We start from the raw sequence: 72,089 nt of genomic DNA, 5'->3' as shown, positions 1-72,089 counted from the left end.
GCACATTACACATACAGGAATTATACATTTCTTCAATACATACAAGCTCCTACTTAACTGTGTACACTACATTTCAATGCTAACATAACTTTGAATAAATGGATTTTAATAATCATGAAACACTGCAAACAATAAAAATACATGTTAGTGCGTTTAAACCATGAGCATAGTGCACTCATACAATTTAGAGTGCTGTAAGCACTCTATCAGTAGCAAGGTAGGCTAATGAGGCTGTTTTACAGCCTGACTAGCTGCAGAATAGAAGAAGAATTATTTGATTTGCTTCAGCCGTCAGTTGTGACCTGAGGAATGTACGCCCTAGATTAGGGAGACTGCAAGTTATATATAACATGCAATAGCATCTCCTCCATCGCAGCATCCTGAAATGTAGCACAACCCATGCTATAGATTAACTGAGGAAACCTCACAGTGAGATATGCAGATAGTAAAGTATTTATGTGATCATATATGTATGAATGATGAATAATCTAACTTATATCTTGATGAAATGACTATTTTTGTAACTGTATATTCCTTTTGTATCTTCCTGGTTATAAAAAAATTAAATTAAAATAAATAACTTTAAAAAACTGTTTAAATTCCACTAGATTATTAATTTTTAATGTTGTAAACCATTAAATAATACATGTAACATATAAACAAGAAAATGTGAAAATATTTTTATAAAATATGGGAAACTAACATTAAGCTAAAAAGCAATATTTAATATAGAAATAAAATTACACCAAACAACACAACTCCAAGCATCAAACAAAACAATCAAAAAATTATACTTAAAACAAACTAACCAGTACAAACATTTCACTAGTTAAATAACTACTATATAAAGAACACATAAACATGCATTAATTTGCATGGAAACGCCAAGACTTAAAGAAAGCAACACTGTGCTAGATTCTACACACTAAAAAGCAACTAACATAAGCTCTAAAATGTAAATAATGTAAACTAAATTAATAATACCTAAATCATGTTTTCTATTCATATTTCCCTAATGTAGGACACAGCAACAGAGCAAACCTGAATATCAGAAGCCGAACATAAGAACATCACTTTTCTAAACTAAAAAACTCGACAAACTCCACCAAGTAAGTATATATAACTTTGCATAAAACAACGCAAAACTATGCATACTTTAAAAACAAAACAAAAGCACAATAAATCTTAGAAATGCACAAAACTACTTTCAAGCCATGTTATGCTAACAAACATTACTTTTTTTTCAGAGTAGAAAAATCAAGCCCATGTCCTGTAACTTTCCCCAAAAACTAAGACCTCAACAAACATGTCCACAAAATAAAAATACATCAAATCAGTAAATATAAAATGTAAAAGAAAAAGCAATGCATGATTAAATATTAATGTTACTTAAAAATATAGTTATTACAAACATTTAATTATTATACATCTCTAAAAATTGTAGCTATATACACCACATCTCAAAAAGGAAAACTGTTGTTGGCTGACATGGCATTTTCTTATAGCCAAGAGAGCACAAGTACAGAAATTATGTATAGAAAATGCACAAATTATTTTTCAAATGCATGTTATAGCAGGGCTACAACAAGGGACAATATAATACTGAATGTAAGAGAGCATAATCAACCACCAAACATGACGAGAATAGAAGTTTTTTTACAAGACCTTAGTGAAGCAAGCACTAGTTCCCAACAACCTACAGGTACTATCTTAAAAAGATAGAACCAAACGCTCCTGGCTATGCTATAGGACAATTCACAGGTATCCAAAACTTAAAAAGACTGATAGTATGAGCCAGAAATATACAACTGAAACCCTTGCCTCGCCTAAAAAAATCCTAGAAATAAATATCCCTTATAATTTAACTGCATGACAAAGGCCCTTATTTTGATATTGGGCAGTTGGACCGCCGCACTCTATCACAGGGGTCAGGAGACAGCATGACAAGCAGGCAGTGGTCCGACCACCTAATTAAGTAAGACCGACGTGCTGGTGGTTAGAAAGTGCACTTTAAAACTGCGGCTTGTGCTGCAGCCCAGGAAATGGGCTGCAGCACAAGCTACAGTGTTAAAGAGCACTTTCTGCACATCCATGCCTGGCACACAGTGCATGGATGTGTGTGGGAGCACTACTTGTGCCTCCCGGGGCCACTTTACAGAGGCCCAAGGGTGACCGGGTCCCTGCTTGAGGCCCCCAAAGTCCCTTTTCAGCAGCCTTTTCATGGCAGTCAGAATGCCATGAAAAGGCTGTTGGAACGTGATATTGTAATCCTGATGGCGGTGTCAGCCTAAGCACCGGCGCCATTGGGGATTACAATTCCAACTGCCGCCCCATCAGGATAAGTTGATGCTGTTGGATGCATCGGTCTGTTCCCTGCCCAAAAAGGGTCCAACCACCTGCTTTGTAATCTAGCAGTCGGACCTAAGGGCTCTTTGCCAGTGGGACTGCGACTGACGGCCTCTCTGTGCCTGTCCCACTGACTTCGAAATGAGGCCCTTAGTGAGAAACCCTTCCTTGAATATGGGAGCACTAACATTGACTGAAGATTAATGATTTATGCAACAGAAAACAACCTGATTAGATTAAGACAAAATAGCACACACACAATGACTGGTATGTTTAAATCATGCACTCCACCATTCACACAAATGTACACGATACACATAATTCCACAGTGCAACATGCCATTAGTGTATGCACTAATTCTTCCTAACAAACAAACTACAAACTACCAACTCAAATAAAATCCTAAGCTAACAACTACTATCCCTCAAATAATATCATCGACTTCTAACAAGCTGATGATAAGTCCAAAATTAAAAACATCCCCACATACAGCTATACAGGAATGGTACTATCATTTCAGTCACAGCTTTTGGAGACACTGTGGAGTACTCAACGAATTGCCAATATGCCTATAAGATGATAAAAAAAATTGCCCTTGCATATGGCCCAGTTACAGAAGTAGCAGACCAATACAAACAACGCATGATATCACCAGCTGCCAAACAGATGAGCACAAACTAAGGACCTGATTTAGATCTTGGCGGATCAGGTTCCCGCTGTCACTTTTTTGATGGTCTTCCTATCCACCAACTTGGCGGTCCGCCCACCGTATTTAGATGTTGGCTAGTCCATAGACGAAAGACCACCAGATTCTCACTGACTCCGCCAGGAATTCTCATCCAAGTCGACTGTGTTATAGGCTGAAGAGGCTGTCGGCGGGACTCCAGCCCAGATTCCCACCATCCAATTACGATATGCCTTTCCACCATGGCAACTGTGGCGGGAATCCCTCCTATTTTGAGTTGGGGGAATTGAAGGAAATTAGGTAAATACTTACCTTTTTTCCTCCCGTGTTTGTCTTGTACCCCATCGTCCAGGTCTCTTCTTTGCTGCACTGACCCCCACCACAGCGCCAAATGACTCAGTTTTCATCGAGATCTATGGTAATGTACATGTACAACTGTCCTATATATCATGTATTGACATTTGCTGTAGCCTCGTGTACTTCTGCAATGCTCTTGCATGCAACATTTTTCATAGGTGTAATGCAGTAGTGTTCATTTTCCTACTCATCAAGATGAAATGAACACACCTGCATTGACACTTAAAAAAAAATTGTTGTTGTGATGCTTGTGGGTGTTGTGCTTGTGGTGCCTGTGGGAGTGCATCAATAGTATGTTGTTTGTGTGGCAAGCAATATGAACCAAACAGTATCATAACGCATTACTTACATATATATTATGACACTGTTAGAAATGGGGGTCTCTAGTTGGCAATGGCTGGCGCCTATGTCAAAATAGGGACCCTCCTTCCTAAGTCAGGGCAATTGGGCTACCCCCTTTGACAACCCGTGCTCAACCCTGTGGTAATGTAGCACAAGCAGTTAGGCCTATCGCAGAGGCAGTGTGTGAAGCATTTATGACCATGCACACCAAGGCAGTAATGACACCACAAAAGGACACAACTCAAGTAGGTATAGAAAAATAATATCTTTATCTATCGTTCAGTTCAAGACTCTCAAAGCGTTTCAACAAGCTTCAATGCACATAAACTAGTAGGGACTCAAAAAGGCAATAACGTACTCCCCAGAACGTGACAAGGACTGAGCTCAAGGCCGGGCCTACGCGACCCGTAGCGCACAAGGTACCTGCCGGGGAAAGGGGACACAGCACGCAGCTTCTCTAAAAAGCGGAGACGGTGCCAGGCGGATTCCCAGGGACCACAAGTCTTGGCTGCAGGGGCCCGCAGCATGCTCCCAAAATGGTTCGGGCACCCGGGGACAGGCAGGATCTCAGCGGCAGCAGCACGCAACTGCGGCGGCCCGGGCTGGTGGGGCGATGACTCTCGTCTTGCAGCACCGTGGTGGGCTCATAGTGGCAGCAGCTCTCTCTTGGCTACGGCGGCCCTTGAGATGCTAGTGGCAGTCCTCGACAATGGAGAACAAGCTGCGGGTACTCAGCGGCAGCAGCTCTCTCTTAGCTGCGACGACCCACAGGACAAATCTCGATGAGGCAAAGTTAGCAAGGGTGCGGGCACTCAGCGACAGCAGCTCTCTTTCAACTGCGGCGGCCCACAGGACAAATCACAATGATGCAAAGTCGGCAAAAGTGCGGGCACTCAGCGGTAGCAGATCCTTCTTAGCCGTGACGGCCCACAGGACGGATCACGATAATACCAAGTTGGCAACAGTGCGGTGCTCAGCGGCAGCAGCTCTCTCTTAGCTGTGGCGGCCCACAGGACGAAGGGTGATGCAAAGTTGGCAAAGGTGTGGGCACTCAGTGGCGGCAGCTCTCTCTTAGCTGCAGCGGCCCACAGGATGAAGGATGATGCAAAGTTGGCACAGGTGCGGGCACTCAGTGGCAGCAGCTCTCTCTTAGCTGCAGCGGCTCACAGGATGAAGGGCAATGCAAAGTTGGCAAAAGTGCGGACACTCAGCGGTGGCAGCTCTCTCTTAGCTGCAGCGGCCCACACAGATCCAGCGACCGTTCCGAAGGTTCAAATTCAGGAGGGCTCTCAGCGGCGGCAGCTCTCTCTTAGCTGCAGAGGCCCACACAGATCCAGCGACAGTTCCGAAGGTTCAAATTCAGGCGGACTCTCAGCGGCGGCAGCTCTCTCTTAGCTGCATTGGCCCACACAGATTCAGCGAAGTTGCAAAGGTCCAAAGTCAGCGTTATTCACAGTAGAACCAGAGGCTCCGTATTCCTCGGCGGAGGCCTCACCTGCAAGCAGAATTCCTCGCACAGGAATCCCGACGGCAGACGGGGTGAAGTCTAATGTCCCGAGACTTCAGCAGGAGGCGCTCTCAGTTCAGGGCCTCGGATAGTTTCTTCGGCAAGCTAGGTGAAAGTCCTTTCCTCTGTTCACTCAGAGTTTTGTCTTGACCTCCAGAAGGAACACACTGAACAAAGTTCCAGCTCAGTATTTTATACCTAAAAAGTCTTTGTTCTCTAAAGTCACAAATCACTCAGTTCAGTCAGAACCAGTTTGGTGGGGTCGGGGAGCACTAGGTTTACGAGACGACATCCTGCCCTTTCAGAATGAGGGGGTCTGCTATCAGACGCCCTGTGGGAGGTGGAGCCATCATTTACTTCGCCAGGCACGGCCTTGCTCAGATCAAAGACTTACCCCTCCCAATGCGTGGAATACCAATCTCTCTCTCCAGCCAGGTCTGACCCAGCAGGCCCTGCTGCTCCAAAACCAGACGGCCAGTACACGTACTAACAAAGCCTACAGTAAAGCTTAGGCAAGAAACGACTGCGTTTTCAGAAGAGACCTTTCCAAACATGGGATCAATAAATGGTCCTTATTAAAAGGGGTATCTTGAGTTCCTGAGCATAAACATATCAAACTAGAAGTTCCTATCAGGTTCCTGGGGTAAGATAGGATTATAGAAGGTAATCCTCAACTCGCCTATTCTGGACTATGAGAACGGATCATTTCACAGTTGTAACCGTGAAATGGAGGGTAACTCGCTATTAGAGCACGCTACACAGATCTAGGTATCATGGTTATCCTAATTCATACGGTCATCTTTACACAGGGAGCATTCGCGCTGTGGCACTGATTAGCAGTGGCACGGCGTCCAGGTAGAGGTGAGAGGAAGGGAGACCCACGCCAGTGATGCCAGGTCTAACAGACACATTCACAACATATATGCGTAGTAAGATAATGATGAGTAGCACTTACCTGTCTCCACACCACCATGGCCTCATTCTGTCAGGACACTGCCAGCACAATGGGAACATCTAAATCTGCTCAATACCAACCCACCGGCATGATGGCGATGGAGTACTGTTAGCCAGCAGAGAAGACCGCCACCACGGCTATTGCTGCAATATCTAAATACAGCGGGGGAACTGCTGTCAGCTTTAAGGAGTACTTGGGACAACAGATGTGGTAGGATGGCGGTAGTCCCACCAAGATATAAATCAGTCCCTAACTCACCTAATGGACTATTTTGCACATTTGTGGGTTGGCAGACACAAACACTAACCCAAGGATCAAATATCATGGTAGAACGTATATTACATCACCATGGCTCAACAGGCCAAAACAAACAGTGAAGTCGAAGGGTGACGCAATGCCTTCCAATACACATTAAGATGAAGCCACCCTACCCTCTATCAATTCCCAGAAATATTTTTAAAAAAAGAACAAACAACTTAGAATAGAACAATCAATTACCCAATTCAAATCTAAAGTATCAAAACAAAACAAAGAAATGTATGAAACACTAATGTGCAAAGTACAAACATTTGTTAACAACCAAGGTCAACCATATTAGAATCCATGGCAAGAACACTACTCTAACTACAGCTTACACTAGAATACAACTGCAACTAACAATAATGTACCAAACTAACTTGTGGACTGATGCAGATGGAATGGAGTCACCACCTTTGGCAAGAAAGCAGCCCTGGTTTGCACCATCAACTTGTTAGGGCAAAAAGATGTAAAGTAGGGGAGTCCCGTGGCTTGCAACTCACTCACCCATCTGGCTGAAGTAATAGCCAACAAAACACAGTCTTCAGAGCTGACATTCTCAGGGGAAAATTATTCAGGGGATCAAACGGAGTTCCCATAAAAAAGGCCAAAACTAAATTAAGGTCCCACTGAGGAACAACAAATGGGGTTAGAGGATATATATTTCCTATTTTAGTCATTTTTACTATGGAGTCTAAAATATAGATTGTATTATACACAAGGGGCACTCAGACTGAAAAGTAAAAATAATAAATAAACTAATACATTAAAAGAAAAATACAACACCTCTTAAAAAATGTATTACCTAATACCAATTAGCAGTAAATAAATAAAATACATAACACTTAACAAACTAATACAATAGCAGAAACAACAGTAAAACAAATACACATTTACTACCCATTAATAACAAAATAAAATATTACTAACAGTTTTGTCGCTGTTATCCATGATCTCAACTTAAATCCACAAAAAATAGCTGCAAAAAATTTATAAAAGGAATCCCTCCCAAAAATGCAAAAATCCAAAATATAAAAACATATATATTCACAGGTAAATAGCTTAGTCCTTGGAATCCAATAAAACCCAGAAAAATAAAGTAGAGAAACCACTCTGGGAAAACCAAAAAATAAAGGAAAATAAAAATAATGTTGGCCAACATATAGCCAATCACATGTACTTCATACAAAAGAAGGGAAAATCCTTGGGTCCAATGAAAAACTTGTAAAAAAATATAACACACCCTCCCACACAAAACAAATAACTCCATAAACATTGCAAATAAAATAACATTGTTAAATAACATACGTATTATACATTTTACTAAAACTTGACACGGAACCATGCATAATATAGTAAGGCCTCCCTCACTACATGACCAAAACTCAAACTACAATCGAACTCTTGACCACTAAACTACAGCAAAACACTAACCTATAGTAACTCTACTAACACTAAACACATACCCCCATTACCAACTTAAAAGTACTTTTACCTAATCCATAGAGCAGAAGCAGGGCACCATGAATAGACTAAAAAAGAAATGCAGCAGTATAAAGTATGGCTGCTAAAAGAAAGTAAAAGGAGTACCTATCAAAAGAACACAATAGTAATTGAGGGGCTGATTCAATGATGGCAGGAAGAGTCCTGCTGTTGCATTCATGCCGGCCAAAGACTGCTGCCTCCGCCAAAATTTCTGCTCCTGTGGCATGAGAGGCAGAGGCGGCCCATGGAGGCCTGACAGGCTGATCATGAACTGCCTTTCTGCCAACCTTTCCCTGGTGGGGACAACGCCATGCGTGAGTCAGCAGCAAGGCAGTCAATGTGCCTTAAAATTTTGGTGAGGATGATTGTGCCCTTGTGTACTGTCACTGGAGCACATGTAAAGTGTTCCAATTTCATTGGTTTGGGTTCGTGCTAAATGAAACATCTCGTCCATCAACAACGAAAAACATACGGCCGACTGGCTCGAATCAAGTTGTGGGTGTGTCCAGCAGTCAGGCCAGCATTGCATTCCGGCCCGGTTCCTGCGGTGACATGTACCGCATTCATTACTCCACCATAGTGAAACCGCCAGCCCTGTGTAAAACTCTCAATGCGGCAGGAGTTGAGGCCGGCTTCTCGACAGAGTACTCGGTCCCGCCGCTGCATCAGGGCGGTGGCGGTGGTAAGGCCACATAACTCGTAATTGGGCCCTAAATTATAAACTTTATGAATAAGTATATTATGTTAAAAAATGTTTACAAATGTTGTAAACATAGTTGAAATGTACAAAAATGAAAAAGTGAAAATGTATTAAAAATTACTAACAAATTTATATTTTTTAATGTATGATACATACTAATTTATCAAAATAATGGCTATTTGCACAAATGAATAAAACAATTTACCTTTATTTATTATAAACTGTTTCAAAATATGAAAAAATATTTAAAATATATTGACAGGTAAAATAGATAAGCATGTATGTATGTACGTTATGTATGTTAAAAAATTTAAACATATTGAGTCACAATAAAAACTTGTCAAAAGTATAATACATTTAATGCAGTGTGTGAAAAATTAATAATCGTGAAAAAATTAAACTAATGTTCAAAAGACAATGTATAACAGTATTTGTAATAATGCAACAACACTCATGGGGCAAAATATTCGGTTTAAAGAAAATGTATTTACTATTCCCACTCCCATATGAGCTACATTGGGTAAAGTGTTGGAAGTAAAGAAGTTACATTTATTATTCGAGCTCCCAGCTAAGCTACATTGATGAAAGCATTGGTTATTAAAGGGATTAGATTGACTACCCCCACTGCAATCTAAGCTAGTTTTGGGAAGGTGTTGGATTTTAACATGGGTGTTATAATCTACATTGGGGAAAGCGCTGGACAGTGTAGGGATTAGAATTTATATTTCCACTCCAATATAAATTGCATTTGGGAAAGCATTGGACATTGAAGGAGTTACATTTATTATTCCCATTGTTATCTAAGCTACATTGGGGAAAGCATTGGACTTTAAAGGGGTACCATTTACTATTCTTACTCAAATCTAAGCTACATTGGGGATGGTGAGGGGCTTTAACAGGGGTAGAGGTACTATTCTCAAAACACTCGGATGCTGGGGGATCAGGGGAATTAGAGGTAGATAGGGATGTTGCGATATGTACCTTGCCTGTGTAATCTTGTTATCACAAAAACATATGTAAAATATTATGTTAAGTCCGAAACAACAGCAGGGACCATTATCCAAATAGTGTGGACCCAGGTGGCTGTTTCCTAAAGTGTAGACATGACCCTGGCATTACATAATATTGTAACGTAATACCCCACACACCAACCTTGGTGTCATGCTTCATCGTCGGCCCTCCGCATTTGTCAAAAAACCATATATAATAGCGAATGGGCTCCCAGTTATGCAGGGAGTTCTTTTGAGAAGGGGGTGTGGAATCCTAGGAGAACTTTAAAAATCTTAGGCTACTTCCAAGCTATTATGCTTTATTGCAGGCGAGGACACAAGATAATTAAAAATAAATATGTGATGCCAGGCCATGTTTCTGCCTCCTGTGTCATACTGTGTCAGCTTACAAGTTGTTTAAGATGCTGGTGGGTGGTTTGCTGGTAATATTCAGTTAAAAGAACAGTTTATGGACAGAATGCTGAGCAATGTCAGACATTCACCCCATTACAGAGATCTCTGACTAAATCCATCGTTTTTTTGCTCCCCATGCCTTTCCAGTTCAAAATAAGCCATAAGCAAATCAGTCATGACCATGTTCCCCATTGGGTATTGCGTGTGGTTCCTGTCACTCAAGAATCACCCCTGCCTCGCACTCCTTTATATTTTCCTTAATCAGTAACAAGAGTCAAGTAAATGTATTCATTCCATTTTATTTTCAAATTTTCTCATTTTTCCGTTTTCATGATTTCTTCCTTGTGCAATATTGTCATCATATCACGTGTTAATCAATTTATACTTCCCAATGCATTTCAAGTAATAATGCCCTTCCTCAGGGGATTCTTTTTCTGCAACGGTTAACATAAGGAGTGTTAAGCGACTGGAATACAATTGTAATGGTTTTGTACTGTGTTACATCAAAACATATACAACAAAATGTACAATTTTCTAAAAAAATATATCCACGACCTTTGGACCGAATTTGTGTGGTACCTGAGACTTTTGGATAGTGTGCGACCTTATAGCCCGTTTGTGAATGTGACCGTTAGTGAAAGGCAAACTGACCTTTGCTTGATAGTCGGTAACTTTCTACTGAAGTTAGATGTCGAAATCACGACCTGAAAAGTAAAGTATCCGACCGTCACTGATGCTTGTGAAATACTAACGCGGTTAGTTTTAAATAAAATAAAAGTGTCGCCCGACGGCATTTTACCTGAGCGACTCAAGGTCTTCTCATCTCGGTGTTCATTCAGCGGCGTTTTCGGTTTCCGATCATGTGACCGGACGTCGCTTTGTATAGAGCGTGAAACGCATAAACAGTGAAAACGGACTGTGTATTGTCGTTCATGTGTACTAAAAATAAATGTAGGACGTTGGAAAATGCACTGTCTGTCTCCGGTTTGCAATTTCGTGTTTGTTGCATGTAAATGGCCGTGTTTCGTGTACAACTTTGTACTCAAATTATAACTAAACTATTAGACAATCAACATTACACGTTACTTGGAGTTAATAGCGGTGTTGAAAAAACTGACAATGTTTTGCGTAATAAGTAAAAACTTCTGATTCTCGTTTACAGTACACTATTTACACTTGGTTTAGAGAAAACAATTAAAGTCCAATTTCTCATTGAGCCCCGATGGATTCATGGTATTTAGGTGATTGATCCAGAAAGTTTCTCTCCTTAGCAAGTGACTGGAATTGTCTCTTCCTGGTAAAATTGGCACAATTTCTAAGATGCAAAATCGCAGTTGGCTCACATTATGATTCGCTTCATTGAAGTGTACTGCAATTGGTGACTTTTGATTCTTTAATCGAATGTTACTTTTATGTTCGATTATACGAGTTTTCAATTTCCGTTGTGTTTTGCCAACATATGATTTCCCGCACGGGCATCTCAGCATATATATGAGGTTCGTCGAGTCACATGTTCCTGAGACTTTCAGTTTGATAGGTGTTCCTTTTGTGGGATGATTGATAGTGTTGCTTTTTATAATTGCGGAACAATTTCCACAGTTATGGCACGGTAGGGTTCCTTTGTAAATATGTGTGACTTCAGTAGAGGTCTGTCTGATCAATTCTTTGACGTTTTTTGTTCTTTCATAAGCAAAAATGGGGTCTTTTTTGAAAATGCCTTTAAAATCTTCTTCCAGAGTTAACAGTGGCCAGTGTTTTTTGATGCTTCTTTTTATTTCACCACTTCTAGTAGAGTATTTTGATACGAATACCATCCTCTGGTCATCTTCCTTTCTTTTTTGTGTGAGTAAATGTCTCCTTTGCAGTTTGTCCGCTCTTTCCGCCGCGGATTCCAAGATGTTGTCGGGATATCCTCGTTTCTTGAATTTATCCAATGTTTCTTCCTTGTGTTTTTGATACAGTTCTTCTGTAGATGCTATTCTTTTTATTCTCAGCAGTTGAGAAAATGGTAAATGGTTTTTTAGTGAGTTTTGATGAAAACTTTTAAAGTGTAATAAGTTGTTCCTGTCTGTTGCTTTCGAGAATACACTGGTGGTAATTTTGCCCTCTTCGTTGTTGATTAGTACATCCAGAAATGATAGTTCTTTTTTGTGAATGATGAATGTGAACTGAATTCTGTCGTTTACTTCATTCAAGTTCTTTATGGCTTGTTCCAAACTGTCCTGGTTACCCTTCCATAAGACGAAGATATCGTCAATATATCTCTTGTAGATGATGATGTTCCTTTGCCATTCTTCATTTTGGAGTATATGATCGATCTCAAATCTGTGCATGAAGGTATTTGCGTAGCATGGAGCTGCGCAATTGCCCATGGATGTACCAGAGGCTTGTATATAAAACTTCTCTTTCCACTTAAAATAGCTGTGGTACAGCGTAAAGTGTAGTAGTTCCATTATGAACACTTTCAATGATTCTGGTTTGTCCTCCTCTACTAGAAAACTTTCAACTGCTGTTATACCTAGGTCGTGAGGTATAGAAGTATATAATGATTTCACATCTATACTTGCCATTAGCATCTCTCTGGTGAATTTGTCTTTCTCTTCCTCCAGTATGTTTAGGAAGTGAGTTGTATCCTTGATATATGTGCTGCTATTCTGGACAATTTTTTGCAGGTGTCTGTCAATATATTTACCTACTGGTTCGTGGATTGATCCAATGGTGGTGTTGTTGCATTCTTATGAATTTTTGGGATCATGTATATATACGGTATGCTTGGATTCGTTTTCATTAGATATTCTTTCTCTTTAACACCGATGGTTCCTATGTCTATGGCTTTTTCAATTATGTCTTTGAGAATTTTGACAAATTCCGCAGTTGGATCTGAATTGATTACAGTGTATGTATTGATGTCGTTTACATGGGTGTCTACGCTCTGTTCATAAAATGTCGTGTCCATTACGACTAAAGCACCTCCCTTATCCGCTTCTCTGATTGTAATTTGGGAGTTATTGGCTAAATTTCGTAGTGTGTTCCTGTCTTTTATAGTTAAGTTGATGTGTTTTGGTCTAGGCCGTTTGAAAATTCCTTCCAATTCCATGGTTACCACTTTCTCAAACGCATCTAAGACTTTGTGGCTTACTGGAGCCATAAATTTGCTTTTGGATCTCAGTCCCATCAGTGTGTTCTCTTTCTTTGTTGAAACTTCAGAGTCAACAATGTTGTTGAAAAAGTGTCTTAAACGTAGTGATCTTAAGAATTTATACAAGCAGATTTTTGTTTCTAACAAGTTTGAATGATATGTTGGAACATATGATGATCCTTTCTGTAATGTCTTAGATTCCGTATCAGTCAGGCTGTATTTTGAAATGTTTATTACTAAGGTTTCTGACTCCTGGTGTTTTGAGCCACTGTTTCTGCGTTTGTTTGTCTTTTTGCTCCTCCTGGTTCTGTTGAAGGTCCTGGGCCTGGCTCTAAAAAAGAGACCGGGACTTGTGAAGTAGTAGATGCTTCCACGGTGATTGATTCTGATATGGTCTCTTTACCAGGTTGTTTTTGGGTGGTTGTGTCTGTTCTAGGTCTCCTTTCAAAGGCTGGTCTTTTGTATTCGGAACTATCTGACGAAGTTTCGCTTGTTGAAGCGTTCGGTTTTTGTTGACGTCTTTTGGCGTAGATTTCCGCCCATGAATAAACTTCTCCCAGACGGTAATCAGTAGTGTCCCTTTTAAATTTACGCACTTTTCTATCATTTATTTCTTTGGTGTATTCATCTATTTTTGTATTGATGTCTGTAAGTACTTGTTTCCATTCATCTTTAGTTGTTAGTTTTGACAAATCCTCTTTGGTTTGGTTTATTTCCTTTGTGAGGTCCTCTATTAATTTAGCCAGCTCCTCTATTATTAGTAAAATTAAATCCAGTGAGCACTTATTTAGTATTGCATGCCAACGTTCGGTAAATCTTGCATTGTTTTTGCATAAGGTTGATTTTAAAGATATCCTTAGTCCTCTTGGAATCCTTTGAGTTTTGTGGTACTTTATCAATGTACTAGCGTGTAATTTTTGATTGACTATTCGTTTAGATATGTATAGTAGTTGTTTGATTGTGGATTCTTTAGAACCCGTTCCAGCGCTTATTTCCTCTGTTTCCTCAATTAAGGAATAAATGTGATTGGTATCCTCCTCTGTGAATACTAGTGTTTCAGCTCTTAGTTCCGTGGTATGTGCGGTATCCGCAAATTGCATGTTTATATTTAAGTTTGTTTGTGGTGCATTGGGAAGGATAAATTGATTAACACGTGATATGATGACAATATTGCACAAGGAAGAAATCATGAAAACGGAAAAATGAGAAAATTTGAAAATAAAATGGAATGAATACATTTACTTGACTCTTGTTACTGATTAAGGAAAATATAAAGGAGTGCGAGGCAGGGGTGATTCTTGAGTGACAGGAACCACACGCAATACTCATACTTTACCACTCTATCGCTCAGTAGGGTAACCTACCTACGCACCACGGAAAGTATTGAAACAAAGTGAAAAATCTAAATACACCATTCAAACAAACCGGAGTGCGGAATCACATTCCAATTGGCTCTAATTGTACATCTGGGCAACACGATTCACGCACCACAAACAAACTTAAATATAAACATGCAATTTGCGGATACCGCACATACCACGGAACTAAGAGCTGAAACACTAGTATTCACAGAGGAGGATACCAATCGCATTTATTCCTTAATTGAGGAAACAGAGGAAATAAGCGCTGGAACGGGTTCTAAAGAATCCACAATCAAACAACTACTATACATATCTAAACGAATAGTCAATCAAAAATTACACGCTAGTACATTGATAAAGTACCACAAAACTCAAAGGATTCCAAGAGGACTAAGGATATCTTTAAAATCAACCTTATGCAAAAACAATGCAAGATTTACCGAACGTTGGCATGCAATACTAAATAAGTGCTCACTGGATTTAATTTTACTAATAATAGAGGAGCTGGCTAAATTAATAGAGGACCTCACAAAGGAAATAAACCAAACCAAAGAGGATTTGTCAAAACTAACAACTAAAGATGAATGGAAACAAGTACTTACAGACATCAATACAAAAATAGATGAATACACCAAAGAAATAAATGATAGAAAAGTGCGTAAATTTAAAAGGGACACTACTGATTACCGTCTGGGAGAAGTTTATTCATGGGCGGAAATCTACGCCAAAAGACGTCAACAAAAACCGAACGCTTCAACAAGCGAAACTTCGTCAGATAGTTCCGAATACAAAAGACCAGCCTTTGAAAGGAGACCTAGAACAGACACAACCACCCAAAAACAACCTGGTAAAGAGACCAGATCAGAATCAATCACCGTGGAAGCATCTACTACTTCACAAGTCCCGGTCTCTTTTTTAGAGCCAGGACCAGGACCTTCAACAGAACCAGGAGGAGCAAAAAGACAAACAAACGCAGAAACAGTGGCTCAAAACACCAGGAGTCAGAAACCTTAGTAATAAACATTTCAAAATACAGCCTGACTGATACGGAATCTAAGACATTACAGAAAGGATCATCATATGTTCCAACATATCATTCAAACTTGTTAGAAACAAAAATCTGCTTGTATAAATTCTTAAGATCACTACGTTTAAGACACTTTTTCAACAACATTGTTGACTCTGAAGTTTCAACAAAGAAAGAGAACACACTGATGGGACTGAGATCCAAAAGCAAATTTATGGCTCCAGTAAGCCACAAAGTCTTAGATGCGTTTGAGAAAGTGGTAACCATGGAATTGGAAGGAATTTTCAAACGGCCTAGACCAAAACACATCAACTTAACTGTAAAAGACAGGAACACACTACGAAATTTAGCCAATAACTCCCAAATTACAATCAGAGAAGCGGATAAGGGAGGTGCTTTAGTCGTAATGGACACGACATTTTATGAACAGAGCGTAGACACCCATGTAAATGACATCAATACATACACTGTAATCAATTCAGATCCAACTGCGGAATTTGTCAAAATTCTCAAAGACATAATTGAAAAAGCCATAGACATAGGAACCATCGGTGTTAAAGAGAAAGAATATCTAATGAAAACGAATCCAAGCATACCGTATATATACATGATCCCAAAAATTCATAAGAATGCAACAACACCACCATTGCGCCCAATAGTATCAACCATTGGATCAATCCACGAACCAGTAGGTAAATATATTGACAGACACCTGCAAAAAATTGTCCAGAATAGCAGCACATATATCAAGGATACAACTCACTTCCTAAACATACTGGAGGAAGAGAAAGACAAATTCACCAGAGAGATGCTAATGGCAAGTATAGATGTGAAATCATTATATACTTCTATACCTCACGACCTAGGTATAACAGCAGTTGAAAGTTTTCTAGTAGAGGAGGAGAAACCAGAATCATTGAAAGTGTTCATAATGGAACTACTACACTTTACGCTGTACCACAGCTATTTTAAGTGGAAAGAGAAGTTTTATATACAAGCCTCTGGTACATCCATGGGCAATTGCGCAGCTCCATGCTACGCAAATACCTTCATACACAGATTTGAGATCGATCATATACTCCAAAATGAAGAATGGCAAAGGAACATCATCATCTACAAGAGATATATTGACGATATCTTCGTCTTATGGAAGGGTAACCAGGACAGTTTGGAACAAGCCATAAAGAACTTGAATGAAGTAAACGACAGAATTCAGTTCACATTCATCATTCACAAAAAAGAACTATCATTTCTGGATGTACTAATCAACAACGAAGAGGGCAAAATTACCACCAGTGTATTCTCGAAAGCAACAGACAGGAACAACTTATTACACTTTAAAAGTTTTCATCAAAACTCACTAAAAAACCATTTACCATTTTCTCAACTGCTGAGAATAAAAAGAATAGCATCTACAGAAGAACTGTATCAAAAACACAAGGAAGAAACATTGGATAAATTCAAGAAACGAGGATATCCCGACAACATCTTGGAATCCGCGGCGGAAAGAGCGGACAAACTGCAAAGGAGACATTTACTCACACAAAAAAGAAAGGAAGATGACCAGAGGATGGTATTCGTATCAAAATACTCTACTAGAAGTGGTGAAATAAAAAGAAGCATCAAAAAACACTGGCCACTGTTAACTCTGGAAGAAGATTTTAAAGGCATTTTCAAAAAAGACCCCATTTTTGCCTATGAAAGAACAAAAAACGTCAAAGAATTGATCAGACAGACCTCTACTGAAGTCACACATATTTACAAAGGAACCCTACCGTGCCATAACTGTGGAAATTGTTCCGCAATTATAAAAAGCAACACTATCAATCATCCCACAAAAGGAACACCTATCAAACTGAAAGTCTCAGGAACATGTGACTCGACGAACCTCATATATATGCTGAGATGCCCGTGCGGGAAATCATATGTTGGCAAAACACAACGGAAATTGAAAACTCGTATAATCGAACATAAAAGTAACATTCGGTTAAAGAATCAAAAGTCACCAATTGCAGTACACTTCAATGAAGCGAATCATAATGTGAGCCAACTGCGATTTTGCATCTTAGAAATTGTGCCAATTTTACCAGGAAGAGACAATTCCAGTCACTTGCTAAGGAGAGAAACTTTCTGGATCAATCACCTAAATACCATGAATCCATCGGGGCTCAATGAGAAATTGGACTTTAATTGTTTTCTCTAAACCAAGTGTAAATAGTGTACTGTAAACGAGAATCAGAAGTTTTTACTTATTACGCAAAACATTGTCAGTTTTTTCAACACCGTTATTAACTCCAAGTAACGTGTAATGTTGATTGTCTAATAGTTTAGTTATAATTTGAGTACAAAGTTGTACACGAAACACGGCCATTTACATGCAACAAACACGAAATTGCAAACCGGAGACAGACAGTGCATTTTCCAACGTCCTACATTTATTTTTAGTACACATGAACGACAATACACAGTCCGTTTTCACTGTTTATGCGTTTCACGCTCTATACAAAGCGACGTCCGGTCACATGATCGGAAACCGAAAACGCCGCTGAATGAACACCGAGATGAGAAGACCTTGAGTCGCTCAGGTAAAACGCCGTCGGGCGACACTTTTATTTTATTTAAAACTAACCGCGTTAGTATTTCACAAGCACCAGTGACGGTCGGATACTTTACTTTTCAGGTCGTGATTTCGACATCTAACTTCAGTAGAAAGTTACCGACTATCAAGCAAAGGTCAGTTTGCCTTTCACTAACGGTCACATTCACAAACGGGCTATAAGGTCGCACACTATCCAAAAGTCTCAGGTACCACACAAATTCGGTCCAAAGGTCGTGGATATATTTTTTTTGAAAATTGTACATTTTGTTGTATATGTTTTGATGTAACACAGTACAAAACCATTACAATTGTATTCCAGTCGCTTAACACTCCTTATGTTAACCATTGCAGAAAAAGAATCCCCTGAGGAAGGGCATTATTGCTTGAAATGCATTGGGAAGTATAAATTGATCAACACGTGATATGATGACAATATTGCACAAGGAAGAAATCATGAAAAGGGAAAAATGAGAAAATTTGAAAATAAAATGGAATGAATACATTTACTTGACTCTTGTTACTGATTAAGGAAAATATAAAGGAGTGCGAGGCAGGGGTGATTCTTGAGTGACCGGAACCACACGCAATACTCATACTTTACCACCCTATCGCTCAGTAGGGTAACCTACCTACGCACCACGGAAAGTATTGAAACAAAGTGAAAAATCTAAATACACCATTCAAACAAACCGGAGTGCGGAATCACATTCCAATTGGCTCTAATTGTACGTCTGGGCAACACGATTCACGCACCACAAACAAACTTAAATATAAACATGCAATTTGCGGATACCGCACATACCACGGAACTAAGAGCTGAAACACTAGTATTCACAGAGGAGGATACCAATCGCATTTATTCCTTAATTGAGGAAACAGAGGAAATAAGCGCTGGAACGGGTTCTAAAGAATCCACAATCAAACAACTACTATACATATCTAAACGAATAGTCAATCAAAAATTACACGCTAGTACATTGATAAAGTACCACAAAACTCAAAGGATTCCAAGAGGACTAAGGATATCTTTAAAATCAACCTTATGCAAAAACAATGCAAGATTTACCGAACGTTGGCATGCAATACTAAATAAGTGCTCACTGGATTTAATTTTACTAATAATAGAGGAGCTGGCTAAATTAATAGAGGACCTCACAAAGGAAATAAACCAAACCAAAGAGGATTTGTCAAAACTAACAACTAAAGATGAATGGAAACAAGTACTTACAGACATCAATACAAAAATAGATGAATACACCAAAGAAATAAATGATAGAAAAGTGCGTAAATTTAAAAGGGACACTACTGATTACCGTCTGGGAGAAGTTTATTCATGGGCGGAAATCTACGCCAAAAGACGTCAACAAAAACCGAACGCTTCAACAAGCGAAACTTCGTCAGATAGTTCCGAATACAAAAGACCAGCCTTTGAAAGGAGACCTAGAACAGACACAACCACCCAAAAACAACCTGGTAAAGAGACCAGATCAGAATCAATCACCGTGGAAGCATCTACTACTTCACAAGTCCCGGTCTCTTTTTTAGAGCCAGGCCCAGGACCTTCAACAGAACCAGGAGGAGCAAAAAGACAAACAAACGCAGAAACAGTGGCTCAAAACACCAGGAGTCAGAAACCTTAGTAATAAACATTTCAAAATACAGCCTGACTGATACGGAATCTAAGACATTACAGAAAGGATCATCATATGTTCCAACATATCATTCAAACTTGTTAGAAACAAAAATCTGCTTGTATAAATTCTTAAGATCACTACGTTTAAGACACTTTTTCAACAACATTGTTGACTCTGAAGTTTCAACAAAGAAAGAGAACACACTGATGGGACTGAGATCCAAAAGCAAATTTATGGCTCCAGTAAGCCACAAAGTCTTAGATGCGTTTGAGAAAGTGGTAACCATGGAATTGGAAGGAATTTTCAAACGGCCTAGACCAAAACACATCAACTTAACTATAAAAGACAGGAACACACTACGAAATTTAGCCAATAACTCCCAAATTACAATCAGAGAAGCGGATAAGGGAGGTGCTTTAGTCGTAATGGACACGACATTTTATGAACAGAGCGTAGACACCCATGTAAACGACATCAATACATACACTGTAATCAATTCAGATCCAACTGCGGAATTTGTCAAAATTCTCAAAGACATAATTGAAAAAGCCATAGACATAGGAACCATCGGTGTTAAAGAGAAAGAATATCTAATGAAAACGAATCCAAGCATACCGTATATATACATGATCCCAAAAATTCATAAGAATGCAACAACACCACCATTGCGCCCAATAGTATCAACCATTGGATCAATCCACGAACCAGTAGGTAAATATATTGACAGACACCTGCAAAAAATTGTCCAGAATAGCAGCACATATATCAAGGATACAACTCACTTCCTAAACATACTGGAGGAAGAGAAAGACAAATTCACCAGAGAGATGCTAATGGCAAGTATAGATGTGAAATCATTATATACTTCTATACCTCACGACCTAGGTATAACAGCAGTTGAAAGTTTTCTAGTTGAGGAGGACAAACCAGAATCATTGAAAGTGTTCATAATGGAACTACTACACTTTACGCTGTACCACAGCTATTTTAAGTGGAAAGAGAAGTTTTATATACAAGCCTCTGGTACATCCATGGGCAATTGCGCAGCTCCATGCTACGCAAATACCTTCATGCACAGATTTGAGATCGATCATATACTCCAAAATGAAGAATGGCAAAGGAACATCATCATCTACAAGAGATATATTGACGATATCTTCGTCTTATGGAAGGGTAACCAGGACAGTTTGGAACAAGCCATAAAGAACTTGAATGAAGTAAACGACAGAATTCAGTTCACATTCATCATTCACAAAAAAGAACTATCATTTCTGGATGTACTAATCAACAACGAAGAGGGCAAAATTACCACCAGTGTATTCTCGAAAGCAACAGACAGGAACAACTTATTACACTTTAAAAGTTTTCATCAAAACTCACTAAAAAACCATTTACCATTTTCTCAACTGCTGAGAATAAAAAGAATAGCATCTACAGAAGAACTGTATCAAAAACACAAGGAAGAAACATTGGATAAATTCAAGAAACGAGGATATCCCGACAACATCTTGGAATCCGCGGCGGAAAGAGCGGACAAACTGCAAAGGAGACATTTACTCACACAAAAAAGAAAGGAAGATGACCAGAGGATGGTATTCGTATCAAAATACTCTACTAGAAGTGGTGAAATAAAAAGACGCATCAAAAAACACTGGCCACTGTTAACTCTGGAAGAAGATTTTAAAGGCATTTTCAAAAAAGACCCCATTTTTGCTTATGAAAGAACAAAAAACGTCAAAGAATTGATCAGACAGACCTCTACTGAAGTCACACATATTTACAAAGGAACCCTACCGTGCCATAACTGTGGAAATTGTTCCGCAATTATAAAAAGCAACACTATCAATCATCCCACAAAAGGAACACCTATCAAACTGAAAGTCTCAGGAACATGTGACTCGACGAACCTCATATATATGCTGAAATGCCCGTGCGGGAAATCATATGTTGGCAAAACACAACGGAAATTGAAAACTTGTATAATCGAACATAAAAGTAACATTCGATTAAAGAATCAAAAGTCACCAATTGCAGTACACTTCAATGAAGCGAATCATAATGTGAGCCAACTGCGATTTTGCATCTTAGAAATTGTGCCAATTTTACCAGGAAGAGACAATTCCAGTCACTTGCTAAGGAGAGAAACTTTCTGGATCAATCACCTAAATACCATGAATCCATCGGGGCTCAATGAGAAATTGGACTTTAATTGTTTTCTCTAAACCAAGTGTAAATAGTGTACTGTAAACGAGAATCAGAAGTTTTTACTTATTACGCAAAACATTGTCAGTTTTTTCAACACCGCTATTAACTCCAAGTAACGTGTAATGTTGATTGTCTAATAGTTTAGTTATAATTTGAGTACAAAGTTGTACACGAAACACGGCCATTTACATGCAACAAACACGAAATTGCAAACCGGAGACAGACAGTGCATTTTCCAACGTCCTACATTTATTTTTAGTACACATGAACGACAATACACAGTCCGTTTTCACTGTTTATGCGTTTCACGCTCTATACAAAGCGACGTCCGGTCACATGATCGGAAACCGAAAACGCCGCTGAATGAACACCGAGATGAGAAGACCTTGAGTCGCTCAGGTAAAACGCCGTCGGGCGACACTTTTATTTTATTTAAAACTAACCGCGTTAGTATTTCACAAGCACCAGTGACGGTCGGATACTTTACTTTTCAGGTCGTGATTTCGACATCTAACTTCAGTAGAAAGTTACCGACTATCAAGCAAAGGTCAGTTTGCCTTTCACTAACGGTCACATTCACAAACGGGCTATAAGGTCGCACACTATCCAAAAGTCTCAGGTACCACACAAATTCGGTCCAAAGGTCGTGGATATATTTTTTTAGAAAATTGTACATTTTGTTGTATATGTTTTGATGTAACACAGTACAAAACCATTACAATTGTATTCCAGTCGCTTAACACTCCTTATGTTAACCATTGCAGAAAAAGAATCCCCTGAGGAAGGGCATTATTGCTTGAAATGCATTGGGAAGTATAAATTGATTAACACGTGATATGATGACAATATTGCACAAGGAAGAAATCATGAAAACGGAAAAATGAGAAAATTTGAAAATAAAATGGAATGAATACATTTACTTGACTCTTGTTACTGATTAAGGAAAATATAAAGGAGTGCGAGGCAGGGGTGATTCTTGAGTGACAGGAACCACACGCAATACTCATACTTTACCACCCTATCGCTCAGTAGGGTAACCTACCTACGCACCACGGAAAGTATTGAAACAAAGTGAAAAATCTAAATACACCATTCAAACAAACCGGAGTGCGGAATCACATTCCAATTGGCTCTACCTGTTCCCCATTGGAACAGTCCAGCCCGAACTGCCAGGCCAGGTCTTCCCTGGACTGGAAACGAGCATCCTGAGCCCGGTTTCGAGGTAACACCCCTCAACAGCCAGGCTAGCTTGACTTCAGTAGCACGGAGAGCACAGGACCCACATCTGGGCATACCTGTCCCACACGGGTTGACAAACGCAAAAAGAACAATGGATGGACAGAATGCTGAAAAATGTCAGACATACACCCCAGTACAGAGATCTGGGCCTACATACATCATTGTTTGCTCCACATGCCTTTCCAGTTCAAACCCACATATGCAAATCATTCTTGACACTGTTCCCCATGGGAACAGTCCAGCCCGAACTGCCAGGCCAGGTCTACCCTGGACCAGAAACAAGCATCGTTGGACCGGTTTTCGGGTGACAACCCTCCTCAGCCAGGCTAGCTTGACCCCAGTGACAATCTTAGGATTGTACAGAGGGAAGTGGGGCGTTTTCTTCTCCCATTTGGTTCGCAAGCACCCAAGGGAACTATATTGAAGGTTGACAACGTGCAGTGTGCGAATTAACGTCCTGTTCTGCCCGAGTACAGTCGCCTGTACTCGGGCAGAACAGGACGTTAATATTTGAGGGGAATACAGATTGAGCAGCAGGCGGCGGTGGAAGGACCTTACTTAACGATCAGGATCGGCACCATACCAATTAATTGCACCGACGTTTAGATACTCGGCGAGCTACGACGGTAGCCTTAGGAAATTCGCACACTGCACGTTATGTTTTGTGCTTGAAGATAAATTGGATAGACGTTTAGATATTTAGCAAGCTACGGCGGCAGCCTTAGGAAACTCTTACACCGCACACTTTGTTTTTTGCTTGAAGATATTGACGAACACGATTTTAAAATGATGAAAACTCCTAAGGTTCCAAACTGGAAGTGAAATACTATTCCTACGAAAATATCAAGAAGTACCGCAAAGTTGAGCCCTGAGGAAGCCGGTGGGTTACCTTAACCACGGCGAAACGCGTAAGCATTCAGGGACCAGTTTAGGGGTAATAACCCTCATAAGCAAGGCTAGCTTGCCTCTAGTGGCATGGAGAGCATGGGACCCATGTTTGGGCATACCCATTCCACTCGGTGTGACAAACGCAAAACGAACAATTGAGGGACAGAATGCTGAACAATGTCAGACATTCACCCCAGTACATAGATCTGGGCCTAAATACATAATTATTTTGCTTCCCAGGCCTTTCCAGTTCAAAACCAGCCATATGCAAATCAGTCTTGACCCTGTTCCCCATGGGAATAGTCCAGCTCGAACTGCCAGGCCTGGTCTTCCTTGGACCAGGAACAAACATCCTGGGACCGGTTTCAAATCAGTCCTGACCCTGTCCATCAATTGTTCCTTTTATTTTTTCACCCTAAGTGGGAAGGGTATGCCCAGATGTGGGTCCCATACTCACTCAGTCCAGGGAGGACCTGGCTTGGCAGTTCGGGCTGGACTGTTCCCATGAGGCACAGGGTCAAGAATGATTTGCATATGGCTGGGAGCAAACATGGGTGGCGTAGTGGGCAAATGAACAATGGATTTAACCCAGATCACTTGACTGGGGATGAATGTTTGAATCATTCAGCATTCCATACATCATTGGTAGCAATTACACTTTTTGCCCTAATTGGGATGGGTATGCCCAGACGTGGGTCCCTTGCCTTGCTCACTGTGCCACTGGATTCAAGCTAGCCTGCCTGATGAAGGGTGACATACCCCGAAACCGGTCCCAGGATGCTTGTTTCCAGTCCAGGGAGGACCTGGCTTGGCAATTCAGTCTGGTCTGTTCCCATGAGGCACAGGGTCAAGACTGATTTGCATATAGCTGGGTCCAAACTGGGGTGGCGTAGTGGGCAAACGAATGATGGATTGAACCCAGATCTCTTGACTGGGGAAGAATGTTTGAATCATTCAGCATTCCGTCCATCATTTGTTGCAATTACACTTTTCACCCTAAGTGGGATGGGTGTGCCCAGACATGGGTCCCTTACTTACTGTGCAACTGGATTCAAGCTATATTTTGTGAGACAACAATGGTCCTTAACTTATCTAGTGAACAAACATCAATGAATTATAGTCAACAATGTGTACTATAAGCAAAAAGTGTCCAGCCAGACACATTATTTAATCAATGTAAGGAATAAAACGATTTTGTAAGCACAAATATACAGTGGGATACAATACTGTATCCAATACACAAAGGATAGACATAAAAGAGGAAAAAGGGAAATACTTTCAGGCAATTAATCCTAGCACTATATCAAGTCCCCTTCGTTCTTCATAACCAGATCATTAATTTTAATTCCACACTTATGACTCTCCCCACCCAAGATGGCTGCTTCATCTGCCACCCTCATGCCACACTTCCTGTTTATCTGTGACACTTCCCCTCACATAAGATGGCCGCCAACCGTGCCGTCTATTTTTACCCGATCACTACTCCTCCCTAATGTTGCTCCTGCCTCGCTACCACGCCCGTCAGCCCCAAGGCATTAGCCTACTGGACATTGAGGTAAGCGGAGACTATCCTTGTCCCTCCGGCAACCACTGCTGCATTTTATGATCTACTAGCTTTCCACTGATGCCGGCATTGTTTCTTATCAGGCATCACCCCTCGCCAACACAGACCAATCGGGACAACGTTCCCGCGCTCTTTACATTGCCGCTAATTTCTTTTTCCCGGCATCGTCCAGCAACTCTGCAGACCCATCGGGTCGACTCCCCGTTGAACGCTCCGTTTTTTGGAATTGTCCTCATTCTTACCAGGTATTTTTTTCGCATAGAAATTGTTTACGAGTGAACTGTTTACGACGAGGTTTGCTCCTGGGGCACTCCCTTAATCTGTCATTTTCCCACCAGCAATTTCCTGACGCCGATCCTTCCCCCCACTGGAAAGGACAATTGACAATTATCAGGTAAATCGCTGACCTTATCACAGCCAAAATCACGCCCAGTCACAATGGCCCTAACCATTAGCCCTACCTTCCCATCCAGGTCCTCGGAAGATCCCTTTGGTTCCATTTGTAATTTTATGCGGCCACCGCATTAGAGGCATTGCCCTCATTTATGACAAGTCTCTGAGGTGAGATTTACTCCATTCACATTTGCATTATGCCCTTATCAAACACTCCTTGTTTCACATCCGTCAGATCACGAGAAGCACGCTATAGGCACTGCTAAAAATACCACAGATAGTAATTGCTACTCAATCATGTTGTTAGAACTGGCTATTTCTGGTAGGCTAAGGCTGACGCCAAAGCCAGACAGAAACCACCATTCTAGTCAGGGCAAGGGAGTCACACGCCAAGATAACCCCTGCTCACCCCATTAGTAGCTTGGCACGAGCAGTAAGGCTAAACTCGGAGGCAATGTGTAAAGCATTTGCGCCAGCACACAACAGCAACAACATCCTAGGCACACCACAAAAGGAACTCCACACAAGGTTATATAAAAAACACTTCGATATTGTCAAAAAACATCAGAAACAAATCACACATGTACATTGTGCCAACTGGCACGGGCAATATTCATAAGGGATTATTTACAAGACAGGGCCACATGGGCCACTGTCAGAATCAACACTTTTAGAAATACTGTCGGAAATTAGAATAAAAGGATATAAAATCACTGTAGCACAAAATGACAGTTATAAATCACAACCAGTAACTACTGGTAAAGGTAGGTACACACTACGCAATACTAATAACCATAGGCCTGGATCACGCATGGACACATAACCTCTCTAGTATAAACTATACTAGGCAAAACACAACCACCTAAGAATAAAATACATTTAGGGGTAGAAGCAAGAACACATTACACATGATGCATCAAACATTCAGAGGTGTAGGGAAGGAAAAACACAAGATTCATAAAACATACATTCAGCGGTGTAATAATAAGGCACATGATGCATCAAAAACACATTCAGAGGTGCAGGGAAAGAAAAACACATGATGCATCCACCAACACATTCAGAGGTGTAAAATCAAGGAGGACACATGATGCATTAAAAACATTCAGAGGTGTCAGGAAAGAAAACACAACTCAATAGCGCAAAAACACATGATGCCTAAACATTCAGAGGTGCAAGGAAAAACCACACAATTGCACAAACCCTTTACATAAGCCACCACCTGTGGCAGTCCCTAGGCCAACTGGACTTTTTGGGGCTAGGACGCCCTGTAGTCCAAAAATCAGGGGCCTAAACGGTGCAGGTGCCCACTACTTGCTGGGCACCTGAGAACAATCACAAGGCCTAAACGTTGCAGCTGGCCCTAAGTGCTGCGCAGCTGCAGAAGGCCTGGCACCTCTGTGCCATCTCTGTCCCACACAGGGACTCTCTCTCCAATTCCGCCTAAAAGGTGCAGCTGCCCACTAATTGCTGGGCAGCTGGAGACAAAACTGCGGCATGGGCCCTCACTGGCCCTTTTTAGATAAACTACGCCGCAGGGGGTTGGAGCCACACAGGCTCTGTCATTGACTATGCCCATCGTTGGAGCCCACAGGCTCTACAAATAGCATTACCTCTGAGGAGCACACTGGCTCCTTAACCAATCACCATGTCCCCAGGGCCCTCTAGAAAAGGACAATGGCCCCCTAAATCACGCTGGAACCTCAGGGGCTCTCAACTCTCTAATAACGTTGGGGCGGTCCACTGTCATCCGGGACCGCCCTAAGCACCAACTATGCCCCCCCTAAACGGTGGACTGCACACGGGCCTTGGAGCCAACTCAGCTCCTTAAAACAAACATGCCCCCGGAGCTGTGGAGCCTCTTGTGGCTCTTAAGTAAAATATGCCCCTTGTCAGAGCCTCCGGGGGCTCAGAACACAACAATGCCCCTGGGATCCTAGGGGCTGCCACATACAACACTGCCCGCTATGGTGGGGAGACCCACTGCCATCCGGGGCCTCACGCTGGCCTTAACACCCGCCCGGAGCTTCCCCCCGCAGCAACTCCGGTCTCCCTCACTCACCGGGCTGTTTGCTGGCTGGGGCTCCTCCGGGTGGCAACTCCACTCCATGGCTGCAGCAAGCGGTGCTTCACCCGGGCCCCCTCCTGGGACCCGGGGCTCCTCCATTCACCACGGGGTTCCCTCAGCTCATGGGAGCCCCGCAACACCTCTCCCCTCACGCCTCTGATGCCGGCGGCGGACGCGAGATTCCTCTCGCAAAACCGGAAGTCCCGCCCGCCGCCAGGCAAAGCATCGCCTGACTTCCGGTTTCTCGAGCGAGGGCCGCGGCGGTGAAACAACGGGGCAAACCGAGGGGTGGGCACCCTCGGTTGTAGAAATAAAAGTAGAAACGGGGTGAGCACCCGTTATTTAATTAAATAAATGGGGTGGCACCCATCAATAAAAAAATAATTAAATACGCGGGGTGGCACCCGCAGGGCTGACATCACGGGGGAATCCCTGAACAGCAGCCCAGAGCTGCAAAGGCATAAAATGGAAGCGCTCTTTAAGCGCTAGAGCAGAGTCACAAGCCTTCTCCTTAAAAAGCGCTCCCAGGGCGCTTAGGCTTCAACAAGCCTGGGTAAAGGTAAGAAAAAGGTCTCTGCAGGAAAATGCAGCTTCTCCATGCTGCCAAAGGTCCCAGAGATCCCAAGGGGTAAAGCAAAGTCCCCCCAAACAGCCCAGGCAAGGCAGAGGGGTCCCCCAGAAGTCCTCCAGGCATCCAGGGGCTGGGCAGGGCCCAGGGATTCCCCTGGGCCCAAGCAGCAGCACGCCCCTGGCAGATTCAAGTTAGAAACAAGAACATTTTGGAAGGGGACACAGCCCCTTTTTATACAGAGAAAAGTCTTTGAAGTCTTTGTGCAAGTGGGCCCTGAACCCGGTCTAAAAACCAGACAGTCAATCCACAAGCAGGCCCAGGCACTCCTGGGCCAGGCTCCAGCCAATCACACGCCAGGCACAAATTGCACAAATATGCCAACTTCTAAAAGTGGCACTTCTAGACTAGACACAATCATGCCGCATACACCATTGCGCAGCATTCAGTCTCACGAGTTCTCACATACTAAACTCGACCCTGCACTCCCCACACATCAGGAACTACCATGGGCATACAAATTCCCTATTCATTCCTATGGGAGGGCAGGTCACTCACCACACATACACAGAGAGCTCACACACTTTACACTGTACCACAGTGAAAAAGTGCGCAAAGGCCTAAAATCATCAACACTAGGTTCCAGAAACAGGCTAGGAAAAAAGCAAAAGGTTTCGGGGTGAACCTGCCAAAAGGGCCAGGTCCAACACACGTGTATTACTGTTATTGGCTTTTCTCCCTTCAATGATTTAGTGCATGGAACTTTCATAGGCCTCTCTTAAAATACATGGCCAGAAGACAACCTAAGTAACATTACAGCTGTTTGTGTTGTCTTTTTTATTCCCCCCTTTCTTAAACAAGTTCTTTTTTGCCTTCCCTCCCACCATTTTCCAACAGGCTTGTAAAGTAATTTAATATTCAGGCATTCATTCTCTAGTCCTGATGATGATCCTTGTACTCTTGCTTTAAGGATCAAAACTTCGTCGACAAGTAAAATTGTTACACACAAGTTTTCCATTGTGTTGCCAATCGTGTGCTTACTATTTAAGTACAAATGCAAAAACAACAGTTGATGGATAGAATGCAGAACAATGTCATACATTCACCCCAGTACAGAGATCTGGGCCTAAATCCATCGTTTTTTTGCACTCCACACCACCCCAGTTCAGACATGGCCATGCCTCATGGGAACAGTCCAGCCCGAACTGCCAAGCCATGTCTTCCCTGGATCGGAATCAAGCATCCTAGGACCGGTTTCTGGCTATCAGCCATCATCAGCCAGGATAGCTTGACTCCAGTGGCGTGGAGAGCACGGGACTCACGTCTGAGCATACCCGTCCCACTCGGGGTGACAAATTCAAAAACAACAGTTGATGGACAGAATGCAGAACAATGTCATACATTCACCCCAGTACAGAGATCTGGGCATAAATCCATCATTTTTCTGCACTCCACACCACCCCAGTTCAGACATGGCCATATGCAAATCAGCCTTGACCCTGTGCCTCATGGGAACAGTCCAGCCCGAACTGCCAAGCCATGTCTTCCCTGGACCAGAATCAAGCATCCTAGGACCGGTTTCTGGCTATCAGCCGTCATCAGCCAGGATAGCTTGACTCCAGTGGCGTGGAGAGCACGGGACTCACGTCTGAGCATACCCGTCCCACTCGGGGTGACAAATTCAAAAACAACAGTTGATGGACAGAATGCAGAACAATGTCATACATTCACCCCAGTACAGAGATCTGGGCATAAATCCATCATTTTTCTGCACTCCACACCACCCCAGTTCAGTCATGGCCATATGCAAATCAGCCTTGACCCTGTGCCTCATGGGAACAGTCCAGCCCGAACTGCCAAGCCATGTCTTCCCTGGACCAGAATCAAGCATCCTAGGACCGGTTTCTGGCTATCAGCCGTCATCAGCCAGGATAGCTTGACTCCAGTGGCGTGGAGAGAACGGGACTCACGTCTGAGCATACCCGTCCCACTCGGGGTGACAAAAGCAAAAACAACAGTTGATGGACAGAATGCAGAACAATGTCATACATTCACCCCAGTACAGAGATCTGGGCCTAAATCCATCGTTTTTTTGCACTCCACACCACCCCAGTTCAGACATGGCCATATGCAAATCAGCCTTGACCCTGTGCCTCAAGGGAACAGTCCAGCCCGAACTGCCATGCCATGGCTTCCCCGGACCGGAATCAAGCATCCTAGGACCGGTTTCTGGCTATCAGCCGTCATCAGCCAGGATAGGTTGACTTCAGTGGCGTGGAGAGCACGGGACTCACGTCTGAGCATACCCGTCCCACTTGGGGTGACAAATGCAAAAACAACAGTTGATAGACAGATGCTCCGTCCATCACCACCCCCTTTTGTACCACTTTGTTCGCCATAAGTTGGCAGGGTATGCTCAGACGTGAGTCCCTTGCTCACTTTGCCACTGGATTCAAGCAAGCCGGGCTGAAGACATCTGCAATGCCAGAAACCGGTCCTCGGAAGCTTGTTTCCGGTCCAGGGAAGGCATGGCTTGGCAGTTCGGGCTGGACTGTTCCCATGAGGCACAAGGTCAGCCTGATTTGCATATGGCCATGTCTGAACTGGGGTGGCAGAGTGGGCTAAAGAACGGTGATGGATTAAACCCAGATCTGTTGACTGGGTGTGGGTGTTTGATTGGTTCAGATGCTCCGTCCATCACCACTCCCTTTTGTACTATTTAAGTACAAATTTGATTATTCCTACCTGTATAAGTGCGTCCTTTTTCTTCTTTTTTGCTTGAAAGTATTTCCCTTTTTCCTCTTTTATTCTTTTATTTCTGTCCTTTGTGTATTTGATACAGGATTGTATCCCACTGTATATTTGTGCTTACAAAATCTTTTTATTCCTTACATTGATTAAATAATGTGTCCGGCTGGACACTTTTTGCTTATAGTACACATTCTTGACTAATTTATTGATGTTTGTTCACTAGATATGTTAAGGACCATTGTTGTCTCACAAAATATTGCTACCCCAGGTCCTTAACCACCTAGAGGGTTCCCTTGTTGTTATATAACCACTGGATTCAAGCTAGCCTGCCCGATGAAGGTTGACATACCCAGAAACCGGTCCCAAGATGCTTGTTACCGGTCCAGGGAAGACCTGGCTTGGCAGTTCGGTCTAGATTGGTCCCATGAGGCACAGGGTCAAGACTGATTTGCAAATGGCGGGCTCCAAACTGGGGGTGGCGCAGTGGACAAAAGAACGATGGATTAAACCCAGATCTCTTGACTGGGGGAAAATATTTGATTCATTCAGCATTCCCTCCATCATTTGTTGCAATTACACTCCTGGTCGCTACACCATGCAACTTGGAGCGAAAAATCCAAACCCCATCAAGATCAGCCCACTGGGGCCAGAAACAACAGCAGTAGTATGGAACCTTCATTATGGGCCTGCCCAGGGGCCCCCGATGTTTCTGAGCCAAGGAAGTGTCTACTGTGTTGAGCATTGTCAGCCTCCTTCTGGGGGACCACAGTGTGGACAGGTGCAAGTAGGGCTCAACAAAGGTGGTTGAAGTCATTTGCCACTGGTGGTATGGGGCCCGTCCTACTAGTGCTCTGTAAACTGGGCCAAAAACAGTCACTTCCTCACTTGACTATTTTTGGGGAGGAAGGGCAAGCAATCACAGGATTTTCATAGAGGTAGTGTGGGGGTGCATGAGCTCAGAACTCAACAATCCACCAACAGATACAATAGCTTCAGTGTTGTACCCAGCCCTTTCTTTTAGGACAAAAGAGTACTTTATAATCACAGAGTAATACTAAATATGACTCAATTCATCTTAGGACCAAGGCCAGTGATCCTGTTAACACTTCTCCCTTGTAGTGCTATACCCACACAGCACCTTAATTCTAAATCCTGCCTGGGCAACCAATAGATAACAAGTCCTGACTTAGTAGATAAGGCAAAAGCATGAATCAGGCAAAGCAGCCTTAAATGTCCCCCACAAGTTAAATGTGCACTCAAACACTTTGTTTAAGGTCTCTAACCTTGTGGTGCAGTGGTTAAAGAGGTAGTTTGTGGTCCTCCCCCCAGGGTATACCTGGCAGCCTAATATTTATTCCCATGGGTGGGCCCAGAGCAACATGAACAGCCTTAAGGGTTGCGGTGTTTCCCATTCTCCTTCATGTCTCTGTGCACAGCTCCTCAGCTTTAACTCCATGGAGCAGTGACACTGACGCATGGAATGTAAATGTGGCCTGTGCTGTTGTTCCAATATATATATATATATATATATATATATATATATATATATATATCAGCGCAAACTCCAAAAACAGCCACTACTGGTTCTTGTGAGAATCAGAACCCTCCAGGCAATAAGGAGACGGACCACGAACTGGATACACAGCTATTTTATTGTTCAAGGGTTGAAAACAGCGAGGGCAAGACGCGTTTCGGGCTACCAAAGCCCTTGTTCACATGCATCGATTCAACGTCATTTTTTCTTTTTTATAATGCAGTGCAAGCCCGCCTCCCCGCGGTTATACACCATATATAGTTAGGAATTAGCATTTACAAAACCTTATTTTACTCACACAAAACCATTGAAATTCGCATATATAGTTAGTTGCACTAACTATATATCGCGCACCCCCAATCCACTGCTGATCATGTCACATATTACATCATTCATGACATGGTCAGTGACATCACTGATGACATCACTGATGACATCTCAAATGACATCACTGATGACATCACTGATAACATCTCAAATGACATCACTGATGACATCACTGATGACATCTCAAATGACATCACTGATGACATCACTGATGACATCTCAAATGACATCACTGATGACATCACTGATGACATCTCAAATGACATCACTGATGACATCACTGATGACATCATTCATGTGATAATACGATGAACCTCTTCAGACTCTAATATAACCTTAGATACACTCAGTGTAAACAGACACTCACAGACTGTCACTCATCCATGAAGTTACACACACACCTAGTCAGTCATGCAAAGAATCAATCACACCTCCATTTTCTCAACTATACAGTTATACACACCTTACTTATTCAAACAGATACTACCACTTATTTACTCTCTTACACAATCCCGGATACAAGTTCACAATGATCCATACAGCCACTCACACATTCACTGGCTTTTATGCACAGTTATTTATATATGTCAACTCTCACATGTACTGTGTTTTACATATGTACTTACTTTGACATGTAGCAATGAGATATCCATTCACTCACCAATACACTCATGCACACAATCAACCGCCCATACAGCTGTTTCCACATGCACTTTTGAACCCATACATCTAGTGAATCAACTGCTCACACATCTATGCACAGAGTCATACACCTCCCAGCCACCCACACACACACTCAGTCTCCCATACAAATACTTGAGCAATCAATCAATAACCCATATAGTTACTCATATAGCTACTGATCAACACATGCAGCAGTTTACAGAACAACAGACATAATGATGCACAAATTAAGACAGTTTAGTCACTAACCCATGCACTCAGTGAGACACATTTAATCACTCACTCATACAGTCAGTCATGCACCTACTAAATCCTTCATCCAGACACTTATAAATCCACTCATTCTTCAATATGTAAGACATATTTTAACTTTACAGAAACATACAGTCACTGGATGTAGTCATCAGTGATGTCATCAGTGATGTCGTTTGAGATGTTATCAGTGATGTCATCAGTGATGTCATTTGAGATGTCATCAGTGATGTCATCAGTGATGTCACTGACCATGTCATGAATGATGTAATATGTGACATGATCAGCAGTGGATTGCGGGTGCGCGATATATAGTTAGTGCAACTAACTATATATGCGAATTTCATTGGTTTTGTGTGAGTAAAATAAGGTTTTGTAAATGCTAATTCCTAACTATATATGGTCTATAACCTATGGTTTTTTCAGTGAATTTCAATGGTTTTTTAGTAGCAAATATCAAAAGCTTTAAAATGTATACTTCTTTAAATCGAAAAATATATTTTATATGTTTTTAATATAATTTTGTATGTAATTTTTTTTATTATTTTTTTTTGTTGGGCTACCGGTCCGCGAACCGGGTAGCTTTCCGTTAGCTCAATTTGCTGCCGCGACTCGGTTCGCGAACCGGTAAACGTTCCGTTAGAAAACAACATCGTGACGCGTCGCGTAAGCGCGACGTATCGCGTTGTCGCGTAATGCGTCTTATGACGCGCCGCGTTAGTGCACCCGGAAGTGCTCCGGAGCGCGAACTGAGGCGCGAAGTGCAGCACCCCGGAAGCGATCCGGGGCGCGGCGCGGAGCGCGTAACGTAAGCATAACAGGTCATGTGACTTGTTAATAAAACTTTTCATTGGTTCATTTCACTTTTGGTTTCCTAATGATGTAAGGCTAGGTCATGTGACCTCAAAATAACACTTTTCATTGGTTTAGAACATTTTTTTTTCACAAATGATGAAAGCCCCCACCTTTTTTCCTCACTCTGACTTTCATCTTTGTGAGAGGAAGACCTACTTTCAATATTTGCAAAAATGGCAAGTCTTGTAGCTGAGCTGCTGGAGCCAATCCACCACCACCACCACCACCAAAAAAGGATGGACCACCTCCTCAGGTCATCCTTAATCAAGAGGCGGAAGAAGAGGAAGCAGAGGAAGAGGAGCAAGGTAGGAGTCTGTTTTTGCCTGAAGAGCCAAGGAGGTCCCATGTGAAAGAAAATTACATCTGGCAATTTTACACATTTCCCCGGGGCCAAAAAAAAAGTAAATGCCCGCTATGTTACCTGTCTCATCTGTAAAAAAAGATCTGTCCAGAGGGACTGATAAGAAGTACAGCTATGGCAATTACACCATGCATCGGCACATGGAGAGGTGGCACCCTATAAATTATAGTGCTGCGCAGGTACGTGACCTGCAGGAAAACCCCCCTCCTGTGGCCAGTACATCAAACGAAGAGGCAGTGACGGGACCAGATGCGAGGGAGACGGTCCCAAACATTCAGATGAACTTTGGGGTCGTGAAGCAAGTCTGCAGTTTTTGCGGCAAATTAATTTGCTATAGGGAGAGTAGCATAAATTTAATCAGCACAGCTATTGAAAATCATAAATGTCCAAAACGCCCCAGAAAGTAAATTACCTTTTTTTTGTTGCTCCTGGTGAGCCCTTTATAATGAAGGATTTTCGTTTCCCCCCCAAAAAAAAAACAAAAAAAATATAAAACCGTTCAAAAAATACAAAAAAAGTAAAAAAATGTTCAGAAAAATAATAAAAAAAATATAAAACAACAAAAACAATTTAAAAAAAAGTTCTTTTCAGAACTACCTCCCATTTATAAAAAAATGCTAGAATGTTTAGCACTCTGGCAACCTCTATTTCTTTTGATTCGCTTCCCGGTACGCGCGCCGGTACGCGAACTGGAAGCGAAACAGAATTTTTTTTTTTTTTTTTAAAGGAAGAGTGAGTATAAGGGAAGGAAACAGAGAGTAATGTTAAAAGAAAGACAGCTAGAGGGAGTAACACAGAGATACTGTATAATAGATCTATTTACCAAAGAAAAGATGTAAGAGGGTATAATTGCAAAAAACAAAATAGATAAGGAAGTGAAAGAAAAAAAGGAGAGTAAAAGAATAATAAACAAGAGCTTCTTGGAGAATGTGAGTGAATGTTCAAATTAACCCCTTCACTGCGGCGGCTATTCCGCCGCAGTGCTAAGGGGGCGGGGCGGCCGCGCGGCGGCCGCATGCTGGTGACAGAACCGCTCCGTCACCAGCGTCGGTTGAGCTGTGCTCGTGACGGAGCGGTTCTGTCACGGCCCGCCCCGTTCAATAGGACGCTCAGCGCAGGCGCGGAATTCGCGCCGCGCATGAGCGTTCTATCGAGCTGGGCGGGCCATGACGGAACCGCTCCGTTATCAGCACAGCGTGACCGCGGCTGATGACGGAGCGGTTCCGTCATCAGCATGGGAGGGGTTAAGAAGAAAAACAGTAAAGGATGTGGAATGAGAGGTAGGGATAGAACCGGACTAAAAGAACAACCCTAAGGGAAAGTGTTAAGAAAACAGCGAGCGAAAGTAAATAGGAATAAAACAAGATGTATGACAGTGACTAAGGTTAAAACATGTGGAATAACAGAGAGAAACAACAGAAAGCAGAAAAGAAGAAGTGACAGAAAAGGAATAATTGAAACAGCAAAGAAATGTAAATAACATAGTGTGCTTGAACTACAGGGAGAAAGCATAATGAACAAGTAGTGAAAGAGTGATGAGTCAGAGACAGTGAGAGTAATAGAGACGGAGTGAGTGAACAGGAGTGAGGAACTATGAGAACAAAGGGACTGAGAAAAGGAGTAGAGTAAGTAAGTAATAGAAAATGGAATGAGGGAAGTAGGAAAGGCAGGAAACTGAGGGTTAAAGAAATGAAGTAGTGGAACTAATAGAAGTCAAATGTGATAGAGATGTAACGGAAAGAGTACAAAACACTTACCTTATAATTGTCATTAACTTAGTCACTTGTTATTTTTATACTTTCAATCTGTGAAAGAAAGAACAAAAATTTGAAAAATATTAAAACATGTATTTAAAAATTAGAAAAGACAAGGGAAAAGATTGAAAATCATCCAATTTTACAAAGAAATAAAGTTAGAGACAAACATGCAGAAAGAAAGAGAAAGAAACGGTGATAGACAGACAGAGAGAAAAAGAAATTGTAATAGAGTAAATTAATAGGAGAAAAAAAAGGAAGATACTTTCAGTGACAGAAAAGAAGGATAGAAGAGAAAACTAAATTGAAGTTGTATAAGCTAGTAAAAGAAAGTGAGTACGGTAAACTATATAAGGAAAGGGTGAATAAGGAAAAGAGAGTGAGGGAGAGAGGAGACAGAGGAAGTGAAGGAAAGAGTGTCAGATACAGACTGAGTGAGGCAACAAAGAAAGATAAATGAGTGAGGGTGAGTTATACTAACTGATTGCACCAAAAAAGGAGAACCCAAAAATATTTAATTTAGAAAACAAAGGGAGGAAAGATGGAAAAGACAAGCGAAGCAGAGGGTCTAAAAGCTGGAAAATGGTGCAAGGGAGAAAAGAAAAAAGCAGAGTTGGAATAGGGAAACAAAGGTTGAAAGATAAGTGGAGTTAGAGAACAAGGGTGAAAGAGAATAAAACAAAAGGCAATGTGAGTATGTAAAGAGCATTGATAGAAGGTAGTAAAAGACGAGTGAGCATGAGACAAGTTGAGTACAAATTAAAATTCACAATACAAAGTACAGAATTAATTATACATGTTAAATGGTTTATTTTTGCTGTTCTCAGAATGTATCAAATTTCACTAAAAACAGTGAGTTGAAGATATTCATCATATAACAGCGGGGCGAAAAAAACCACAATTAAAATGATTGTGTTTAAAAAACCCATATAACATAACCAATCAGAAATCAGAACTCCTCAAAAGTAACTTACTTTCCATGACGTCGAAGGATGTCCTATGAACAGCTTATACTCTGTTGTGCTGTTATTATTTTCTGCCCGCCACTTTCTGAAAGAAAAGCTCCATCGTTTTGACAAATATGTTACATACAATAAATGACTTCTCGCTCTCTACCGCACTTCTCCTCAAGGCCAAATAGTGTAAGAGCCATTTATAACTCTTGGAATTCTTCTAAGCAAATCCCGTCATTTTCTTTTTCTACAACTTTCAGAAAGAAAACGTTCAAGATCACTTTCACAATCCTGTACTAGTAATATCTCACCCTTCTTGCTCACTCATGTTCCACATTTCCTATGACACTGATACTGCTTACTATGAGGCACACTTACACTACCTCTATGACTACTACAATTATTTAATTCTCTTGATCACTGTTAATCACAAAGCCATTTAAAACAGTACATAAAATTATATCAACTCCTAGAATCATTATAGGCCAGCTACCTACCCTAAATTCTCTCTTCTGAAAACACAAAGTAAGAATATTTAAGTCAAAAGGCAACATTGTTTCATAGGCAAATGGGAATCATTTCCGAAACACCAGCTTTTTTTACATTTTAAATAAGCTGTGTAATAAGCGGATGTTGTCAAAAGACCATCATGTCATATAATAGCTGCAGTTAGAAATGTTCTTCCTAAAATCAACGACTGTGTAGCCACAACATTTGTAATTAAAGTTGAAAACTTACTTTCATCAGGTTTATATAGTTGGAATTTTAAAATGACATCATAACCAAAAGTTTGTACAAATAATGTGGACAGCATTGCAGACTTACATTACCTCTACTCCATGTTTTGATTGGCTGCTTGAATTAGCTTATTAAAAGAAACAGTTTTTCTGAACTCATTCAAAGTGCAGTTATTTTTCCATGACGTCAAGTGTTATGGTAAGAACACCGTTTGCTTTGGGAAATACTCTGTTGTCCTTTAACTAATCCGTGCCCACCACTTTCTGTAAGAAAACCTTCTTTTTTTCAGGAACTACTTAAAACTCAAAAATAACTTTTCACTCTGTACTACACTTATCCTCAAGGCCAAATAGTGTAGGAGCCATTAGAACCTCTTGAAATTCCTCAGAGCAAATCCCGAGATTCCCTCCCTAAAATTTTGGTTGTAAAAACACCAGGTAAGAATTTTTAAGGTCAAAAGGCAATCTTTTTTTGAAAGTTAAAACAGAATCATTGCAGAAAGACCAGCCGTTTCCAGACTTCAGATAAGCTGTGTAATGTCCTGATGTTGTTGAAGGACCGTCATGATATATAATTGCTGCAGTTACAAAAGTCCTTCCTGATATTGACAACTGCGAAGCCACAACATTTTTAATTAAAGTTGTCAATTTTGTTCCATCAGGCCTACATCGTTGGAACATTAAAATGACATACTGGCCATATGTTCGTATAAATAATGTGGACAGCATTGCAGACTTACATTGGCTACACTCCATGTTTTGATCGGCTGCTTTTACTAGCTTATTAAAGGACACTGATTTACTGTCTGGCAAAGTTAAATATATAAATCTTTCTGAGTCTACACTAGTAGTACTTAATACCCTACAGTTCTCGCAGTCATGCTGCCATTGATAAGAAAGGCCAAACAGATGATCTACATCTACACCTTCATCTTGCAATACATCAAGCATATACATTAAAAACTCCTGACAATCTTGCTGAATATTTTGAGAGAATTGCGTTTGACCTGAACATTTGTCTAACAGATTTCGAATTTCAGACACACTTTCTATTTTTGTTCTATCAGTGCTACATTTTTCTAACACAGAGTTCAACAAACAGCAAAAACTTTGATCCGAATTGATCACAATCTGTTCTTTTAAAGTTTCTAGAGAAAAGACATTAACCACTACATTAGCATAGCAGTTGACACCAGAACTATTTTCAAATTGAAAACCAACATCTTCAATAGAATCCATTTTCTTTCTGCTTATAATTTCGGGGTCATCGACTTTTCGTCTTTTTGCTACAACCTCCCTACTATTGGTCACATTTCTTCTTTTCCGGCCTACCACACGTTTCTCAAACAAAGGATATTGAGGCAAATGTGGCGCATACTCTCTTCTTAACCTATTGTATTCCTTAACACAATCTAGATCCGCACAAATGTTTGTGACATCACACTCAATCATGTACAATCCCGATAAAGTTCTGACTCGTGACAATGCCACATATGCCATACCCTCCTTGAACACAGAACTGCCAATATTCACCAATGCACTGTCTACACTTAAACCTTGCGATTTATGGATTGTCACCGCATATGCCAAGCAAACCGGAAACTGCTTACGGCGAACATATAAGTCTTTTACAAGCAAAAACCTAGCAGAGCAACGACCAATTAGCTGTACTTCCTCAATGCCATCAAATTTAATTTTTAAAAATTCAATTCCATCTCTATTTCTGTATTTCTCAAAATCAACAACATTACCCATTGATCCATTTACCAGACCTCTTTCAACATGTAAATTCCTTCTCAAAATGATACGGCAATTTAAGCACACATTCAGAGTCTTTTCAAAACCAGCAGTTTTAGATATAGTCTTCTCTAATGAATCCAATTTAGGTTTCAAATTCTCAGACAAAATAATTGTTGCTCCCATATGCTCTATTCTGTCAATAGCTTCCAGTTTCACAATCTCTTGGTTTTATAAATTCAACATTTTGTTGTTGAAGATGGCACATTCTGCAAGAGTTGGCATCAAACATATTCCAGATTTCTTCTCAGTCATTTTCCAAAAAATATTCTCTGGCAGAACGTCTTCTTCTGGATACAAATTTGACAGTAATCGTGCATGTAAAGCTTCTTTCCCATGCTCGGTCACTTTTCCGATTCTAACATCTTGTAGAATATTCTTATAATCTTCATCCTTCGCTTGACGCATATTTTCACGCAGTTCAGCATAATTGAAGTTTAACCATATATTAACATTGCCAATGCTCCCTAGGCACTTCCTGGTATCTTCATGTGTAAGTAGTTTAAACACTGGTTGTCCTTTCACTGGTGTCAGCTGCAGAAGATCACCGAAAACAATGATGTGTTTGCCACCAAATAACACATCATACTCTGTTTTAAGAACTTCTTGCATTCTCAAATGCACAAAGGCAAGCATGACATTGGAAACCATGCTTACTTCGTCAATGATAAGAAGTTTCATTTTCCTCAAGACTCTTGAAACTTCACAACAAGCATCTCCAGATAACTTGTGGTATTGTAATTTGTTATCATGCTCCACTGGCAGCATCAGTAGACGATGCAAAGTAATACCTTTAATGTTATGTGCTGCCAGTCCAGTTGGAGCGGTGACAACACAAGACAGCGATGACTCGGTCCTTTTCTGCAAATAACATGAAATTGCTTTAATGAGGAAACTTTTTCCAGTTCCTGCTTCTCCACTCACGTACAGTCAGACAGGCTTCAACGACGCACATGAGCACTCTTTCTTCTCATGACTTAATCCATTATCAATTTGGTTGGTAACTTCGTCATATATTTTCCTCTGCTCAACGTTGAGTTGTCTTTCCAAATCTTCTAAGTTAACCGCATCCTCCTGAGCATGTGCCATGGCTCTTTCCACTTCAATCATGGCAGTAGCAGCTTCATTTTCGATAACTGGTCCTCCTAGTGGATCCTGACTCAATGAAACAGAACTCTGACTGTCCTGAGAACTGTCTCTAGCAATCTCGGCTGCAATTGTTGCTTCCTGCTCGATTTCCGCATTCAACATTTCTAGATATTTTGGAAAAACAGGACATTCTATGGTCTCCTTGGCTGCATTGAAAGAGTCTTCATAACAGAGGAAATCTCCAAGCAGTTCCTCTTCTGCACGCCAAGGCTTGAACAGTTGCAAAAGAGTTAAATAGAAAAACTCTTTTCTTTCAGGAGATTCGCCACTCAATTTTCGATGATTTACCAATTGGCATTTTCTTTACTTGACCAGACATCCCTCACTTCCAATTACAGCATACACTCCTTTATCAATATCTTCTTTGATGTTCCTCTTGAATATGTAATTTTGTAGAAGCTCATACAGACAAACATTCTCGAGGTGACTGCTTCTATTTGGATATTATGTATCCAACATGTTGGTCTTCAAAATATCTGTACTGTTTGGCTCCTTTTCCGCCAAATACTCAATTTCCCGTACAGGTTTCAGAACTCGATTACGCGTTGCAGCAAGACCAAGACTCGCCCAAATGATACTCCTAGATTTGGCATAGAGACTTGCTGAAGATAACCGGTCAGAACATTCGTAAGCTCCCATTTCTCGATGCAACAACATCTTCAGACTGAAACTGTACAACTTCTTACTGAGGCTCTTTTCATGGGAAATGTCCTCCCACATATCCTTCAATTCTGTCTTTTCTTTTTTTGTGATGTAAGATGTCACATACCGAGCCGCAGCCATACAGTTATCAGCCACAAACTGTATATCCATGTTAGCATTCCACATGGACAAAATCACTGGGTTGTAGTCGTTGATGTACTTGGACTCTTCGTTTCTTTTCAAATTGTATGTATTTTTGGGTGATTTCCTCGTCATATTATGTCGCAGCGAAGACATCAAACTGTTCACTCTTCCTTTAGAAATCACCGGTCGTGGAAAGCCGAAACGACATTTTGTGTAGAACTTGTCTTTGTTTCTGAATTTACGACGACAGTACTTTCCACAACGATGGCTTTGGAACCGTAAAACTTGTTCTCTTAGGCTTTTGTCTTCCTTTGTCTTTGGAACAGCACATGTAGAATACTGTTCTATGAAACTCATCACTAAGTCATCCGGATCTGTTCCAAATGTGGGTGCATCTTTGATCCATAGCAGCATATGTATATGAGGAGCACCTCTTGCTTGATACTCCTTTCTCCAGAAGAAATCCAACACCTCTCCAAGAGGTGGATTTTTCTTGTTCATGATGAAAGACATCATAGCTTCAAATCTATGATTGAAGTACCTGCATACATTCACTGGATCCAAAGAGCACAGTTCTCCGGGTGTCTTGAATTCGATATTTTCAATGTTTCCATTTGCCTCTCGTAGAAATTCAAGTAAGTCTTCCCAGCCATACTCGGCACAGCTGAGAGTGAGGAACCATGTGGGAGTTCCTAAGTTCCTCAGCATACATTTTAAATCACCATGACGATGGTACCAGTACTCATTAGTACCACGCTGACATGCCATGAGATTAATCAGGTGAGAATCCAAAATACTGTCTTGCACATTGACTTTATCCATAAAGTCACTTGCCGAGATATTTTGCATCTGTACACCACTTTTCAAGATGTGGTTCACTGCATATGACAGTCCAGACAGATCACTTTCAAACAGTAGATGAAACAAATAGGGAATGCATTGAAGAAACCTAGGATCTTCTGCATACAATCGTAAAGTCCGGTATTCAGAAGCAGGAATTTGATCAGGTCGCTCATCATATCTTCCTCCTTGACCTGTTGGAAATAGCTGTGGGAAACACCGAGCTTCCAAACTTTCCTCCCAAACACTAATGGGACTCCCTTTGGCTTGTTTCATTTGAAACAACTCAATAGCATTCCCCATGACTTCCTTGGAATGCAAAGGATGAACACTATAATGTTCATATATTTCTTCACTTTTTATAGGCTTCTACTTTCAAATTTGTCCAGCACACAAATCGCTGTCCTCTTCTTCACTTACTTCCTCTTCTGCAACACATACATTATTGTAATACTTATTGTTTTTCATCAAATACAATGTTGCATTTTTGACTTTCCTAACATCCACTAAATCTTGCCAGATTTTCTTACTCTTTGTCGGAACCCCATTAACTAAGATAACCAGAGGTTCCTCTTCCAATTTCTCTACTCCAATTGTATTAATGTTTTTCTTCAAATCTAGAGGCAAATAAACAACTCTTCCCTTTAATCCTCTCTGTAAATCTGATGGAGGCAATGTCCCTGTCTTTGGCTCCATTCATACAATAGCCTGAAAGGGATGGACACTTTGAATCAAAATAGATTCATAAGTATTTAAATCCTTCAATTCAGAAGGAATGTCAACCAATTCCAGATTATTATGAACCGCTCTAGCAGGCATCAGGTTTTGATTTAATTTGTTACAACAATAAGTACACACACGTTGATCCGATCCCAAATCAAAACAATTTTCTACCATCAAGTATGTTGCGAAATCCTTCCATTCACTATTATTTTCCCTTTCACTTTTTGCATATAAATCCACTAACTTAGTCTGATTCTTATAATAAGTGCGTCGACAACACACACAAGTCAAATTAGGCCTCTCACTTGATTTCACCTGAAACGTGGCAATTTCCTTCTGAAAATTATCTGTACTGGAAATCTGTACACTCTCTTCCACATTACCTTCTTCTTCTGGGTCAATTTCAACATTCTCCTCTTTACTTGCAAAGTAACAAAACTCAATTTCTTCACAAATATTCTTCACATCTATTTCAGAACCATGCAAAAGAGCACTGCTTAATTGTTTAAGCTTAATTGCTGGACTCTTAGCAAAATACAACATTCTCAATAATTTCCTCACTTTATTATGATGGACTGCTAGCATCCTGAAATGATGAAAAACACTCTGGCATACTCTCCTGGAAAGACAAGCCAGTGAATGACCATGTAAACCTGTCACTTCTCTCACTCTGCATGGATCTAATTCCTGCAACAACTTCATTTTCTGTTTTAAACTTTTCTTATTTAGTGTCCGTACAAAATCACAAAGCAAATTGATGGAATCCTGTCGCACACTGCAAATACTACTACACTTCCAGGTGTACACTGGACCCTTAGGACGTCTCCCTAAAACTTCATCACCTAACACCTCTTCTGCCTCTGTTGACACAAGTTTTTCTTTTTCAACCGGACAACCATCTTTCACCTCATATGCTTGACCACTGGTGTCAACTGCATGCACCAAATCATTATCCTGGAAATAACTCTCCTCATTAAAAAATGCCTCACAACTTGAACTATGCATCCATTCTCCTGAAAAAACTTCACAAAAATTACTACGATTAACTGTACTCTTCCATCTACTATTTGATTTGAAATCATAAATTGCCTTGTTTAGTTTCCTAATTCTATTGATTATCAAAATAAATAACTTTCGCTTAATTTCGAAAGCCTGATCAATAATTTTCTCCACATTTTTCTTTCTCTTATAAAAAGCCACTTTCTGTTGACCTTTCTTAATATTTTTTAACAAATTGCCAATTATCCTGTTACGGAACATTCGTCTACGAATGTCCCTAAACTGATTTTTCCTTCTACCGGCACTCACAGAGTTTTCTCCTGCTCTACCACTAACTTTATTAAGGGGCCTTTCCTTCCTGTTTAAATTGACTCTCTTCTTCTGGACTAAAACATGTTCTGTAGTGATACTTTTTTTCTGAAAATGCTTCTTAGGAAAGATTTCGTTGTCTTACCCGGAGCTTTTTTGGTGACTTGACGAGTTTTTATTGTAGAGGACTGCTGCAAGCATGTAGTAAGCTGCTGTGTTTGACGTTTTGTAGCCTTTCTCCTTCTTTGCCGTGATGGCATGTTTTTAATTTTGAAATGATCTGCAGTTGAATCTGTGGTAAAATATAATAAAAAATATTATTAACCACTATTACCAAACAGTAAATCCACAACAGTCGTCAAAAAATTAACACACTAGTAGTCAATTCTACATACAATAATTTTTAGTGCATTGACAAATTTTAAACTCACAAATAGTAGCAAAGAAATGGAATGCTTCTACATTTGACCTGTGCTCTTTTATATGTGAATCTGAACTCATTTTATTAGCATATTTCAAAATTTTATTAAAGACACTTCACACAAGCTGTTTTTGAAGTTGTATTTTAATTTTATTAAAACGGTTAACATGGTTATTTTTCATTTCCAGTAAGTTAAATTTATTTTTAAAAGTCTTTATAGTTCAATAGGCTCGAGCAGATCAGCTGCCCACCCTATGTCATACAATTCTGACAAATCGGCATCCTCATCATATTCTTCATCATCCACAGGATATAAATCATCCAAGGGATCTACTTCCACTGACGTTTCAATGACAAGTTCAATGATAAGATCGAGATCAACAGATTGCTCATTATCACTCATGGTTGATGTTGTCGTTATCTTTAAAGAAAGAGAACAACAATGAGATGTTGCAGAGTAAGAGACAAATCTCAGAGACTATAATAGTAAAATTGTTTAACAAGAGTAACATTTTGCAGATATTATTTAGCCATGTCCAGCGATGCTGAGGAGGTGAGGCCTATGTCCAAGTTTTCAGTGAACAGGACTCATCTCTTCTTAACCTTGGATAAGCCTCACCGACTCTGTGGCCCCTGCTCATACTTAAATGTAAAGGGGCAGATTTATGTTAACTGGCGCATCCCCAGGGATGCACCAGTTAACGTGCGCCGCTGCTCTGCCACCCCTGGTGTGCCGCATTTACAATGCGGAGCACCATGGGGCAAAAACAGCACACATGCGTCACGCATCTGTGCCGCAAAAGTGGCGCATTGCAGGAATCACGTCACAAGTGCGACATGACTCCTGCAATGCACAGGGGCAAGCCACACATTGCAAGGTGCGTCACTCCTTATGCCTGTTTCAAACAGGCGTAAGGATTTGATTCAGCAATGCCATAAAGCTGACTCAGTGAAATCTTGTAAATTTCACTGTGTTAGTTTTACAGGGCTTTCATGCAAGTGAACGCCCACCCTGCAACAAAACGCCCACATGAAACCTGACACAGGTTTCATGTGGCGCAGGACTTTACAGCGTGACACATCTGCCTAGATGCATCAAGTTGTAAATATGTCGCAACATGGCGCATCTTTTGCGCCGCCGCTGCGTCACAAAAGTGACGCAACGGCGGCGCAAAAGAGGCGCACGGCCATCATAAATCTTCCCCTAACATTTTAAATGATTGGTTCAGGATGCCGATAAGGTATGGCGTATCCAGAGGTTTGTTTGAGGTGAGGCCTACTCAGGGTTGCAGATGAAATTTAGTTTTGTTGAAGAGTACAGAGGACATAATACATGTGCAGGCCTACCAATGAAGTGAGTCATGTCCACTGCACTCTTCAACAAAGGCCAGACCTCCTCTGTCTCCCTGGACAGGCCTAAACCTCATCTGCACAATGTGATTCGTAATGTTAGGAAACACAGGTGATGTAATTGAAAAACGTGCAAATATTTTTGCTCATTTCACAATCACATCACCTGTGTTTCCTTTGCTTAGGTATCTCATTGTGCAGATGTAGTCTAGCATATCAAAGAATATGCAGAAGGTGAGCACTGTATGCAACAACTTTGACATTTACAGAAGCCTCAGCTTCTCCATGCCCCCTACACAGTCCAAAATGTATACAGTTTAAACTGACGGTATCTTGTTGCAGATGAAGTGAGGCCTATCTTGCAACATGGTGCATCTTTTGCACCGCTGCTGCATCACAAAAGTGACGCAACGGCGGCGCAAAAGAGGCGCACGGCCATCATAAATCTGCCCCAAACAATTTAAATGATTGGTTCAGGATGCCGATAAGGTGTGGCCTATCCAGAGGTTTGTTTGAGGTGAGGCCTACTCAGGGTTGCAGATGATATTTAGGCTTGTTGAAGAGTACAGAGGAGATAATACATGTGCAGGCCTACCAACGAAGTGAGTCATGTCCACTGCACTCTTGAACAAAGGCCAGACCTCCTCTGTCTCCCTGGACAAGCCTAAACCTCATCTGCACAATGTGATTCGTAATGTTAGGAAACACAGGTGATATAATTGAAAAACGTGCAAATATTTTTCCTCATTTCACAATCACATCACCTGTATTTCCTCAGCTTAGGTATCTCATTGTGCAGATGTAGTCTAGCATATCCAAGAGTACGCAGAAGATGAGGACTGTATGCAACAGAGCAATGTACATTACTCACCTCCCTTGACACTTACAGAAGCCTCAGCTTCTCCATGCCTCCTACACAGTTCTAAATGTATATCATTATCATCATAGTGACTATGAAAATCTAGCAGTACATATTGTGAAACCTAAATGTCTTAAAGTAACGATTTTTTAACCGACAAACAAGTAAATTATTCTCCCAGATTGATGGTGAGAAGTGATATATTTATTTAAAGAAGCAGACACCTTTTTGTCATTGTCATAAATGTAAAAAGCATTCCTTTTCTTTATGAACCATTTTCATGTCATAATTTGAAAACACAGCACAACTCCTATGTACAAGTACACCCTGTCAATACTTAAATTTGCCAAGCACACATGCGGGCGTATTTACAAGAGCCTTGCACCACGGAGAAATGACTTAAATTTACCAATCACTCATGAAGGTTTATTTACAAGGACCTTGCACCACCTTTAAAGTCACTTTTAACGTGGGGAAAATTGCGTGAATGTGGCTCATAAGCTTTGTAAATTTTCCCCCATTTTCACTATGAAACCCTTGCAGAACATATTGTGAAACCTTAATGACTTCAAGAAACGTGTTTTTAAACCGGCAAACAAGGAAATTATTCTCCCATATTCATGGTGGAAAGTGAAATATTTATGTAAAGAAGCAGACACCATATTGACCTTCTCATAAATGAAAAAAGCATTTCTTTAAAAAAAAAACGATTTTCTGGTCATAATTTGAAAACACAGCACAGCTCCTATGTACAAGCACACCCTGTCAGTACTTAAATTTGCCAAGCACACATGGGGGCGTATTTACAAGGACCTTGCACCACGGGGAAATGACTTAAATTTGCAAAGCACTCATGAGGGCGTATTTTCAAGGACCTTGCACCACCTTTAAAGTCACTTTTAACAAGGGGAAAATAACGTGAACGTGGCTCAAAGGCCTTGTAAATATGGTCCATGCTGACTATGAAACTCTATCAGTACATATCAAGTAACCTAAATGATTTCAAGAAACGTTGTTAAACACATCAAGTAATCAAATTATTCACCCAGATTCATGGTGAAGTGACTTAAAATGCCCTAACACACATGAGGTCATATTTAACAAGGCCCTTGCACCACTTTTGCGTCACTTTTAACATAGGGAAAATAACATGAAAGTGGCTCAAACATGAGAGTGTATTTACAAGGCCCTTTCATCACTTTAGCGTCACCTTTAACATGGGGAAAATAACGTGAAAGTGGCTCAAAGTCCTTCTAAATATGCCCCATGCTGGCTATGAAACTCTAGCAGCACATATCAAGAAACCTAATTGACTTCAAGAAACGTTTTTAAACACATCAAGTAAGCTAATTATTCACCCAGATTCATGGGGAAGTGACTTAAAATGCCCTAACACACATGAAAGCGTATTTTTAAGGCCCTTGCACCACTTTTGCGTCACTTTTACCATGGCTATGTAACTCAAAGAAACCAAATCTATTTGTAAAACACTTGACACAAAGCAACATTTTAAATACACAACTTTCTTCATAATTTTCTCCTTAAAGCATACTATTCTCTATTTAAATTAAATGAATCTTTTCTCACCTTAGCAAATACTTTTTGAGTTTCAAAACAGTCTCAGACACACACCAACTTTTCTTTAGCAGAGCAAAGGGTATGCACTCCAGAGGCTGCAACCAACAAAGGCACAGAAATGCTGTAATTCATCACACATATCTCTCATGTCACCCAATCAAAACTCTTCCCTCACTTTTTTCAAATCAACACCCTTCCCCCCTCTACCCTTTCTGCCTTTTTTCCATAGCAACTACCTCCTGAAAGACCTCTCATGTTTACAAGTTCACACAACAATGTTTCAATTGAACTCTGAACTCTCAGTACACCTGCGTATCCAGTGCATTGTTTCTTAAAATGGTTTTTTCTTAACCATTCAAATTTCATCTTTCAAAGAACTCATCCATGCACCCTAACTTTCTGTTTTCAGCAATCAAAATCCACCAATCACTGCTACTGAATCATTAGCACTGAAACTCCACAGTTTTTTTCATTACAAACTCCTACTGTTTCAACTGCCATTTCATTCCCACACTTCATCTGACTGCAGTAGAACCTCCTCTCACCATGTTTTCTGTCTGGATTATTGGACATAGGTATATCCACTGGGCTCAAAGGTATGCTGATAACAGAAATTTACACAACCTCAATTTACAAAATGTGGAAATTAAATGGATTGGCCACAGAGGATTGAGATGTCACCAATTGATACCATTGGTGAAAACCTTTTTGAATTTGCCAAACCCTGATCTGTTAATTGTGCACTGTGGAGGAAATGATTTGGGCACTTTGACTGGGGTAGGTCTGGAAATGCTTTTAAAGGACACCTTTGAACAATTGATGGCACTTTTTCCTCAAACTGCCTTGGTATATTCAAATATATGCCAAAGACAGAAATGGAGGTGGTCCAAGCAATTTTCTCCACAAATTGAGAAATCGAGGAAGCATGTAAATAAGTCTGTTTCAGCTTACATGAGAGACCATGGAATGGGCTCCATCTACAACAACAACTTGCGTTACTACATGCAAGATATCTACAGAGGAGATGGAGTTCACTTCTCAGATGAGGGGAACAGAGTTTTCATCCTGAATTTAAGACTATGTATTGGTACCTACTTATAAGCACCTAGAACTTACACAGAACCCAAAAGCTCTTTTCAGAGCTACCTTAACTATGATTACTCTTTAAAAATGTCAAATGTACCTTTTTTCACTAATTTTCACTTTTGTTCGCTTCCCGGTTCGCTACCCTGTTCGCGTACCGGCAGCTAACCTCGCGAAAAATTTAATTGTTTTTTTCTTTTTCGACATATATGAGCCTCCTCAGCCACCCTTAGAAAACCTAGGGGTCAGGATACGTCTCCCGTGCCCCCTTATACCCTTTCCCAACATTGTTTTTCCTCCATCTTGTGATTAAATTCGACCGAAACACAAGATGGAGGACTCCCAGTACGCTACCGGTTAGCTACCCGGTTCGCGTACCGGGTAGCGCCTCTACCGTGAAAAAAACGAATTTTTTTTTTTGCCCCGCGGGACCCTTTAATAGCCCCCTCATCAATCCTAGGGGGTCAGGAGGGGTCTACCTTGCCCCCTTTCATTAATTTCCCCCTGCGTTTTTCTTCACCTCTTGTCTCTCGATCCTACCGAGAGACAAGATGGCGGCCGCTCCGGACTGTTTAGAATGTTGACAGACACCGCAGAGCCAATCAGGTTCGCTTCGCGAAGTTCCGTTACGCGTCAGGCACGCGAACCGGGGCGCTAACCGGAGCGCTGTTACAGATATATATATTTTTTTATCGTTAATTTATCAAAATCCACTGGAGCACATATATTGAGACCTAGCAAAGGCACATCGGGCAAACAATATCTACAATTTCGCCAAGTTTCGTGGAAATCCATTCAGTCGTTCGAGCTAAAAGTGAGTCCAACCGCCCTATGGAAAATTGCATGGGAAAAACACGTTTTGGGACCTCCCTTTTTTCTCGGCCCCCCCTTGACGAAACCCCCCCACATTTTCAGGGGCTGCTCAGAAACAAAATGTTCCATTTTCCTGAAAATTTCAGCCAATTCCGTCCTCAAACGCCAAAGTTATTCGACATAGAATTTTCAAAAATCCCATAGGAAAAAAATCCTAACTATATATACCTACTGGATGAGTGGAAGTGTGTGAGTGTCTGTATACACTGAGTGTATCTAAGGTTATATTAGAGTCTGAAGAGGTTTATCGTATTAGCACAAGAATGATGTCAAATGAGATGTCATCAGTGATGTCATCAGTGATGTCATTTGAGATGTCATCAGTGATGTCATCAGTGATGTCACTGACCATGTCATGAATGATGTAATATGTGACATGATCAGCAGTGGATTGCAGGTGCGCGATATATAGTTAGTGCAACTAACTATATATGGAATTTCAATGGTTTTGTGTGAGTAAAATAAGGTTTTTTAAATGCTAATTCCTAACTATATATGGTCTATAACCTATGGTTTTTTCAGTGAATTTTCAAGGTTTTGTAAATGCTAATTCCTAACTATATATGGTCTATAACCTATGGTTTTTTCAGTGAATTTCAATGGTTTTTTAATAGCAAATATCATAAGCTGTCGAATGTCAAGTACGTGGTAAGTGAAAACATTTTCGTGTTTATGCACACTGATCTGCTTTGAATGGTGCCCCCCCCCCTCATTTCTATTAGGAGTACTCTCTCTTTGCAGATAGTGAAAGGTAGTTAACGCAGGTCTTTGCCCCCATTGTAATCCGTCGTGCCTGCTTCTCTCTCCATTTGATTGATTGTTATCCAAGTATTTACTGTTTTAGAATTAGTTCTCTTTGGTTCATTCTCTATTTACAAACAAACACAGAGTCGCAATACTCTGTTCAGTCTTTGCAGATAACGAAAAATCGTGTAAAAAAAAAAGAAAAGGAATCGAGCAAAATCAGTAGGCCACTAATGGGATCTCTTTTTGACCTCGCTAAAATAGAAACATTAGGAACAACCCCTCATGACAAATACAAAACTAGTGAGATGAACTGAACTCCACACAATGATGGCTGCAAAACAACTCGGCTCCGCCACCCACCCCGCCCAAAATAACGATAAAGAACGGCTGCCATGATTGGTTGCGGAATGACCATGACGGAGCTACGAAATGGTGCTGCTCTCATGCTAACCCCAGCTTTAGTCTGAAACATCCAGAAACACTGTAGACTACCAATTCGATCAGTTCCGGTAGCGCCCCAATGTAACCCGGTAGAGAAGAACTAGCTCTCCCCTCTTTGACTGATGGTTCTTGTTGCCTGTCCCTTCTGTTGTCATTTAACAGAACTATTTAGCCTGCTGAAAGGGGTTGTGTTCCGACCGCTGGTTGGTGGAGACATTTTGACTATATTCTGTACCTGCGTTGTCGCGTAATGCGTCATATGACGCGCCGCGTTAGCGCATCCGGAAGTCATCCGGGGCGCGCAGCGCGTAACGTAAGCATAACAAGTCATGTGACTTGTTAATAAAACTTTTCATTGGTTCATTTTACTTTTCTTATTGTAATGATGAAAGGCTTGGTCATATGACCTAAAAATTACGCTTTTCATTACTTCCGAACATTATTTTTTCTTAAATATATGTTATAATGTTCCAGGCTAATGTACTTTCCCGGAAATTTTACAACTGTCCTGCAAGTAAAATATATTCTTTTTTCGAGAAAAAGAGCGTTTCTTCGTCCCATGACGGAGCCGTTGAGCAAAAGAGGGTCGACCTGCTGTCTTAGTCGCCGATACGCCTGAATATGAGATTCTTATCGATCACTTTATGTTGCAGGAATAGAAAACACAACAGCCCTTGACCATTTATCTTTACTGCGTTCCTTCGTATTATACCTTTTACCCTTCATGTACTTGGTCTGCTTTATTTCACTTGCCTTTTAATGATTCTAAAACAGTCACTATTATTAAAAACTTTACCAATGTATATACTACTACCATGTTTTCTTTTAAAAACCTTTATTGAGAAAATTTCATTATACAAATACGAGCCTATAACCACGTGGGCCTGCCACAGAGCAAACTGTAATCGTATATGATGAATAGACATTTACACTGTAGAGGAACGTAACGGGCGGGCCATTAGGTTGCAAGAACTAAGGTGTCTAACAGTTACGGAATCGGTGGACGTACATTTTATAATTAAAATACGACAGGGCCAGTTACAATAAAATTATCTAGATATACATTTGCGGGCAAGTACCATGGGTGACGTTAATTCGAACTTTCAACAGTACAGTAATCAATAAAACATCAGAACTTAATATCAATAGGGATGTCGAAATATTCAATCAATTCTCGTCCCCGCCCGCCATGTGCTTCAAAACTGCATACGTATCTCGTGATTTCAAGGTTCTGCAACCAGTACACAACAAGGAGTTACGAGTCCCATTTATTATGGCGCCATTTTGGGCGAGGACGGGCAGGTCCAGGATATAGTCAAAATGTCTCTACCAACCATCGACTATGATGATCTTCATATGCTGTATTTATTAGAGTAACACTCATCTGTCCACATGAAATTAATTTGCCACAATCTAAACATGTCATTTTAATCTTTCCAAAGTTCTTCTAAATATTTGGGACCGTTTCCCTTGCCTCTGAAGCTCTCAGTGCCACTTCTTTGATGAATGTACTAGCAGGTCAGGGGTTCTCCTCCAAATCTCTCTTTTATGCAGCACTATAATTAATTGGTGCCACCTCTCCATATGACGATGCATGGTATAGTTACCACAACTATATTTTTTTTCGGTTCCTCTGGAGAGTTCATCGTGGCAGATGAAGCGTGTAACGTACCGGGCATTTACCTTTTTTTGCATGTACAGGAAAGGAAAAAAAAATCGAGCGTCCGAGTTCTAAGGTGTCCCAGGGCCATTTTGGTGGACCAGGCCCAAATCCAAAGAACAGCCATCTCACAGGCTAATGGGGCGACCCACGCCGAGTTTCAGCATTGTAGTATGACCACACAAGTACAGCAACTTGCTAGACATCACCTTGGTGCCATCCGGATCTCGGCGCCCCACTGCAGATGAAGTGCCTCTCAACTATGAAACCACCACGGTGACATCCGGATCTTGGCGCGTTGTGCTGCCTTCGGCCTATTCGCACATCGGTCCGCTACTGACGCCATCTCACAGGCTAATGGGGCGACCCACGCCGAGTTTCAGCATTGTAGGATGACCACACCAGTACAGCAACTTGCTAGACATCACCTCGGTGCCATCCGGATCTCGGCGCCCCACTGCAGATGAAGTGCCTCTCAACTATGAAACCACCACGGTGACATCCGGATCTTGGCGCGTTGTGCTGCCTTCGGCCTATTCGCACATCGGTCCGCTACTGACGCCATCTCACAGGCTAATGGGGCGACCCACGCCGAGTTTCAGCATTGTAGGATGACCACACCAGTACAGCAACTTGCTAGACATCACCTCAGTGCCATCCGAATCTTGGCATCTCAACGCCTAGTGGTATATTCCATACAAAAAATATTGTTACGCTGCCTTTGGCCCCATTCGCACATCAGTCCGCAACTTAGACACCACCTCGGTGCCATCCGGATCTTGGAATGTCAGCACCTTTTGGTGTCTTCTCGTCAGAAAATATTGTTGCGCTGCCTTTGGCCCCATTCGCACATCAGTCCGCTACTGACGCCATCTCACAGGCTAATGGGGCGCCCCACGCCGACTTTCAGCATTGTAGAATAACCACACCAGTACAGCAACTTGCTAGACATCACCTCGGTGCCATCCGGATCTCGGCGCCCCACTGCAGATGAAGTGCCTCTCAACTATGAAACCACCACGGTGACATCCGGATCTTGGCGCGTTGTGCTGCCTTCGGCCTATTCGCACATCGGTCCGCTACTGACGCCATCTCACAGGCTAATGGGGCGACCCACGCCGAGTTTCAGCATTGTAGGATGACCACACCAACTTGCTAGACATCACCTCAGTGCCATCCGAATCTTGGCATCTCAACGCCTAGTGGTATCTTCCATACAAAAAATATTGTTACGCTGCCTTTGGCCCCATTCGCACATCAGTCCGCAACTTAGACATCACCTCGGTGCCATCCGGATCTTGGCATCTCAGCGCCTTGTGGTGTCAGTCAGAAAATATTGTTGTGCTGCCTTCGGCCTATTCGCACATCGGTCCGCTACTGACGCCATCTCACAGGCCAACGGGGCGCCCCACGCCGACTTTCAGCATTGTAGGATGGCCACACCAGTGCGGCAACTTGCTACACACCACCTCGGTGCCATCCGGATCTTGGCATCTCAGCGCCTTGTGGTGTCTTCTACTCCGGAAATATAGTAGAAAATATTGTTGCGCTGCCTTTGGCCCCATTCACACATCAGTCCGCTACTGACACCATCTCACAGGCCAACGGGGCGCCCCACGCCGACTTTCAACATTGTAGGATGGCCACAGAAGTGCGACAACTTACTAGACACCACCTCGGTGCCATCCGGATCTTGGCGCGTTGTGCTGCCTTCGGCCTATTCGCACATCGGTCCGCTACTGACGCAAACTCACAGGCCAACGGGGCGCCCCACGCCGACTTTCAGCATTGTAGGATGGCCACACCAGTGCGGCAACTTGCTACACACCACCTCGGTGCCATCCGGATCTTGGCGCGTAGTGAAGCTGCAGCAGCTGCAAATAAGCTTCAGACAGTGTTACAACCGCTGCTCAGAACTCTCAACTATGACACCACCTCGGTGCCATCCGGATCTTGGCGCGTTGTATTGCCTTCGGCCTATTCGCACATCGGTCCGCTACTGACGCCGCCTCACGTGCCAACGTATTTTCTCCGCATTTTATACCCTATGCCGCATAACAGGTCATGTGACTTGTTTATAAAACTTTTCATTGGTTCATTTTACTTTTGGTTTCCTAATGATGGAAGGCTTGATCATATGACCTAAAAACAACACTTTTCATTGGATGAAAACTTTTTTTTTCCCCCAAACGATGAAAGCCCCACCTTGTTTCTGGATGTTTCAGACTAAACTGGCGTCACCATGAGAGCACCACCATCTCGTAGCTCCGTCGTGGTCATTCCGCGAGCAATCATGGCAGCCGCTCCCCACCAGAAGCCTGCAGGAGTCAGGGCCCCCAAAACTTTTGATGAATTCTCAAGGCGGAGGGGACGCTTTCGAGAATGGGGTCCAAGACCTAGCAGACAAGCGTCCGATTTCCAAGGTGTCCCAGGGCCATTTCAGTGGACCACGCCCAAAAAGGAAAGAGCCTGCCGCCATTTTGAGAGTCCTGTGGCAGCCGCCTATCGCTGCACCGCAAGAGTGGGCGCAACTCAGCTGAATGGCGGATTTTTACACAGTGGACCAAAAGCGGACGGAATGGCAACTGAAACGGTAAAGGGGCGCCCCCCTAAAACAGATGAGACTCCACCTGGAGAGGCCCGTTCACGCCGCCTCCCCCGGGGCGCTCCACGCCGTTATTCGGAGCAGCATTGTAGGATACCAAAACCAGTGCGGCAACTTACTGGACATCACCTTGGTGCCATCGTTCTGCTGCCTTGGAACTATTCGCACAACAGTTTGCTACTGATGACCCACCCCCCGCGACGCCCCACGCCGTTATTTGCTGGGTGGCAACTTACTAGACATCACTTTCGTGTCATCTAGATTTCGGCGCGTTCTGCTGCCTTGGAACTATTCGCACAACAGTTTGCTACTGATGACCCACCCCCCGCGACGCCCCACGCCGGAAATCTGGACGTTGTGCTGCGTTGGGACTATTCGCACAGCCGACCGCTACTTCGTTGTTTTTCTCTAAAAATGTTTATATGTTATTACTATTTTTGTTTTCTTGTATATATTTATAAATTATTAAAGTTTTATAATCTTACTACTTTGTCGGAGTGCTATATATTTTTAATGTGACACATAATTGTAAAAACTTTGATGTACAAAGAGTCATCCCTGGAATCTTCCGCTTCACGCTCGGTCCCCTCCCCAATCACAATACAGGATGGTTTTCAGATAATAGCAACGCTTCTGCTGTGACGGATCTCATCGAGTGTGGGCCTTGATCTACTATAACTCCTTTGAAGAGGGGTGATTCTTTACAGCTGTGGCCATAAACTACATCTGCAGGGCTAGCTGATAGCCTAGGACCGGCCTGGACAATCGGACACAGAGGAAAAGGAGTGTCAGAGGGTGCGGTAGTGAATAGGGCGAAAGGGAGGTGTCGGGCGGGCACAGGGTGTGATTCTCAGGGAAGAGCAGCGCAGATGGGGGGAGGTTTATTACCCATGCATAAGACAGAGAGCGGGGGTGACCACTGCCTGGGTGAGATGCTTGCGAGGGTGGGGAGCCATGCTAAGGATCGACAGCGTGCATAGAGTGGGTCTGGTCAAGGCATCTAAAATGGCTGCCGTGCACGACAAAAGTGTGGCATTTGAAAAAAGACAAGATGGCGCACACAATGTTTTTCAACAATTCCTGATTTCCTTCGAATCGAACGTTAACAGACGTTGGGGCATATTACCAAAGTTAAGCGATATTTATCCCTAACGATGCATTGCAAAGATTTTTTTACCGTCAGAAATTATCGCAGATAAACCTTGCTATTATCAAGGTTTATCGCAAATACGATAAAAAACGAGCGCAATGCATTAATATCGCTGAAAACTCCGCGATATTCATGCATTACCGAGCTAATGCTCTTAGCCATGTTATCCACCTCCCATTGGATAACATGGCTAAGAACTGCTCAGGGCAGCTGTTACTTTTTGGAGATATTCGCGCTTATCTCGAATATTTCCAAAAGTTGATAATAGGAGATAGCGATGTTAGCGACTGTTTCCAGTCGCTAACATCTTGGCATGCCCACTTTGCATGTCATTAGTGATAAATATCACTCACATGCAAAGTGGGACCCAAGATGGTCGCTATCTCCTACTAGCCGTCGCTAACTGGTGTTAGCAACACCTAGGTAATACAGATATAATTTTATCTCCGCGAAGCGGAGCGCTGTTACAGATATATATCTTGTTTTTGAACGTTAATTTCTCAAAATGCACTGAAGCACATATATTGAGACATAGCAAAGGCACATCGGGCTACCAGTCCCTAATATTTTACCAAGTTTCGTGCAAATCCATTCAGCCGTTCGATTATTATTATTATTTTTTTTTTTGCCCCGCGGGGCCCTTTTAAAACCTCCACATCAAACCTAGGGGGTCAGCGAGGATCTACTATGCCCCCTTATGGTCATTTGCCCCTTCGCTTTGGCCTCCTCTTGTCTCTCGATCCTACCGAGAGACAAGATGGCGGCCGCTACGTACTGTTTGGAATGTTTACAGACACCGGAGAGCCAATCAGCTTCGCTTCGCAAAGCTCCGTAACGCGAAAAGTACGCGAAGCGGTGCGCTGTTACAGATATATATCTTTTTTTGAACGTTAATTTCTCAAAATCCACTGAAGCACATATATTGAGACCTAGCAAAGGCACATCGGGCTACCAGTCCCTACAATTTTGCCAAGTTTCGTGCAAATCCATTCAGCCGTTCGATTATTATTATTATTATTTTTTTTTGCCCCGCGGGGCCCTTTTAAAACCTCCACATCAAACCTAGGGGGTCAGCGAGGATCTACTATGCCCCCTTATAGTTATTTCCCCCTTTGTTTTGACCTCCTCTTGTCTCTCGATCCTACCGAGAGACAAGATGGCGGCCGCTACGGACTGTTTGGAATGTTGACAGACGCCGGAGAACCAATCAGCTTCGCTTCACAAAGCTCCGTTGCGCGAAAAGTCCGCGAACCAGTGCGCTGCCTGGTCCGCGCTTACAGATATATATCTTTTTTTAAACGTTAATTTCTCAAAATCCACTGGAGCACATATATTGAGACCTACAAAAGGCACATCGGGCTACCAGTCCCTACAATTTTGCCAAGTTTCGTGCAAATCCATTCAGCCGTTCGGGCTAAAAGTGAGGCCAACCGCCCTATGGAAATTAACATGGGAAAAACGCGTTTTGGGACCCCCCTTTTTTCTCGGCCCCCCCTTGACGAACCCCCCCCAAATTTTCAAAGGCTGCTCAGAAACAAAATGTGCCATTTTCCTGAAAATTTCAGCCAATTCCGTCCACAAACGGCAAAGTTATTAGACATAGAATTTTCAAAAAACCCATAGAGAAAAAATCCTAACTATATATACCTACTGGCGACCGCCAGTAGGTAATATATATTCAAAATCACAAGGTCGCCCTCAAGAAAGGAAGCCACAAGCAGGTAAGTGATTCCGTTCTTTATGAAGCAAACTTGCCAGCAGAATGCAACGTGGACAAGCATCGGTTTTCAAGCAGCCAAACGCGTTACAAGAACCTTCGTTCCCTTTGTCAATGGCATTACCTCTGCGTAACTCTTGGCGGCATTCACAGCATATTTGTATGTTCAGGGTCCTGCCCCAGTGGGCGTGGCCAAACGGCATTATGGTTCCTGTAGTGCCGTGAATTAGTATCCTTCAGTGAGTCCGTTATCACAGGCAGAGCAGTGAATTCAATTCAAAACCCAAGTGGGGCGATACAAAGTCTCGTTAAGCACTCTGCCCTGCTTTGTAGTGAGCTTCTCTGAAACTGCTTCCCGTGTGCGCTGGCGCCTCGTGACACCAGCCAGGTCCGCAAGACGTGGCGAGCTTCCCTTCGCGGCTTAGGCATCGCCGCTAAACATTCAAAATCACAAGGTCGCCCTCAAGAAAGGAAGCCACAAGCAGGTAAGTGATTCAGTTCTTTATGAAGCAAACTTGCCAGCAGAATGCAACGTGAACAAGCATCGGTTTTCAAGCAGCCAAACGCGTTTCAAGAACCTTCGTTCCCTTTGTCAATGGCATTACCTCTGCGTAACTCTTGGCGGCATTCACAGCATATTTGTATGTTCAGGGTCCTGCCCCAGTGGGCGTGGCCAAACGGCATTATGGTTCCTGTAGTGCCGTGAATTAGTATCCTTCAGTGAGTCCGTTATCACAGGCAGAGCAGTGAATTCAATTCAAAATCCAAGTGGGGCGATACAAAGTCTCGTTAAGCACTCTACCCTGCTTTGTAGTGAGCTTCTCTGAAACTGCTTCCCGTGTGCGCTGGCGCCTTGTGACACCAGCCAGGTCCGCAAGACGTGGCGAGCTTCCCTTCGCGGCTTAGGCATCGCCGCTAAACATTCAAAATCACAAGGTCGCCCTCAAGAAAGGAAGCCACAAGCAGGTAAGTGATTCAGTTCTTTATGAAGCAAACTTGCCAGCAGAATGCAACGTGGACAAGCATCGGTTTTCAAGCAGCCAAACGCGTTTCAAGAACCTTCGTTCCCTTTGCAATTGGCATTACCTCTGCGTAACTCTTGGCGGCATTCACAGCATATTTGTATGTTCAGGGTCCTGCCCCAGTGGGCGTGGCCAAACGGCATTATGGTTCCTGTAGTGCCGTGAATTAGTATCCTTCAGTGAGTCCGTTATCCCAGGCAGAGCAGTGAATTCAATTCAAAACCCAAGTGGGGCGATACAAAGTCTCGTTAAGCACTCTGCCCTGCTTTGTAGTGAGCTTCTCTGAAACTGCTTCCCGTGTGCGCTGGTGCCTCGTGACACCAGCCAGGTCCGCAAGACGTGGCGAGCTTCCCTTCGCGGCTTAGGCATCGCCGCTAAACATTCAAAATCACAAGGTCGCCCTCAAAAAAGGAAGCCACAAGCAGGTAAGTGATTCAGTTCTTTATGAAGCAAACTTGCCAGCAGAATGCAACGTGGACAAGCATCGGTTTTCAAGCAGCCAAACGCGTTTCAAGAACCTTCGTTCCCTTTGTCAATGGCATTACCTCTGCGTAACTCTTGGCGACATTCACAGCATATTTGTATGTTCAGGGTCCTGCCCCAGTGGGCGTGGCCAAACGGCATTATGGTTCCTGTAGTGCCGTGAATTAGTATCCTTCAGTGAGTCCGTTATCACAGGCAGAGCAGTGAATTCAATTCAAAACCCAAGTGGGGCGATACAAAGTCTCGTTAAGCACTCTGCCCTGCTTTGTAGTGAGCTTCTCTGAAACTGCTTCCCGTGTGCGCTGGCGCCTCGTGACACCAGCCAGGTCCGCAAGACGTGGCGAGCTTCCCTTCGCGGCTTAGGCATCGCCGCTAAACATTCAAAATCACAAGGTCGCCCTCAAGAAAGGAAGCCACAAGCAGGTAAGTGATTCAGTTCTTTATGAAGCAAACTTGCCAGCAGAATGCAACGTGAACAAGCATCGGTTTTCAAGCAGCCAAACGCGTTTCAAGAACCTTCGTTCCCTTTGTCAATGGCATTACCTTTGCGTAACTCTTGGCGGCATTCACAGCATATTTGTATGTTCAGGGTCCTGCCCCAGTGGGCGTGGCCAAACGGCATTATGGTTCCTGTAGTGCCGTGAATTAGTATCCTTCAGTGAGTCCGTTATCACAGGCAGAGCAGTGAATTCAATTCAAAATCCAAGTGGGGCAATACAAAGTCTCGTTAAGCACTCTGCCCTGCTTTGTAGTGAGCTTCTCTGAAACTGCTTCCCGTGTGCGCTGGCGCCTCGTGACACCAGCCAGGTCCGCAAGACGTGGCGAGCTTCCCTTCGCGGCTTAGGCATCGCCGCTAAACATTCAAAATCACAAGGTCGCCCTCAAGAAAGGAAGCCACAAGCAGGTAAGTGATTCAGTTCTTTATGAAGCAAACTTGCCAGCAGAATGCAACGTGGACAAGCATCGGTTTTCAAGCAGCCAAACGCGTTTCAAGAACCTTCATTCCCTTTGTCAATGGCATTACCTCTGCGTAACTCTTGGCGGCATTCACAGCATATTTGTATGTTCAGGGTCCTGCCCCAGTGGGCGTGGCCAAACGGCATTATGGTTCCTGTAGTGCCGTGAATTAGTATCCTTCAGTGAGTCCGTTATCCCAGGCAGAGCAGTGAATTCAATTCAAAACCCAAGTGGGGCGATACAAAGTCTCGTTAAGCACTCTGCCCTGCTTTGTAGTGAGCTTCTCTGAAACTGCTTCCCGTGTGCGCTGGCGCCTCGTGACACCAGCCAGGTCCGCAAGACGTGGCGAGCTTCCCTTCGCGGCTTAGGCATCGCCGCTAAACCTTCAAAATCACAAGGTCGCCCTCAAGAAAGGAAGCCACAAGCAGGTAAGTGATTCAGTTCTTTATGAAGCAAACTTGCCAGCAGAATGCAACGTGGACAAGCATCGGTTTTCAAGCAGCCAAACGCGTTTCAAGAACCTTCGTTCCCTTTGTCAATGGCATTACCTCTGCGTAACTCTTGGCGGCATTCACAGCATATTTGTATGTTCAGGGTCCTGCCCCAGTGGGCGTGGCCAAACGGCATTATGGTTCCTGTAGTGCCGTGAATTAGTATCCTTCAGTGAGTCCGTTATCACAGGCAGAGCAGTGAATTCAATTCAAAACCCAAGTGGGGCGATACAAAGTCTCGTTAAGCACTCTGCCCTGCTTTGTAGTGAGCTTCTCTGAAACTGCTTCCCGTGTGCGCTGGCGCCTTGTGACACCAGCCAGGTCCGCAAGACGTGGCGAGCTTCCCTTCGCGGCTTAGGCATCGCCGCTAAACATTCAAAATCAAAAGGTCGCCCTCAAGAAAGGAAGCCACAAGCAGGTAAGTGATTCAGTTCTTTATGAAGCAAACTTGCCAGCAGAATGCAACGTGTACAATCATCGGTTTTCAAGCAGCCAAACGCGTTTCAAGAACCTTCGTTCCCTTTGTCAATGGCATTACCTCTGCGTAACTCTTGGCGGCATTCACAGCATATTTGTATGTTCAGGGTCCTGCCCCAGTGGGCGTGGCCAAACGGCATTTTTTGTTTTTTTGCGTGGGTAGCGCCCGGTTCGCGAACCGGGAAGAGTTCTGGGCAGCGTACTATAAGGAAAAAAGAATGATAGACTTTTCAAATACTGTATGTTAATTGATTGTTGGTTTTGTTGATTATTTTTAATTTTTTTATTATTTAAGCAATTATTTATTATTGTGATTGTGTTTCAAAATTTAATAACATTTCTAACATTTAACTAGTTTATGAATTACATATAAAAATGATTAAAGACTCAAACAATTTTTTAATATTACATACAATTTTATTTTTCGGATTGTTTTTCAAAATTTAATAGAACGTCTAGCATTTGACTGTCCGATATGTCCTCTTGTTGAGTGAACATAAGTTCCCACATTTGACCGTCATCATAATAAAGTAAATGATCCACAGATTCTACACATTGAACTAATTCATGGTCCTGTGATTCATCTATGAAATCTGAGTCATCATTGTCCTCAATATCTTTTTCTGTGTTGTTCTCCAGAACAATTTCGAAGGAAACATTCTGCTCACCTTCCATTTTATTGCTGTAATTTGCATAAAAAATAAATATATCAGTAGAGATAGGGCACTGTTGGGTTTAAGTTCAGACAGGTACTTGTGAGTTTATAACAGAGAAGTAATCTATGGGCACTGTATGGTTTCAGGCGTGAAGTAGTACTATTAAAAAGTGCCTGTGAAGAAGCCTAAGTAAATTCATAATTATACCACAGAAACCTAAATCAATCCATAATTATAATAAAGAAGCCTTTCTCAATGTCTAACTCTTACAGAGGGATAGTATATAACTATCTGAAAATGTTTTCAAATTTATAAAATAATATCTCACCTTCTAAAAACAAGTTTAAGTTGTGAGTGAAAATGATCTTGCAATGTAGTTCAGGAAGTAGTAGTCAAAATGGCTGTGTTTCTCTCTCTTCCTTTATATATATTCAGGTACATAACCAATCAAATGTCAGGTAAAAAAAGTAGAAAATGAAAGTAACATTTTAATTGGTTGTCAATTCCAACACTTCAGATGTGTTTTGTGAAGTAATTTACCTCAGGGTATTTAGAGAGGTCTACAGGCTAAATGGCTAAATGGAATTCCAATCAAATTTGTGAAAATGGTAGGGATTGGTATGTAGTATGAGCTAATCTATATTTGGTGAAATTGTCTCCAGTCGCTTTTCTGTATATTACTTTCCCACCTTTTTTGATGGTGCGCTTCCCAGGGAGCGACCCGGTACGCGAACTGGCGAGCGCCCCGGTTCGCGAAACTTAAGCGTTACGGGAGTCCACCATTTTGTGTTTCGGTCGAATTAAGATACAAGATGGAGGGCAAATAATGTTCAGAATGGGTAGAAGGGGGCACGGTAGACTTATCTTGACCCCCTAGGTTTTCTGAGGGTGGCTGAGGAGGCCCATATGTGCGAAAAAAAACATTTTTAAAAAAATTTAGCGAGGTTAGCTCCCGGTTCGCGTACCGGGTAGCGCCCCAGGGAGCGTACTTTTTTGAAAATTAGTGAAAAATGTTAGAGTAAAATAATAATTGAGAGTGATCAGATGTAGGGTAGCTCTGAGAAGAGCTTTTGGGTTTATGGTACATTTAGGTACTTATAAGTAGGTACCAATGCACAGTCTCAAATTCAGAATGAAAATTCTGTTGCCCTCATCTGAGAAGTGAACTCCATCTCCTCTGTAGATATCTTGCATGTAGTAACGCAAGTTATTGTTGTACACGGAGCCCATTCCATGGTCTCTCATGTAAGCTGAAACAGATTTGTTTACATGCTTCCTCGACTTCTCAATTTGTGGACAAAATTGGTTTGACCACCTCCATTTCTGTCTTTGGCATATATTTGAATATACCAAGGCAGTCTGAGGAAAAAGTGCCATCAATTGCTCAAAGGTGTCCTTTAAAAGCATTTCCAGACCTACCCCAGTCAAAGTGCCCAAATCATTACCTCCACAGTGCACAATTAACAGGTCAGGTTTTGGCAAATGCATAAAGGTTTTCACCAATGGTATCAATTGGTGACATTTTAATCCTCTGTGGCCAAACCACTTAATTTCCACATCTTGTAAATTGAGGTTAAGTAAATTCCTGATCTCAGCATACCTCTGAGCCCAATAGATGTAACTATGTCCAACAATCCAGACAGAAAACATGGTGAGAGAAGGTTCTCCTGCAGTCAGATGAAGTGTGGCAATGAAATGGCAGTTGAAAAAATAAGAGTTTAAAATGAAAAAATCTGTGGAGTTTCTGTGTTAATGAAGCAGTAACAGTGATTGGTGGATTTTGATTGCTGAAAACAGAAAGTTAGGGTGCATGGATGAGTTCTTTGAAAGATGTATTTTGAGTGGTCAAGAAAAAATCATTAAATGAAAGAATGCACTGGATATGAGGTGCACTGAGAGTTCAGAGTTCAATTGCAACATTGTTGTGTGAACTTGCAAACACCAGAGGTCTTCCAAGAGGTGGTTGCCATGCAAAAAAGGAAGAAAGTGCAGAGGGGGGAAGGGTTTTGATTTGAAAAAAGTGAGGGAAGAGTTTTGATTGGGTGACATGAGAGATATGTGTGAAGAATTACAGCATTTCTGTGCTTTTGATAGCTGCAGACTCTGGAGTGCATACCTTTTGCTCTGCTGAAGACAAATTGGTGTGTTTCTAAGACTGTTTTGAAACTCAAAGTATTTGCTAAGGTGAGAAAAGATTTCTTTAATTTAGATAGAGAATAGTGTGCTTTAAGGAGAAAATTATGAAGAAAGTTGTGTTCTTCAAATGTTGCTTTGTCTCAAGTGTTTTACAAATAGATTTTGTTTCTTTGAGAAAATGTAATTGGAGAAAATGTGAAGTATTAGTACTGACAGGGTGTTTTTGTGCATAGGAGCTGTGGAGTGTTTTCAAATTATGACTTGAAAATCGTTTTTGAGGAAAATGAATGGTTATAATATTTATGACAAGGACATAATGGTGTATGCTTCATTATAAGGCAATTGAGTGTCTCTGATGTTATTTTTCCCATTTTAATGTAAGACCTTTCTCTGTGGAGCAAATTGCTTGTAAATATGCTCCCACCTGTGCATGGCAAATTTAGATTTTGAATGTTTGTGTTACATAGCTATGTTAAAAGTGACCCAACCATGCTGGAAAGGCAATTAAAAAACGCTTTCATGTGTCTTAAGGACATTTTAAGTCATTTCCCTATGTGCAGTGTTTTCAAATTATGATTTGAAAATCGTTTTTGGGGAAAAGGAATGGTTTGTAAATTTTTGACAAGGATATAATGGTGTATGCTTCTTTATAAGGCATTTCAGTGTCTCTGATGTCATTTTTCCTATATTACATTAAAAGACCTTTCCCCGTGGGGCACATTCCTTGTAAATATGCTCCCACCTGTGCATGGCAAATTTAGATTTTGAATGTTTGTGTTACATAGCTATGTTAAAAGTGACCCAACCATGCTGGAAAGGCAATCAAAAAACGCTTTCATGTGTCTTAAGGACATTTTATGTCAATTCCCTATGTGCAGTGTTTTCAAATTATGATTTGAAAATCGTTTTTGGGAAAAGGAATGGTTTGTAAATTTATGACAAGGATATAATGGTGTATGCTTCTTTATAAGGCATTTCAGTGTCTCTGATGTCATTTTTCCCATATTACATTAAAAGACCTTTCCCCGTGGGGCACATTCCTTGTAAATATGGTCCCACCTGTGCATGGTAAATTTACATTTTGACTGTTTGAGTTACATAGCCATGTTAAAAGTGACCCAAAAACTTGCAAAGGCTTTAAAAAAACACTTTCATGTGTCTGAAGGACATTTTAAGTCATTTCCCCCCAGGTGCAGTGTTTTCAAATTATGACTTGAAAATCGTTTTTGACGTAAAGGAATGTTGTTAAAATTTATGTGCGCCATATGCCCCCAAATTTCTTTTTCAGGGGTGCAGCAGGGTGTTATTGAGACACCCCTGCACCTTTGGAAAAATTCCTAATTTGCGATGAGCTAATTGCTAATCGCAAATTGCACCTTCATTCCTATGGGCCTCCTGGCCCATGGAAATGAATGGGTAATTTGCAATTAGCAATTTGCTCATCATAAATTAGGAATGGTAAAGAATCGCTATTTATTCCTTAAAATTCGCTATTTAGGAAATGCAAAATAGTTTGATGATACATATGGCGGTTCATCTGTAACAAGATAAGAAGCTTAGGGATACATTTATGATGACTGGCGCAATGAAGTGGACATCACTTACTTCATTGGTAGAGCTTTACATGTATTATCTCCTCTGTATTCTTCATCAAGCGTAACTTTAATCTGCAATCCTGAGTAGGCCTCACCTTAAACAAACCTCTGGATAGGGCACACCTTATTGTCATCCTGAATTAATCATTTAAAATGCTAGGGACAGATTTATGATAGGTGTATGCCTCTTTTGCGCCACTGTGCGTCACTTTTGTGATGCAGCGGCGGTGCAAAAGATTTGCAATGAGGCGACAAAATTACAAATTGATGCATTTAGGCAGATGTGTCATGGTGTAAAAAACACCGTGCCACATGAAACTGATGCAGCAGTGATGCAAAAGATGCACCATGTTGCAAGACAGGCCTCACTTGGGGCCATATGTATGAAGCTAATTAGCATTTGCAAAGGCCGAAATTCTGCGAATTTCAGACTTTGCGAATGCTAATTAGACAAATGGTATGTATCAAACAAGTTTGATGCAAAATAAGGAATAGCAAAATTTGCTATTCCTTATTTTGCGATTGCACTGAAGGATTTGCAAATTTTGCGATTCCTTAAATGCAATGTATCAAACAAAAAATATGCAAAAAATGCCATTAAGGATTTGCAAATTACCACCAACTTCTAGTTGGTGGTAATTTGCGAATTCTTTTCAAAAAGCTTTTTTTCCAAAAAACAAAAGGTGCCATATGACGCCCATACATGCCCTTAGGGCATGTATGTGCGCCATATGCCCCCAAATTTCTTTTTCAGGGGGTGCAGCAGGGTGTTCTTGAGACACCCATGCACCCTTGGAAAAATTCCTAATTTGCGATGAGCTAATTGCTAATCGCAAATTGCACCTTCATTCCTATGGGCCTCCTGGCCCATGGAAATGAATGGGTAATTTGCAATTAGCAATTTGCTCATTGCAAATTAGGAATGGTAAAGAATCGCTATTTATTCCTTAAAATTCGCTATTTAGGAAATGCAAAATAGTTTGATGATACATATGGCAGTTCATCTCTAACAAGATAAGAAGCATAGGGATAGATTTATGATGACTGGCACAATGAAGTGGACATAACTTACTTCATTGGTAGGCCTTTACATGTATTATCTCCTCTGTATTGTTCATCAAGTGTAACTTTGATGTGAAATCCTGAGTAGGCCTCACCTTAAACAAACCTCTGGATAGGCCACACCTTATCGTCATCCTGAATTAATTATTTAAAATGCTAGGGACAGATTTATGATAGGTGTATGCCTCTTTTGCGCCACTGTGCGTCACTTTTCTGATGCAGCGGCGGTGCAAAAGATTTGCTATGAGGCGACAAAATTACAAATTGATGCATTTAGGCAGATGTGTCATGGTGTAAAAAAACTGTGCCACATGAAACCGATGCAGCAGTGATGCAAAAGATGCACCATGTTGCAAGACAGGCCTCACTTGGGGCCATATGTATCAAGCTAATTAGCATTCGCAAAGGCCTAAATTCTGCGAATTTCAGCCTTTGCGAATGCTAATTAGACAAATGGTATGTATCAAACAAGTTTGATGCAAAATAAGGAATAGCAAAATTTGCTATTCCTTATTTTGCGATTGCACTGAAGGATTTGCAAATTTTGCGATTCCTTAAATGCAATGTATCAAACAAAAAATATGCAAAAAATGACATTAAGGATTTGCAAATTACCACCAACTTCTAGTTGGTGGTAATTTGTGAATTTTTTTCAAAAAGCTTTTTTTCCAAAAAACAAAAGGTGCCATATGACGCCCATACATGCCCTTAGGGCATGTATGTGCGCCATATGCCCCCAAATTTCTTTTTGAGGGGTGCAGCAGGGTGTTCTTGAGACACCCCTGCACCCTTGGAAAAATTCCTAATTTGCGATGAGCTAATTGCTAATTGCAAATTGCACCTTCATTCCTATGGGCCTCCTGGCCCATGGAAATGAATGGGTAATTTGCAATTAGCAATTTGCTCATTGCAAATTAGGAATGGTAAAGAATCGCTATTTATTCCTTAAAATTCGCTATTTAGGAAATGCAAAATAGTTTGATGATGCATATGGCGGTTCATCTGTAACAAGATAAGAAGCTTAGGGATACATTTATGATGACTGGCGCAATGAAGTGGACATTACTTACTTCATTGGTAGGCCTTTACATGTATTATCTCCTCTGTATTCTTCATCAAGCGTAACTTTAATCTGCAATCCTGAGTAGGCCTCACCTTAAACAAACCTCTGGATAGGCCACACCTTATTGTCATCCTGAATTAATCATTTAAAATGCTAGGGACAGATTTATGATAGGTGTATGCCTCTTTTGCGCCACTTACAAAACACTGCCCACGGGGAAATGACTTAAAATGTCCTTAAGACACATGAAAGTGTTTTTTTAAAGCCTTTGCAACTTTTTTGGGTCACTTTTAACATGGCTATGTAACTCAAACAGTCAAAATCTAAATTTACCATGCACAGGTGGGAGCATATTTACAAGGAATGTGCTCCACGGGGAAAGATCTTTTAATGTAATATGGGAAAAATGACATCAGAGACACTGAAATGCCTTATAAAGAAGCATACACCATTATGTCCTTGTCATAAATTTACAAACCATTCCTTTTCCCTAAAAACGATTTTCAAATCATAATTTGAAAACACTGCACATGGGGAAATTACTTAAAATGTCCTTAATTCAAAATTTGCTATTCCTTATTTTGCGATTGCATTGAAGGATTTGCAAATTTTGCGATTCCTTAAATGCAATGTATCAAACAAAAAATATGCAAAAAATGCCATTAAGGATTTGCAAATTACCACCAACTTCTAGTTGGTGGTAATTTGCGAATTCTTTTCAAAAAGCTATTTTTCCAAAAAACAAAAGGTGCCATATGACGCCCATACATGCCCTTAGGGCATGTATGTGCGCCATATGCCCCCAAATTTCTTTTTGAGGGGTGCAGCAGGGTGTTCTTGAGACACCCCTGCACCCTTGGAAAAATTCCTAATTTGCGATGAGCTAATTGCTAATCGCAAATTGCACCTTCATTCCTATGAGCCTCCTGGCCCATGGAAATGAATGGGTAATTTGCAATTAGCAATTTGCTCATTGCAAATTAGGAATGGTAAAGAATTGCTATTTATTCCTTAAAATTCGCTATTTAAGAAATGCAAAATTGTTTGATGATACATATGGCGGTTCATCTGTAACAAGATAAGAAGCTTAGGGATACATTTATGATGACTGGCGCAATAAAGTGGACATTACTTACTTCATTGGTAGGCCTTTACATGTATTATCTCCTCTGTATTCTTCATCAAGCGTAACTTTAATCTGCAATCCTGAGTAGGCCTCACCTTAAACAAACCTCTGGATAGGCCACACCTTATCGTCATCCTGAATTAATCATTTAAAATGCTAGGGACAGATTTATGATAGGTGTATGCCTCTTTTGCGCCACTGTGCGTCACTTTTGTGATGCAGCGGCGGTGCAAAAGATTTGCTATGAGGCGACAAAATTACAAATTGATGCATTTAGGCAGATGTGTCATGGTGTAAAAAAAACGTGCCACATGAAACCGATGCAGCAGTGATGCAAAAGATGCACCATGTTGCAAGACAGGCCTCACTTGGGGCCATATGTATCAAGCTAATTAGCATTTGCAAAGGCCTAAATTCTGCGAATTTCGGCCTTTGCGAATGCTAATTAGACAAATGGTATGTATCAAACAAGTTTGATGCAAAATAAGGAATAGCAAAATTTGCTATTCCTTATTTTGCGATTGCACTGAAGGATTTGCAAATTTTGCGATTCCTTAAATGCAATGTATCAAACAAAAAATATGCAAAAAATGCCATTAAGGATTTGCAAACTACCACCAACTTCTAGTTGGTGGTAATTTGCGAATTCTTTTCAAAAAGCTTTTTTTCCAAAAAACAAAAGGTGCCATATGACGCCCATACATGCCCTTAGGGCATGTATGTGCGCCATATGCCCCCAAATTTCTTTTTCAGGGGTGCAGCAGGGTGTTCTTGAGACACCCCTGCACCTTTGGAAAAATTCCTAATTTGTGATGAGCTAATTGCTAATCGCAAATTGCACCTTCATTCCTATGGGCCTCCTGGCCCATGGAAATGAATGGGTAATTTTCAATTAGCAATTTGCTCATCGCAAATTAGGAATGGTAAAGAATCGCTATTTATCCCTTAAAATTCGCTATTTAGG

The sequence above is a fragment of the Lissotriton helveticus genome, chromosome 8, assembly GCF_964261635.1.
Source record: "Lissotriton helveticus chromosome 8, aLisHel1.1, whole genome shotgun sequence".
Classification (NCBI taxonomy): Eukaryota; Metazoa; Chordata; class Amphibia; order Caudata; family Salamandridae; genus Lissotriton; species Lissotriton helveticus.
Note: the sequence above shows the minus strand (reverse complement) of the source record.